The sequence below is a fragment of the Diospyros lotus genome, chromosome 1 (genome assembly GCF_014633365.1).
Source record: "Diospyros lotus cultivar Yz01 chromosome 1, ASM1463336v1, whole genome shotgun sequence".
NCBI classification, from domain to species: Eukaryota; Viridiplantae; Streptophyta; class Magnoliopsida; order Ericales; family Ebenaceae; genus Diospyros; species Diospyros lotus.
Window position 1 is genome coordinate 6,184,457 of NC_068338.1, and position 72,089 is coordinate 6,256,545.

General features: G+C 39.3%; 3 protein-coding genes across 5 annotated transcripts in view; 1 reads left to right on the forward strand and 2 right to left on the reverse strand.

The window, feature by feature from the left end:
• Positions 1-13,026: 13,026 nt before the first annotated feature.
• Positions 13,027-26,293, reverse strand: LOC127798707 (uncharacterized). Of its 2 annotated transcripts, none has more exons than XM_052332264.1 (4): positions 25,831-26,293; positions 25,603-25,692; positions 13,592-13,767; positions 13,027-13,379 (listed from the first exon to the last, which is right to left on the reverse strand). In XM_052332264.1, exons 1-4 carry the CDS (start codon positions 26,120-26,122, stop codon positions 13,185-13,187), a joined length of 753 nt encoding a protein of 250 aa, XP_052188224.1. In that variant the 5' UTR covers positions 26,123-26,293; the 3' UTR covers positions 13,027-13,184. The 2 variants fall into 2 exon arrangements, with proteins under 2 accessions (XP_052188224.1, XP_052188230.1); XM_052332270.1 differs by having other exon boundaries at positions 25,624-25,692; positions 25,831-26,245.
• On the forward strand, positions 22,197-24,551 carry LOC127798722 (uncharacterized). Of its 2 annotated transcripts, XM_052332292.1 has the most exons (3): positions 22,197-23,635; positions 23,719-23,837; positions 23,934-24,551. In XM_052332292.1, the coding sequence occupies exons 2-3, from the start codon at positions 23,766-23,768 to the stop codon at positions 24,336-24,338; spliced, it is 477 nt and encodes a 158-aa protein (XP_052188252.1). In that variant the 5' UTR covers positions 22,197-23,635; positions 23,719-23,765; the 3' UTR covers positions 24,339-24,551. The 2 variants fall into 2 exon arrangements, with proteins under 2 accessions (XP_052188252.1, XP_052188242.1); XM_052332282.1 differs by having other exon boundaries at positions 22,197-23,837.
• Positions 26,294-49,323: 23,030 nt separating the features above from the next.
• Positions 49,324-72,089, reverse strand: part of LOC127790400 (uncharacterized) — a 29,357-nt gene continuing 6,591 nt past the window's right edge. The window contains 2 exon segments of the mRNA XM_052319909.1: positions 49,324-49,433; positions 49,475-49,594. Of these exon segments, the coding sequence (XP_052175869.1) occupies positions 49,324-49,433; positions 49,475-49,594 (230 nt within the window).

Genomic DNA, 72,089 nt, shown 5'->3' on the forward strand with positions numbered 1-72,089 from the left:
TTTCAGGTAGGGCAACAGGTACTCTTGTACGATTCTCGATTGCATCTATTTCCAGGAAAATTGAAGTCTCGATGGGTCGGTCCCTTTGTAATCAAGTCCATCTCAGAATATGGGGCTTTTGAGATAGAAAATCTGGAGTTAGGATAGCTTCTTACAGTCAATGGTCATAAGTTGAAACCATACCAAGGTAATGTTGAGGAGAATGAAGGTGTTGTGGATTTGGATGATCCACCATCATCTGATGAGTAAGGGACATTTCATGTCGTCTGAGAATCTGACGTTAAAAGACCACCTTTCCATTTAGGTTAAATAGATGTTTCTAGATTTGAAAAAAAAAAGTATATAAAAATATATATATATATAAATTGTTTCTTTTCTGCATTACTTAAATAGTATTTCTTGGTATGCAGTCTAAATAAAATTTTTGCATACGAGTTCATGCACTGAAAACTGCCAGGTATGCCTATCTTCTATCCTTTTATTGCCGATTGAGGACAATGCGCAATTCAAGTTGGGGGGTAAGGTGTACTTAAGAATTGATTTATTGGTGTTTGAAATTGTTCCATTGTGCAAATAATTTTGTTTGACTCGATAATATTGTCTTGTGTGGTATATATATAATTTTATTAGGCCTCTAAAAAAAAACCTAAAAAAAGAAAAATAATAAAAAAAATTAAAAAAATAAATAATAAAAAAAATTGAATTGGGAGAGACAGAATTAGCACTGGTGGTAGCCATTTTTCTCAGGCAGTGCAATCACACTGTCCTATAATGGAAGAGGCACACTACCAAATGTTGAAAAATGAGGCACCGAGCGTTGAAAAAAGAGACGTGTCTGACCCTATAATTATGGCGTGCCTCGAGCCGAATGTAGAATAGTGATACCTATTGCTCTATAAGAGACTCCATATCTGTATGAGATAAGCCACACTTCTGCAAGCAAGCTCAGTTTCCTTTCCTTCGTGTTGTTCTTCGATCAGGTACTCTCGTTCATTTTGCAAGATTCATAGTTTTTAGTTTTATTTTATTATAGTTGTGTTTTAATAAAAAAAAAATGGATCTTCAACTCTCAAAAATTCGCAAGTATTATCCATCTCTCTCAATGAATGATTTGAAAAAAATTTATGCCACTAGGTGTGAAAGACATAGAATGTTGATATATAATAACATTCCTGAATATATTCACTGGTTGATCGAAGTAAAAGTTCGATTACTAAGCGAAACTTCACCTAGTTTTAAGCACTTTCCAGGTTTGGGAAAGAGTAGTTTTGCGAAGAAACGAAGAGCAAAAAGAGTGAATGGTTGTCACAAATGTGCTCGTTGGACCTGTAACACACGATGCAAATCTGTGGGGTTTACGTCCGTAAATCGAGAAGATAAAATTAGTTTCATAAAGGATGGGCTGAGTAAGGAGTCTTTGGATGATATCCGATTGACTCTTGAGACGCATCCGTGTGGAATAGTGCAAAGAGAACTTCTTGCTTTATGGACCCAGTTCATAAGTGACCACCAACGCTATAGTCTTGGGAATCTGACTAAAAACGACCCTATTTGCCAATCTTTAAGAAAATTGGATGAGAAGTTTATCCCCACTTCATAGAAGGTGTTTAAGCCGTTTCTGGACGTAAAACCAGAGGAAGATGTGAGCCACAATCACAACTATTTGTACATATGCATAATTTTTGTTTGTGTTTATTTCTTGTTGAATTTTTGTATACCTATTTTTGATCACCAAATCTCTTTTCATGGCATACATAAAGAACAAATATAAATAGAAGGTCAGTTAGTTTGTCGAATCAACACCATATGTGTACTATGTGGCTCTCAACTCGGGAACGACAGTAGTTACGCACTTGCAGCAAGCAAACTAAGCCTAAAATTGGGAGAAAGAAAAATTAATTTGATATACGGAGAGGGAAGTTGTGGATTGAATGGTTGTGTTTCACAAGTTGCACATCTTGGAAAAACATATGTGGTAGGTGTAATGCCAATCCCTTTGGCTGAACCACGTATTTCTGGGATTACACGCGGTCAACTTATAGAAACGACTTCTATGTCCGAGCGCATGGCTTGTAAGATTTATCAGTCAGACGCCTTCATCGCTTTACCAGAAGGTTTTGGTACATTTGAAGAAATCTTCTGTATAATCTCCTGGGCTAAGAGCAATCTCTATACCAAACCCATTGGATTTTTAAATGTTAACCATTTTTTTGATGGGTTGCTCTCTTTTCTTGATCAAGCTGTGGAACAAAAGTTCATTTCTCTTTCAGCAAGAAAGATTCTCATTTTTGCATCTACCATTGAGGAGCTGCTAGAAAAATTACACGCTTATATTCCACAACACGATCCTTATGAACCTCGGATAGATTGGTCTAAGGTAATCAGAAACAAGCGTCAAAAAGGTTCGATTAATTTAGATTTATCTCTGTAAGGCAAGTCTATGATAAAATGGTTGAGTAAGGAGTACTTTTTGTACTCTTGAGATGCATCTCCTATGACTTGTACGAAATTTCTTTTCTTGTGTTCTTAAAAAAAAAAAAAAACTGTGGAATGTTGTTAGACGAGTCTATGATAAAATGGCTGAGTAAGGAGTACTTTTTGTACTCTTGAGACGCATTTTGTTTATCTTATGACTTGCATGAAATTTTTATTTTGGTGTGAAAACATAAAAACTATATGGTATGCTCATTTGTTTGTTTGAGTTTTAGCAGTTCACAGTAAATCTATGGACTTGTAAAGTTACAGGTATTCCTAACAACCCTAATTTATTATTGCAATTCAAGTTGGGGGGTGTAAGGTCTAGTTATGAATTATCTGGTTCATATTTAACTGTGAGTTTGCTATTGCTAGCTTGTAGTCTTGTGTGAATTGATTATCCTTATCTGCTCTTATAAAAAATAATAATAATAATAATAAAATATGTTTTAAATAACGCTATTCCTAAAGCTTTGGAGTTATGCACTAATAGATGGTTAAGTTTGCAATATGAAACATGAATGCATTGATTTCTTATTTGAAAACGTATATGCATTGGAACAAGTAATTTGCATTCATCGGGTATTCAAAATTTAAAAATAAAATAAAATAAAATTGGTTATCGGTCATAAAGTCAAAGGTGATAGTAATTAACTGATTAGTACACTGTATGATCCCTCAACAGAAGTGGAGACTATTTCCCAAGTGAGTGTTTGAGCCTAATAACCGTTAATTCTGAGTGAAATAACACTTACTCTAAATATGCTTTATTGTTTATCTCATCTTTTCAATGGCTTCAAAACATCAATTCGCCTTGAATGTCTAATATGATAGTGGATGAATTTGACTGGTTTCAAATTTCGAATTAGATGACTGAGTAACATTATTTTGTACAAGCATGATAGGGGGATCAATTTCTTTTATTTTGAGTCTATTAACCTTTTTTTTTCTTTACATTAACCTCCATTGCTAGCCCATGTGAGCTATTTGTAGTACAATTTCTTTCGTTACTATCGTTTAACCCATAACTATATGAATTTTGTCCAACCTGGTGTGATTTTGGGAATTAGTCTGTCTAGCTATTTTCATGTTTAAAAAAAAAAGAAAAAAAAAGAGAAAAAAAAAAGAAAAAAAAAGTGAAAAAAAAAAAGAAAAAAGAAAAATTCTCTTAACTATTCAGCACAATTGTTTCAAAACAAATGTTAAAAAAAAAAAAATTCCAGCACACCATTTGCTTACTCTATCTTTTCTTTGACAACCTGTATTAACCTCATAACCCCATTATAACCCGGTCTAATCCCTTTTGATGCTATAAATTATGTGATCTCAAAATTCGAGTTCGGAGTAGGGAATTATGTTTAAATTCAGAAGTTATTCATATAGGGCATTATTTCAGTCAAGAAGCTATGTCAATTTCCTCGTTATTTCATAAAAATACATTCCTTGTATTTGGGATGACACCGAATTTTAAACTTGTTTTACATTTACTCTTATAACGGTGCACCCCCTTGTGTGTACACTTGAGGAATCGTTTTATTGGAGGGAAAATCCACAATAAGGTTTAAAGTCAAAACTTCGAGGGAGTAAATCTTTGTATTGGTCATCTTGATTGCCATTCCTGAGATTGTATGACCTTTAACCAGAAATCTGATTTTGAATATTCAACTGTATGCCAGACTACTCTACGCATTTTGGTTTCGAATTTGAAATTTTTATATTCATGCAAGTATTGCGATTAGATCATGACTGGTGTATAATCTAATTGCTAAAGGACTAGTAATATTCAAGTTGGGGGGTGTGATAAGGGTCAATATTTCCTATATTCTAATGAATTATATCCCTATTTTGACTTTATATTTATGCTTAAAGTAAATAATTACTCGTATTACATATTATCTCAGGATGAAGCAAGGAAGTTGGCTTCTACAATTAATTAGGGGCATAATCGAAGACATTGGATTACCCATTTTTTATTGCTCAAATTCAAAGGCCAATTATGGAGTCTAGAGGATGTTTCAAGTGCACTTGGCCCAACTATCAAATGGAATCCAATCAAAGGCCCAAGACCAATCAAAGGCCCAACAAAGCCTAATTTGTAGAAGACTTTTCTTTGTTTTGTATTTTTCTTATAAGTGATTTACCACATAAAGTCTTTGGTATTTTTTGTCTTTTACCTAATTTTCTTCCATTAGTTAGGTGAATATTTTGTGAGTGTACATTAGATATAATTATGTTTAGTTGAATAATTGTGTGGTTTGTATTGTATCTTGTGGGCTATAAATAGCTCACTTGGGTGCATTTGTGAAGGAGGTTGTTATTACTTGAATCAAAGTTTAGTTTTGTTTTTAGAGTTTCTCTTAGAGAATTGCTCTTATTCTCTCTCTTATTTTCTCTTGTAATCTTACTTCATTTATTTCTTCTTTTAAATTCTTATGTTATTTATTATTACTTTATTATTCACCGCCTAAATGGCCAATTAATTTATGCCTTTAAATTTCTGCAATTTTAATTCTTGTCTTTTAATTATCCACCACCTAAATGGCCGGTTAGTTTTTGCTATTTTAATTCTTGTCATTTAAACTCTGTTATTTAAATTACGCCATTTAAATTCTTGTCAATTAACTTTTAAATGGAAATTAGTAGCTAAATCTAATCTTAGGTTAAGGCAAGAACAGTGTCCAACACCAATGATTCCCAAAGAAAGCTACGCTTTAAATGAGTAATATTAATTTAAATTTCAGTATGAGTGTGTTTTAATTATTGAAAAATCACTAGGTTTGGATTGGAGCGTAAGTCTAACTTAGAGCTTTCATGTCACGCATGGGGGTTACTAGAACTAGAAACGCTATCATACTCAAATCCAAATGATTAATTTAGTTGTTTTGTATATTAATTGCAATTGAATTTATGGTAGTTGCTTAAATTAGAATCCTGCATATCATGTATGGGGATTGCTTAAACTAGAACTATCATCATCTCTAATTGCATTTAGTAACAAACTCTCATATCTGAAATTAAATTAATGTTACTAACCTTATCTACTAAAATTTGGGAATCAACGGGTTGATACTGAAATTGTCTTAACTCAAGTGCTATCCAATTTTATATTCTCACGTCCAGTATTTATTTCTACCTCTGTCTTGCTTTATTTCCTAGTATTTGTTGTTTAAAAAAAACATAAAAAAATCTTGTAACCAATTCATCTAAATGCTTGTGCGTGTGTGTGACATTTTTTTTTCTTTTGCCATAAATAAATCTCTCAGTGGACGACCTGGACTCATCTAGAAAATATAAATTTAAATTTGGACTATAACTGCACTCGTACACTGATGAGTATAAACCTCTCACCAAAATAAAGAAAAAAAAATATAAAAAATATAATATATTTTTATTGTATTTTAATTGCAGGGTGAGAGTGCAGCCACCAAGGATGCTAAGGGTGTTAAGGATACTAAGAAAACCAAGTAGTAATAGCTTAAAATCAGATCGTGGAATGATGAAAAATTGCTCAACCAATGGAAAAACAGGAACCAAGTAGCAGTAGCTTGATACCCAACCAAGTCACAGTGGTGAAGTGCTTAACTAATGGTCAAGGGGGAACCAAATAGCAATAGCTTAGAATCAAACCAAACCACAATGGCGAATTGCTCAAAGATGGATCCAAGAAACAGTGGCTTGGTAGTGGACTTTATCGAGCACGGACAAGAACTAGGTATTGAAGGAGCCTAAAAAAAAAATTCTATTTGGCAAGGCTTGACAATTTGTTGAGCCAAGGAGAAAGAAGAAAAAAAAAAGGTGAGTAGCCAATAAAAAAAAACAAGTAGTAAAGGTTGGCTCTGCAATTTGTTGAGCCATATGGGCCCGAGTTACATGAGAACTAGAGTTGTGCGCACTTATGTTGTGCACGATTAGTAGTACGCAACCCAGCAACACACGGTTGAGTCGAGACAGGCTGAACTAGTGAAACCAAGCTAGAAAAAGCAAGCTAAAAAAGACAAACTAGCAAAACCATGCTAGAGAAGACTGAACTAGAAAAATTGAGCTAGAGAATACTGATATGGCTAAATTGAACTAGAGGAAGATCGATCCATTGAAAAGACAACAACGAGACAAGAAAACCATAATATTGAGTGATAATCTCGAAATAATCTTCACTAATCCCTGAATTGAAGAAATCGCTTATCTCAAGAAGTAGGGTCAAGTGATGTAGGAATATTTAGAAGATGGAAATTACCAAACTACCCTTAAAGAATAACAAACCTCACATTGCCATGTGACCATCAGTAAGTAATAAAAAAACAACATATGACCCTATCAGCAAGTAATAGAAAGACAACACGTCCATTCACCTGAACCAGTTTTGAAAAATAACTACCAATAGATAACTCCCAATTCATCATCTTTCTGAATAATTTGGAGGCCACATCTCTATCTAGCTCATCTCTTCTCCAAATGATTAAAAATCAACACTATCTCTTCATGGCTCGTTTTATATACCCGAAAAATCTGAATAACCATCTTATGTTTATCTTTACCTAGTATAAGGAATTTTCTTACAACTTAAAAGTCATTAAGTTCGAGAATCTCGAAGATGATAATTTCAAGTATCTCAGTCCCCTCGCTTATATAAAGACATCAAACCCCCAAAAGTAAACCATACAATTCATAATGTTCAAATGTATTTACTACTCATTTATTATACTACACTAAGCATCAGAGGTTATACCAGAGAAACTAGTCTTGCCTATTCTTGTAGGTGCTCACATCAAGACAAAATTGTGGTGATTGGTACCTCATTCCATTATCATAACTCTTTTTTTTTTTTTTCTTCTTGTTCTTGTTCTTGGAATCTTACCCTCTACATTTGGGTTTAAATGGCATGTGATTTGCAAAAATGTTCTTTGCAAATCAAATGGTTTAATTCACTACAAGAAAAATTGGTATTGCCGACGAATTTTTCCCAACGGTTTGAGAAATCGTCGGGAAAACACTACAATCCCCGGCGGCGGTTTACAAAACCGCTGGGGATTTAACACAATAACCGACAGTTTTGAAAACCGCTGGCTATGGTATAGATATCTCCAGCGGTTTTTATAAATCACCGGGGATATAGACCCATTCCCGGCGGTTTGAAAAATCGCTGGTGATTTAGACCCATCCTCGACGGTTTTGAAACCGCCGGGGATATGACTTATATAAATCCCCTAAAATCCCCCCGCCCGCGCCCAAATCTTCCCCTCCCTTTCTCTTCCAAAATTTCCCTCTGCAAACCCTAACCGCCAAAATTCCTCTCGCTCGAGCCTCGCTGTGTCTCTCTCGCTCACTCTCGCCGTTGAATGTCGCTCGCCCTCGCTCGCTCACTCATGCTCAGTCGCTCTCGCCCTCGCTTGCTCACTCTTAGTCGCGCTCGCCCTCGCTACCTGACTACTTCTCGATCGCTCTTGCTCACTCACCGCCCTCTCTCTCGTCTCGCTCGATCGCTGTTACTTGCTGCTTCATTTGGTATGGTAACAACTACTACTGTTTTTTTTTTTTTTTTTTTGGTGTCATTACTGGTGGGTAAACTAGATTAATTAGTCTATTGATTGATTAATAATGGTAGCAAATTCGTGGTCTTTGATGACTGGTTCGTTTCTTCCCCAACGAGAGCGCCTCTCTCGGAATTCTTGAGAACTGGGCGATCTCGTTCTGCTCCTTGCAATTCGAAGCGCTGTGTCGTGATTCGGAACCGGAAGGAGAAGAATCCGCAGTTGCTCCCTTTCTCTTCTTCCGCAAACATGGATCCAACCACTTCTTGGGATTCCCTTTAGAAACAGGTAGATTCTCCTCCAAATCCCTGAAATTCTATGTGTATTCACGCGTATACGTGCCTTTATGTTATGAATCTGAGTTATTTGGGTGAATATTACGTGTTGATTTTTGTTCAGGCATTGGCGTTATCCGAATTGGGGTTAGGGTTTTTTTTTTATTAATCGATTGTAAAAATTGAAAATGTTGTCATAATGCTATGCCTTCTGACGCCTGTTGCCAAAGATAGCGTTACTATTGTTAACATTTTTAAGAGCAGAAGGGCAGGGTTTTTGGCTGAGATACTTCTCGACAGAGCTAGAATTGCTTCTGACGTTAAGTCTTTCACCATAATGTGTCTTTCACCAATGTTTGTATAGCGCCTCGTAGGCTTTGTGAATGCCTATATGGATTATTCTTCATTTTATGCAATCAGATGGCTTTGACTTGTCAATAATTTTGTCAATAGATATGTTTGTTCTGTAATTTTGTTTACTCATGTTCAAATTTATAATATCTTACCCGTGGTTTATCTGCGTCGAGGGGTGGTAGGTACCCAGCCTTTATCACACACCCATCCCATGGCTCCCCTTTATGTGTTAGGGTATTCAGACCAATTAGATGTGAGTCTTAACCATAATAATAACTAAAAAAGAAAAAGGAAGAGATAGAATTACTCGATGCTTCTTAGTCCCAATGATGTCCATTGCTGACTCACTCTCCTAAGGTGTTCCCTGGAGCCAGCAAACTGTTTTATTTTGATCTTGTTTAAAGAAAATTGTAAGCTTATGGTTGATTTGAGATGTTTCTCTCTCTTCAAACATGTGCTAATTTTTTATGCACATGTTCTATTGATTATGTGGACATTCATTGCCATTGATTTTCTATGAACTAGGTAAACTATTAGACTTTATTAAAATGTTGAAGTGGTTGAAATTGTGTTGTCTTGGTTAGGCCTAAAGTAGTATTACTTCTATTAATACTTATTTGTTAAGAACTTATGATTGTTGTTATGGTTATTATTGGCATTATCACCTGTTTACCATTCAGTATGAGGAGTGCCCTGAAACACTAGTATGTATTAATGAATCATTAGATTGAAGGGAATGTAACTAGTTCAATGCCATGCTCAGCCTACTCAAAAGGACATTAAAGAGTAGTCATTTATTTTTGGACTTGTCATTAATAAGTATGAAATCAAATAGGTCTAGATTCCAAAATTTTGGTGCTGAGTTCTATAAAGTTTTTTTTTTCCTGCAATATTCTATAAAGTTAAGACTGTCTTATGAGATCATTTGAACATTGTTAAACTTATTAGAAGTCTATGATTGTGACTTCGTGCAGCCTATTCAAATTAGGGATTACTATTATCTTCATCAAGCATTGTGGATATTGTGTCTATGTAGCAGATTGGCTGTTTTGCTTTCTGTTTAGATGAAGTTTTTGGGTTGCTTCAGCTCCACTACTAGTTTTTGGGTATTGTGTTTTGGGAACATTGTTTTTTTAGCATTGTTTATGATTGTCTTCCCCCTTGCTCTTTCACAGTTGGGTTTTCAGAGCTCTGGATTATGTTGAATGCTGATTGTATGGAATTGGTGTCTGGTTTTTGCTACAAAATGCAGCTTGTTTTCCATTTAAGATATGGCTGGTTCTAGTGGCTCTTTGTGTCCCCCCCCTCCCCCGGGTCTTTCTTTTTTACTTATAAAATGCTAAAAGTGGTTGAATGACATGGCATGAAAAATGCTGCTCTCTCTTTCTCTCTCTCTCTCTCTCTCATGTTCTCTAACTAAATGTTCTTGCAGGCAGCTACCGTTGTAGCAGAGGCTGATTTGCCTCCAACACATCCCATCCGATTGGGCTTGGCCCTGAATTTCTTAGTCTTTTATTATGAGATTATGAATTCACCAGGTTAGCAGTGCATTCTATTTAATTGAAATCTGTACAAATTGGTCAATGTCTTATTTGATGTAGGAGCTGCTTCTATCAGGGCTTGTCATCTTGCAAAGCAAGCTTTTGATGAGGCCATTTCAGAGTTGGATACTCTGAATGAGGTAATTATTATCATCACTATTGAACTTCACTATTGAACTTCACTGTGATTCCTAATTCTTTTGGCTTTGATTTTATTGCATCGGCAGCCTGTTTCTAGTTTTAATACTATCTGCTTGCTATGTATTTCATTTTACTGAGTTCAAATTGCTATGTGTTCTGCCATGGTTTTTTGTTACAATACAGGTTTATATTTTTTTTTATACTGAATATATACAGGTTTTTAAATTTTTTTTTTTTGGCGATTTACTTTTACTGGCGGTTTAAAAATGGCTGGTAAAACCTCAAAACCGCCGGTAAAAATATTCAGCACTTTACTAAGCCGCTTTTAACCCGCCAGAAAAAGTTTTTTAACCGCCGGTAAAATATTTCATTTGCCGGCGATTCTACAACCGCCGAAAATTTCTGGCAGTTTGGAAAAACCGCCAGTATTATTATTTTTACCAGCGGTTTATTAAAACCGCCGGTAAAAGATATTTTCTAGCGTTTTTTAACCACCGGTAAGAATTTCCGACGGAGGTATTTCCGGCGGTTATTAAAACCGTCGGTAAAACTTTTACCGGTAGTTTTTCAACTTTGCCGAAAAAAGTCAAAACTCTTGTAGTGATTTATAGAAGATGAATTTCATGGTGCCATGATGTAAGGTACATCTCTCTCTTTCACACACACACATATGAACCCAAATCTAGGTTTGAGATGCATTTGGACTATAAACCTAGATGAACCCATCTAGGTTTCTAGTTTTTGATTCATTTGGGGAGGTTATTACTATTTCTCAAAATGAGGGGGTGTTTCTTGCTATTTTTAAAACATGAAGGATGATTCTTACAATTACGTCAAATCTCAAGAGGTGGTGGTTATTGCAGTTTTTCATTTTTACAAAATAGTAGTTGGTTTCTCTTTGAAGGTTGAAGAGATAGAAGTCATCTCATCTTAAAAGCTTGAGGGTGAGAATAAGTAGAGTTTCTCAGCTACTTTATAAGACTTTCAGCATTTTGAAGACAAAAGTTTTCTGCAAAGAGTTTTAGATGTGAACTAGTCAGGGTTTCAAATACTACTTAAAAAAGGCGTGGGGTTTGAGGATTTGACCCATGGTGACTACCAAGCCCTCCACCGTTGCCATAGGCGTGAGAGGTTAGCAGGAAGTTGCTGCTGCTGCTGCTTTTGGTTTTTTCAGATTTAAAATGGTGTTTGTTTCAATGTTATTTGATGTCCTTCGTTTCAACCCTGAATCCTTCTTGTATTTTTTATTAACATATTGTTAATATTATACTTTTAATGACACTAATTTATAATCTCTAGTATTTTAAGACTTAACAATTACCAATTATAAAATTGATAAAATAACTAATATCATAATTAATGGTTTTGATTACAAATTGAGATTACTTTTTACAATATAGATTGTGCTGAGAACAAGGGTAAATATATACTTTTTACAATTTTCATTAGTGCTGATTTTGATTGGTTTAGAATCTCATGCTTTTAGGTGTGTTTGATTGCACATTTTTTCTATGGAAAATAGTCAATTTTCATCTAAATTCTAGCTTTTGTAGTGTTTGATTAGTCAATTTTTCTATAAAAAATATTTTCTCACTTTGGCTCAAGTGACCCTTTTCTCACTTTTGATGGAATTCATTTTCTTAGGGTTGGGGTTAGATTTGATTTTCCATGGAAATGGAAACCCACGCTGGACGCAATTCATTATGCTATGAGCGGTGTATTCCTTCACACCATTGGAGTTCGACTTCTTCAGAGGCCTGCTGGAGAACCTTTTCCTCCTCTACGCGGCCAGCCAGATTGCCTTCCTTATAGACATTGTGGTTCAATTCTTCGTCGCCTACAGAGACTCTCATTCCTACGCCGCCTACAGAGAATCCCAAGCTTATTGCTCTCTGGTATGTATATATATTTATATATATTTACTTCTCCTTTGCCCCCTAAAAATTGCTTCGTCTCGCACATTTGCTGGATTCGACTTTGATTTTCGATTTCTAGTCTTTGAACAACAACTTCAGCCAAGGCAAACAACCAAGAAGATCAACTAGAAATTGAGACTTCAAACAATGCGAGACGAAGCAACTGATTGAAGCAGTTGATTTTCTTCAAATAGTGCAAGACGAAGAAACTGATTTTCTTAGTTGCTTGCCTTGGCTGAAGTTGTGGGTAAGTAGATTATTTTGATTATTGTGTCTGTATATTTGATTATTTTATGTAGTTGATCATTAATTTATGTATTTGATTATTGATTATTTATGTATGTGTATGTGATTATTTCTATGAAAAATAATGATAATTAAACATCAAAAGTTAGAAAAATACAATAATTTCTAAACAAAATATTAAGGCAATCAAACACCTTCAATTAATATTTTCTCTAGAATTTAATTCTAAACAATTCAATTATCTAGAAATATTTTTTTTCCCATACAAATTCCATACTTGCAATCAAACACACCCTTAGTGTTAAAAGAAAACAAAACACTTTCAAACTTTTGTTTTATAGGAAGACACTTGGGGTAATATTATACTCTCTATTATTGATATGTCTTGTATTGTACTGCATGTCATATCATCATATCAATACATATGGATAAAACATCAATGCAAATTGTTTTATAGGAAGACCAATAAACTTAGAAACATTATTCCTAAGATTGATTGAAGCACAACAAAACAATAGGCAAGAAAATTCATCATCATCTGAGACATTAATAAATAATAATAATAATAATAATAATAATAATAATTTCTCATCATGTATCCATGCTGTTATTGTACACATACAATACAGGGTCCGTCCCCCTGTTCCTCATGTTATGCTGCTGCCATATATATATATACATTACAGACAGATGGATGGATAGCAAAATTCAAACAGATGGAGCAGTTCTGAGCACCCTCTCTAGTTTCTGGGCCTTGGCATAATCCTTTTCTGTGAGAGGACCAGCAGGGAAAGGCGTGATTTCCACAACCAAGTGTGGAGTCGGGAGCTCGTCAAACAAAGCTCTCACGTTGTTACAACACACGCTCTCTCCGTGAGCGCTCTCCCTCCTAATCCGGCAACCCTATTTATTCATTCATATTTATACACCGCGTCAAAACACGATCCCATCCCCATCCATATATATATATATATATATATATACTCACACACACACACATCATCTCAAGTAACAGAGCCATACGTATAAAACAACAGAATTGCATGTGTTAAAATTAGTTGCTTAATGAATTAAAAGAGGGAAGACCAAAATTCTAAAATTTTCACTCGTCTTACCTTGTGGGATGTTGCATCTCTGAATTGATCGTCGTCTGATAACAAAGATGCAATGGATTTAAGGAGGCGTTTCCCTTCAGATTTCGAAGGTACTCTATAGTTTCGCCTCAATGTACCCTTTGTTGTGGGATGCCATTTGCTTACTAATTTCCGTTTGTCAGCTGCTTCCTTCTCGCCTTGAACAACAAAACATTTCACTTGTTCAAATCTCAACCAAAAAAACCAGAAACAAAGTCAAAAAAATGTTTATCAACATCAGCACAAAGCCTTAATTAATGACCTGCAACATGGTGGAATGGAATGTAGAAGAACTGAAGAAAATATACATTTCGGAAGTCAATTCAACCCTGTTAATTAATTTTATGAACGACAAGTCTTAACATAATATCCAAGTTTATACAAAATATACAAGGATAAGAATAAATTAAGATATAGCATGTGAACATATAACATTTCAATGTTTGGGAGATACTTGCTCTAACATTGTTGATTTTATTCCTTCCACGACGACATTAAGAACAAAATTCAATGGAGGATAATGAATGCTAAAAACTTCAAGTCAAAAGTTAATACTTCATTAGCTGAGAAATAGAGTTCACAAAAAACCTAATTGAAAGTAGTAGTAGGACGAAAATGAATAAATAAAAGAGAAAAAGAAATTTTGATAACATTTATATGGAAAAAGGTACTATTTGTAAAAACAAAGAATAAAAATATATAATGCTCAATTTATCTTCTATTTTGTCTCTCTCTCTCTACAACAACAACATATCCAGCCTTTATCCCACTATGTGGGGTCGGCTACATAAATTCTAGACTTACATGTATTTCTATCTTTTGTCATATCTTCATTGAGATCCATATACTTCATATCAAATTTTAATGTCTTCCTCAAAGTCTTCTTAGGTCTGCTTCTACCTCTTTTTTTGATTAATTGTTCCATTTCATCAACTCTCCTCACAGGAGCGTCTCTTTGTCTCCTTCTCACATGACCAAACCATCTTAGTCTAGTCTCTCTCATCTTCTCCTCTATTGGCACTACTCCTATCTTATTACGAATAACTTCATTTCTAATTTTATCTTTTCTTGTATGGCCGCACATCCATCTTAACATCCTCATCTCCGCTACACTCGTCTTTTGCTCATGTTGGTATTTGACTGCCCAACATTTTGAGCCGTACAACAAAACTGGTCTTATAGCTGTCCTATAGAATTTTCCTTTCAATTTTAATGGGATTTTATCATCACATAACACCCCCGATACATTTCTCCATTTTAGCCAACTTGCCTTAATTCTATGTGTGACATCCTCATGAATTTCTCCATCTTTTTGAATCACTGATCCCAAATATCGAAAATAGTCTTTTCTTTGTAAGATTTGGTCTTCCAATTTTATTATAACATTCTCCACTCTTGCATTCTTACTAAATTTACATTCCATATATTCCGTTTTCTTTCTGCATAATTTAAATCCCTTAGATTCTAAATTGTTTCTCCATAACTCAAGCTTAATGTTCACTCATTCTTTTGTTTCATCCACCAACACTATGTCGTCTGCAAATAGCATACACCATGGCACATCTATCTGAATATCTTTAGTGAGTTCATCCATTACTAAAGCAAATAAGTATGGACTTAGTGCAGAACCTTGATGCAATCCTATTGTAATTTTAAACGGTTCAGTATCCCCTCCGCATGTTCTGACCCTTGTTTCTCTCTCTCTATATATATATTTTCTAACTTTCTAATATTATATCTTAAGATATAAGGAAACTCTTAAGACATGATGAGAGGATATAATAGTTTTACAGAAGATATGACCACAGAGATTATTAGAATTAGAATTCATGTAGTTAGCCATGAATTCTAGTGATATTAAGACTTGTGATGATGATGAACTCTAGTGGTATTAAAACTTGAGTGTCCAAATAGTATTTTTATATTAAGTAAACTTGAGTGCCCAAAGTGTATAAAAAAGTTCTATAAGATGGCAAACCTCGTGCAAGTGCGAGGTTCAAAACCATAGAAAGCTATCAATCTATACTAAACCTTAACAAAAGAAATAAAAGAGGATAAAAAATGAAAAAAAAATGTTATATTAAAAATTCAAAGAATTTTTAACCCTTCAACTGCTCTACTATTCCTTTCACGCCATGTACACCACATTACACAAATAGGGGCAATGTTCCACACCAATCTTAAACTCCTCCAGCAGCTCCTTGCCTGAGGATGCAAAAAAACCTGTAATGGTGGCAAGCATCATCCAGTGAGCATAAAAAAGAGAACAGGCTCAATAGGCGCTGCACCATGAGACAGTGAAGGAGAGGCAGTCAATTGATTCGCCACCTTTCTTACACAAGTTGCACCACTTGGGTGCAATGTCTTTTCTTCCTCAAGTCATCAATGGAAAGAGGAGAAGAACTTCGAGCAGTCATCCAAATGAGGAAAGCCACCCACCATGAGCCACTCTCACTTTCCAAATTTCTTTTCTAGCTAGGGAAGTTCAACCCCTCATCATCACTTAGTGCCCCATAGGACCAATAGTAAAGGTTCCTCTGCCCAACTATTCTCCTCCTGCCTGGGTAAAGAATGCTCATAAAAAACCAAAGCACAGGAATCTTTCATAAAAAACCTATAAAGCACATGACATTTCTCTAGGGCTGCTGTACCAGTCTCGCTGACATGCCAGACATTCTGACACACCTTTGATACATGCTGAACATGCCCATGTGGCGTGCTGGACACTTTCTAAAATTTTTGTTAAAAGGATTTGGGAAGGGACACATAGGACAAGCATGTCCCCTATGGGAGCATTTCAAAGATTAAAAAGTAAAGTGTGTTCTTTTTGACTCTACAGTTTTCCAACTTGGCAATTGCAAGGTTCTTTTTTTTTTTTTTTTTTCCATGTTTTGATTGCATGATTATTCAGTTTTCATACCTTTCACACTTTTATTTTCTAGCTCTTTAAACAGATTGTGAGGGACAAAATGACTGGATTGTGAGTTGCTTGCTAATTAGATTAGAGTTTATCATTTGGAATCTTGGCTATGAATTTTTAATGCATATTTATGAGTTTGGAATATAGTTTTGATATTTTATTATGCTGTTAAAAATATATAAAATTATTTTATTAATTAGGGCTAATAGTAGTAAAAAGCCGAACCTTATTGCACTTTTGCAATTTAATCCAAAAGTTTCAATTTTGGTAATTAATTCCCAATTTGGTTGATTGGTTGCAATTTTTTCCACAACCCGAATCCGATTCGAGAGGCGTGTGCGCTCGTTGACGTGGCAAGCCACTTGGCATTTTAAAACATTTTGAGTGGGCCCCACATTGACACACGTGAAAAAAATAAAATGATATGTTAAATATATATATATATATATATATATATACAGAGAGAGAAGGCGTGGGTAGGGGATGGAGCAACGGCGATGAAGGAGGAACCTAGCTTCCAGAATTAGACTCCAAATTGACAAAGGAGGAACCTAGTTTCCAGCTTCCAGGTTCCGGTCATGCCTCAAATTGACGGGATATCTCACCTCAAGTTTGTAGGAAAGATGGAAAGAAGATGCAGAATCGGACAGGGGAAGAGGCAGTGAACCCAACTTCCAGCTTCCACATTGGCTGCCGCCTCTAGCCCAATGCTGTTGCCGTCGCCTCCTTCGTCACCGTCGTCATCACTCCATCCCCCGCCCGCGCTTTCTCTCTCTCTGTGTGTGTGTGTATATATATAACATATACATATATATATTTAATATATCATTTTTTTCCCACGTGTCAACGTGGAGCCCACTCAAAATGTTTTAAGATGCCAAGTGACGTGCCACGTCATCAAACGCACATGCCTCTCAAATCGAATTCGGGTCGTGGATAAAATTGCAACCAATCGATCAAATCGGGAGTTAATTGTCAAAATTGAAACGTTTGAATTAAATTGCATAAACGCAATAAGGTTCAGCTTTTTACTGCTATTAACCTTATTAATTAATGTATCCCAACTTTGTCATGTCGTACTTTTTTGGAAAATGTCATGTCCAGTGTCTCTGTCTACACTTGTGCGCCATAGTAGAAAACATCTCTATCCCTAGCAAATACCAATGCATATCGAGAAGGGTTTATGATGTGGGGATTGAACACACAAAATGAAAACTAAACTCACTCCTATGTTGCCCCCAACCAAGGAAAGAAAAAAGAAATCAACCACTTCTCTAGCTTACTAATAATTGAAAGGGGAGCTATAAACAAGGAGAGAGTGAAGAAATAATTTTGGAAGAAATTACTTGATTTCTTACCTCCAACAATTAGTTGTATAGTACATATATACAAGAGATCTTTCTATCTTAGGTTATACAAGAATAGGAAACTTAGGCTATACAAGAATAGTAAACTACCAAAAAACTAAAACATAAAGTTGACCTAAGATAATTCCTTTGATTACTCTCTTAATTTTTGGATTTAATCTTTTCAATCATTCCCACTAAATCAAGGATTGATTTCTGATTTCCAACATTCCCCCTCAAACTAGTGAATAAATATCAATGATTCTCAAGTTGCTTACAAATGCTTCAAACCTGGTTTCGATAGTGCCTTAGTCAGAACATCAGCTTCTTGTGTCTTAGTTCGGATGTAGGATGGGCTAATAGCTTCACTCTCAATCTCTGTTTTGATGAAGTTTCACATGTTTCATTCTGTCATGCATGCTGGATTGGATTATGACCTATACTGATAGCTAAGTTGTTGTCACTGTACAACTTCATAGATCCTATCCATGCAACTTTGAGGACAAGACCTTTGAGGTGTTCAAGAAGGGTCTCTCCTTGATGTTTCGAAAGAAGCTTTTAGAGGGTCACTCAGCCATGTCTTGCTTGATTGCTTGGTGTTGTTCTTTAATAATGTAATCTCAAGATCTCTCGACAATCACCCCACCCGACAATCACCTTACTCGGCCATGAGGCTCACTCGGTCATGCAACTCTCACAGCCATGCGACTCTTGCGGCCTCACTCGACCATGCGGCTCCCAATTGTGTCTCTTGCGGCCTCATCCAAGCCACCTGGCCACACAATCTTCCGCATGTTCTCTTGACCCTTCTTCTTAACCATTCAGCCCTTCCCCAGTCACTTGATTATTGCTTCATGATGGGCTTACCTAATGTGCTATGGGCCCATTTTGTGATACTTGGGCTTATTATTAGGTATAATAGTAATTTTAGTTTAGAGAGCAACAAAGGAGAGAGAAAGCAATGATAAAACAGTCATGTTATCTCCTTTTCTAATGGTAGGGGAAGTTATCGCCATTTTCAAAATGAGAGGGATAGTCTCTACAATTAAGACAAATCTCAGGGATAGTTATTGTTATTTACTCTATGAAAAATGATTTTTCATATTCCAAAGTAAGATATTTTTGCCACCAGAGCAGCCTAGGTGGCACGTGCATCCACATAAAAAGGTCCAGCATGATTCAACCATATAGTTACATCCTCACCTTCAAAGAAACTAACTTTCCAGAGGTCTATAACCATTTTATGAACAGTACCAACACAATCCAAAGAGAAAATGAATTCAATCCATACTTCTATAATATTTTTGGAAGATATAAGTAATGAATTAGTTTTCTTGTGTTTGCTTTGAGGATATTGTTTAGCATAGTGACCCTTTCCCTTCTAGATGTACATGGACTCTACATTTTCTTACCACGGGTTCTTACTTATTAGATATTTGCACTTTTTATTTTTTGAAACAATGGCAGTAAACTTTGACATGGATCACATTGATCACCAATTCTATTCTGCTTTTTTTCTTTTCTTTTTTTTTTTATTGGCTTCACAATTGACATATTCGATATCCATGACATCTACCTTTTGGGCATAGATGGACGCACACTTATTCCAATAAAGCAAAGAGCATTTTGATAAACTTCACCAAAACTTGTACTTTGGAGAGTCATTCTCTATTTCTTTCCCAAAGATATTTTAATAAAGCCATCCTTCTTTCACATGTGATATGGGATTAATATCATACAATCTTTTAGTTTTTCCAATTTATTTAAAAGTTACTTTGATTTTCTTATCTTGTCAAATAAGATTACAGATTTGATTATCTTTACCCAATAAGTCCTATAAAATAGGTCCCAACAAATTAGGTAACTAAGGCTGTGTTTGTTAGCTAGAAAACATTTTCCCAGAAACTGTTTTCTGAATTTTCCTATGTTTGGCGCCAAGAAAACATCAAAGTCAAAGGAAATCAATTTCTGATCAATGGAAAGTAATTTCCTAAAACTATAACAAAAATGGGAAAGTGACTTCACGAGTTGAAATCAGGAATTCACTTTCCAAACTACAGAATCGAGCTTCTTCTATAGAACTCACAGTGTCTTCTCTGCCTCCGTCAAGCTTCTCCTATGTCACCACTGCCATCCCTCAACTCCTGCTGCATTGACGCCGTCCATCAACTCCTGCTGCTTTGCGCCTTTGTTTGTCAACTCCTGCTGCTTCGCGCCTTTGTTTGTCAACTCCTGCTGCGTCGCTGCCTGTGTCTATTGACTCCTCTTACGTTGCCGCTGTCTGTCGACTCCTCCTACATCACTGTCACTGTCCAGATCCACCCCTCTGCATATCTGTCTCCATCCTTCTTTGCCAGATCCACCTCTCTACCACGCCATCTCCGCCTCTGCCTGTCTCCACCTGGGTTGTAGTTGCCATGTCAACCTATATTGTCGTCGCCGTCTGGACCTCTATTAGACGCATCACCATCGCTGTCTGGCCCTATGATGTATATAATATCATACATTATTCTAGTTTGGATAATATATGATATTATTATATGTTTTGATCTTTATTACTATTATGTGTTTATCATGATTTTTTATCTTTATGTCATAGATTTGATGATAAGGGGAAAAAAAAAATTATTGTAATTTTTTAAAGTGCCAGCAAAAAACTAAAAAAGGTTTTCCAACAACATGTTCAGTTTTCAGCTAAGCAACAGAAAACACATTTCAAGAAAACACTTCCCTACAAACAAATGGAGCCTAAGTTAAAATAGAGTTCCAGTTTGGTTTGTTCTTAAAGTCCATGCTAGAGATGTTTTCCAACAAATCAGGTGAGTTGTTCACTACAAATTAGGTTTCCCTTTTTTGTTCTAAATAAATACCCTATGTATGTATGACTAAAAAATGGATATCCTCAATGAATGAAGGTCCCCACTTTGCAAGGGTCATTCTTGTATGCACCCTCACCCTTGTGCTTTTGCAAAGAGGCTATTTACAGTAGCTCAAGCCTCGTGACCTTGTAGTCACAATGGAGCAACCATATTATTGCCACTAAGTCTCACCCTCAAAAAATGCCCTATGTATGAAAAAGTTATCAGAATACAATTCCTATTTTTTTAATGAATTTTTCTACTCTTATAATCCTCGAAAATTTTCTTCTCGTATTCATGAGGTTGAGAATTTAGTCACGTATTTCACCTTGTGCATACTTCTTAAAGCAACATCATGACTCATGAGACCAGTGTTCGAAAATTCGGCCTAGGCGGCTGCCTAAGCGCCGCCTAGGCGCTGAGCGGCAACCGGCCGCGTCGATTTAGGGCTACTCAGTAGCCCTATGCGCCATGGCCGACTAATCGGTCCGCGGCGCCGCCTAGGCGGACCAGGCGGCGCCTAACCGCCTGGGCGGCCGCCTGGGTCGCGCACGACCTGGGCCACCTAGGTCGTGCGCGTCTTGGGCCAACCTTTTTTCCCCCTCCCTTTCTCTATTTCCCGATCCCCTTTCCCTTTCTCTCTCTGGTTGTGTTCATCGCGGCTCCTCTCTCTCTCTCTCTCGCCTTCGATCTCTTCTTGGTTGTTCGCCACCGCCATTGATCTCTTCTCTTGGTCTTGCTCTCTCGTTGCTGCCGACCTCACCTGTTGCCTATTGGTCGTTCTCTCTCGTCGCCGTTCGCGTCTTGCTGCGGTATGTATCCAACCATCCATCTTCCTCCGCCAACGCAAGCTTGCCTTTCTGCAGCAACTCAGCAGCAAGCAGCAACGCAAAGCTACTCATGGCTCGCTTGCATATTGCTTGCTTGCTGCTTCAACGAGCAGCAAGCAAGCAATATGCAAGCTTGCTACTTCAAGCAGCAAGCTTGCTGCGTCAGCTTCCTGCTTCAAGCAGCAGCTGATTTCATTTCATTTGATGAGTTTTAGTTAAATTTTAATGTATATTATTGAAATTATTCAATACTCAGGGAAAAACAGGAGTCAGGAAGTGAAATGAATGATTCGGATAGGACTGGAAGTACGGGAGCATCGTCCGAGGCCTCCTCAATTCTTAAAAGGAAGTCAAATGATGTCGGATGGGAGTATGGAATGTTAATTGATCCGAAAAATATGGATAAAATTAAATGTAAGTTGTGTGGTAAAATTATGTCTGGAGGTGTTTATAGAGTAAAAGAACACATTGGCCACATTTCTGGAAATGTTTCTGCATGTCCAAAATCTTCTCCAACTGATCAAGCCAAATGTAAGAATGCTATTGCCGAGGCAAAGAATAAGAGGAAAAATAAGAAGAAGGAGGAAGATTTGATGAGATCAACTGTTAATATCTCCGAAAGAGTGAAAGGGGATGATGAAGATGAATTGCAAGAGTTAGGTAGCAGAAAAACGTCCCGTACTCTTGGCCCTATCGATAAGTTTGCAAGCTCCATCAGCCCTGAAACTTGTTTGAGTGCGAGAATGAGCCAAAGGCAACAAACTATTAGTGAAGCACTATTTAAAGAGAGAACACAGTCTGTTCGTGAATATTGTGCTAGATGGGTGTATGAAGCTGGTATACCTTTCAATGCGATTGACAATGATAGCTTCAAATTGTTTGTTGAGGCGGTTGGTCAATTTGGGCCGGGCTTCAAACCTCCCAGTCAATACCAATTGAAGGAACCACTATTAAAGGGGGAAGTTGACAGAATAAAAGAGTTATTGAAGAAGCATGAAGAAGAGTGGGCACGAACTGGGTGCTCCATTATGACAGATGCTTGGACAGATAGAAAAAGGAGGAGCATCATGAACCTATGTGTTAATTCTAATGCAGGTACTGCTTTCCTTTCTTCTAAAGAGTCTTCAGATGAAGCACATACAAGTGAACTTATCTTTGAGTATGTGGATAAATGCATTGAGCAAGTTGGGCCACAAAACGTCATCCAAGTAGTAACCGACAATGCTGCCAATAATATGGGAGCGGCAAAATTATTGAAGGTGAAGAGGCCAAATATCTTTTGGACCTCATGTGTTACTCACACCATCAATTTGATGCTTGAAAGTATTGGAAAACTGCCGAAGTATAAGAAAGTCATTGATCAGGCCAAGAGTTTCACAATCTTCATTTATGCACACCATAAGACCTTGTCCTTAATGAGGTCATTTACGAAGAAGAGGGATATAGTGAGACCAGGAGTTACTAGATTCGCTTCTGCTTTCTTGACTTTACAGAGTTTGATGGAGAAAAAGGCCCAATTGAGGGCAATGTTTACCAGCTCCGAATGGGAGGAGTGCAAATGGTCAAAGATTGTTAAAGGGAAAGCAGCCTATGCTACTGTGATGAGCATTGCTTTTTGGAATGGTGTGACTATATGCCTAAAGTTTTTGCACCTTTGGTGAAGGTGCTTCGAATTGTTGATGCGGATAGAAAGCCTTCTATGGGCTTTTTATGTGGAGAGATTAAGCAAGCAAAGGAAGATATTAAGGAGGCCTTAAATAATCTTGAAAAGAACTATAAGCCTATTATGGAGATTATTGAAGCAAGGGTAAAAGATAGGCTAGATAGTCCACTACATTTTGCAGCTTACCTTTTGAATCCCTACTACTTTTTCAAGGATATGGATATACAACTTGATAATGAAGTGATGGATGGGCTTTTTAACTGTGTGGAGATGTTTTATCATTATGATGGTGAATTGCAAGGCCATGTTATAAATGTTGAGTTGCCAAAGTATACTCGTAAAGATGGAGCTTTTGGAAAATCGTGGGCAACTCAAGGGTGTGCGAAAAATGATGACAATTATAATCCAGGTATAAAATTCTTTTAATCATTTCTATTGTGTATTAGTGTATAAATTAAATTTGTTTACTTTATACTTGTTTGACCTATGTAGTTACATGGTGGATGACTTATGGAAATCAAACTCCAAACTTGCAATGAATGGCGAGAAAGATTCTCTCGTTAACCACTAGTTCATCCGGTTGTGAAAGAAATTGGAGCACTTTTGAAGGGGTTAGTGTATATATGAATTATATTTATTTACTATCAATTAGTTATCCTTATTCAGTTATCATTTATATTGATATTGCTTTCATTTTATTTATGTAGATACATACGAAGAAAAGAAATAGACTAGACGTGAATCGATTGAACAATCTAGTCTATGTTCAATTTAATGCGAAATTGATGAACAAGCACAAAAGGGAGAAGGAAAGGAATGTTGATGTGCTACTTGCTAGTGATGCTAGTAATGCACAAGGATGGATCGTTGATGGAGAAGATGATGAAGAAGTTGAGCCTGGTACGGGGCTCACTTGGGAAGTGGTTGGTGAAGCATCGGGAGCAAACGAGATGCTTCAAGCTCGAAGAAGTTCTAGGATGAGAGAGCTTCATGAAGATGATTTTCAATCAGAAGAAGAAGAAGAGCAAGAAATCAATGAATTTGATTTTGAGTCCGATGAAGATCGTGTATTGGAAGAATATGGAGAGGAAGAAGACCAATTAGATAGTTAGACTTAGATTCTTCGGATATGGTTTATGTTGTATTATTGCTACTTCTATCTTCTTGAACTTATAACTAATATAATAGTTTATTTTTTGAGTCTTAATTCCATTATTTCACTTGTCTTTTCAACTTTGATTTACCTGAAAATAATATCAAATTACATCAAAAGGTTTTTAGAAAAAAAAAAAAATCATTTTTTCTAGTCGCCGCCTAGGCCCCGCCTAGGCCCCCTAGGCGCTAGGCCCCAGCCTGGCACCCGACTAGCGCCTAGCGCGTTTTTGAACACTGCATGAGACATCATACAGGCTTGCTTGTGAGGAACTTTTTCAAATGTGGTACCCCGGGATCTAGGAAGGACATCAAAAGGTTTAGACAATTGTCAAGGAAAATGGAAAGTAGGATGGTGTGGGGAGCCAATACTTTTTGACCTAAAGTTCCAAGTGTAAATCAAGACTAGTGTTGATAGGAACATCAAAACCAAAGCCGTTCGAGTGCAGCGCACTTGACTATTAGGAGGTGAATAGTCAATTATTCAATCCCATCGCCATCATATTAGCACAAAAAATGATGCTACATTATCAGGCATCATATGTGCATGTTCTTAGGTACGACCCAGTTGCAGTTCTATTATCCTTTCATCATCATTTGTTTGACATTGTCACCTACACTCAAGCACATATTTATGTTCATGCTTGATGATTGATGCCATTGATGTTTTAAGTGCACCTCAAGCTTTATTTTCCTTCAAAACTATAGCTATCCTACAAAGTAGTCCTTAAAATAAAGAACAAATTAAATTACAACTCAAAATCATATGTTGAGGTATGCTGTGCGCATTACCAGGTCAAACTAGGTTGTGCAAGAAAAGGGTACCGTTTTAGTAAATGTATTGTATTTGTAGTTCTTCCTCACTGAAATTTTGTAACGAAGGCCTGCTTGTGCTTCAAATTGCCACTGGTGCTGCAAATTGCAACCAACAAAGAAGAAAATTTGCACGCAGAAGTAGCCAAAGAACAAAACAAAAACAAAAAAAAGAAAGAAAAGAAATTAATGAACAATATTTTACTTAGCAACTTAAAAATATAAAAGGAAATAAAAATGCGAAACAAAATCATGGAGTTGTAGCAAACATCCCAATAGACCTTTGAATTTCTCAATATAAACATAAGAAAGGAGGAGACAGCCTCCAGCAGCAAACTAGTTATTAGTTCTCATTCATCAAAATATGAATATACTGATCGATGAAAATTACGAAGGGCAAGAAACACGCACAAAATCCAGAAACCCACGAACCTGGTTTGCTCTGGAACCCTTCGATCCATTTGGAGAAGCCTAAATCATGAGCCCTGGTTGTTTCTAAGTCTACAAAAACAATGGGAAAAAAAAAGACAGTAATCAATCAACAGGGTACAGAAAGATAATTAAAACACGCACCTGAATAGACGCTATCGAGTCCCAACCCCATTTAATTAAATCAAATTAGTGATGATTGAGGAGGACCTGAGACAAGTGGGTTTGCCGGAGATCCAGCCAAACCAGCCTTGAGGAGGGCATAGAAGATGCAAAGCCTGCCAGCCCAGAGGACAGGGGTCTCGATCAAAGAAGCATGCGTTGTAGTGGAGATGATCTTGGTTTTGGTCTTGGCCTTGGACAAGGAGAATCCCTTTCTCCCAAGATCTGGAAAGAGGGATTTGGAATTGTTGGGATTCAGATTCCTCAGCTGCTTGTTGTACTTGCTAATGACAGTGGTGGCTTGGCAGGGTGAAGTGAAGGCGGTGCTCTGCAGAAGCATCTGTGCGTGTGTGTGTTGGATCGATGGGCACACTGGTTGGGCTTGGTTGCCTCACTCACTCGGATGAGATAGATGGACTTGCTAACTTGTATATTCAATCACTTTTAGGACAACACAGACAGATAAAAAGGATAGAATTAAGGATAATGCTATTTTTACATTTTTATCTACACTTTGAACTACACAAAAGTATATCAATGACAAAAAAGTCTCTCATGAGGCGCATAAAAGCATGTGAGGCGCAGAGTATTTTAGTCTTTATACCCCTTGATGTAGCCTAAGATGTACAAATTTATTGTACATCTAGCATGATCTTAGAATTAAAAGCAGAAGGAGCAACAGATTATTGCATAGCTAGTAGAGACGATCATAGCATGGGCCCGCTACCATAAAATATCTTCAAGATAATGCCAAAAAGGGGCAGCACAATTCTTATCCCATTCCAAACAATAACCTGTTTGTTTGCCGGGGGGGTAATTTACACTAAAAACACCATGACATTTGGCCCAGTACCTTTTACCTTTTTAAAATAGTAAAAACTACCTTTGTCACATAAAAAACAGTGAAAATTGCTGAAGCTCAAAAAAATAATTATTTTAAAAAATATATATTTTTACCCACTCAAACAAATTAATTACACTCTATAATCATTTTATCAGTATAAATTCGTAATTTTGTCCTTAAATACTATCTTTTCTTTTTTTTTTCTCTCTATTTACAAAAATATATGGGATAAATTTTACACACCATTCTTAAAATTTAGTAAAATTATATTGGGCATTCTTATAATTTTTAAATAGCACACACCTCCCTTATAATTAATTGGTGATGCAAATAGCCCATTTTGCCCCTGGCTTAAACTCAACCCATCTTAGTTTTCTCTCTGCTCCGCATTTTAATATTCCAATACCACCGAAAGATCTTCTGGAGAGGCATATTGCACACCAAAATACACCCAGTTGAGCCATCTTCCTAAGGAAGAAAAAGGAAGAAACTTCTCTTGGACAATTATACCCTACATTATCTCGAACAACATAACCTGTATAGAACAAGCTATCCTTTTTTCGAGGGGGTTTCTCACCAAGCCCTCTTCTAACACTATGTATCATTGGGACAACACTTTGTCCCCGTGTCTGTGTGTCACGTGTCCCTATCACCAATCAAAGGGTATAAATACCCCTCGACCCTTCGTTCTTTGGACTTCCAACACTCGCACAATTATACTTCTCCTAGAAAAACTTCTTTCTCCTAGACAACCTAAAACTGTATATTTTCATCTGCATCTCTATTAGTGATGTGCCATAATGTTAGATTTAGATAACGTCTAATTAACATATAAATACATTTAATGTATCTTTGTATATATTAAGAAATTCTATCACTAGAGAATCTGATCACATATTCTTAACATCTTAAAAATAAGAATCTCAAGCAGGAAATTTAGGGGGGCAACATCAATTTGATTTAGGGATTTTGGCGCAAGTATCAATTTGATTCCTTATTCGATTTACATGAAATTGGGTTTGGGGGAATACAATGTCTCTACAACTTACTAATCGTACAATTAGATATCATAAAGGCATTGTGCAGGTGATTTTAGTTCAAATTGATAAATTAATCATTCATGCTAATTTTGTGGTTTTAGATATGGAAAAGCAATCAAATCATGAGCATGAGTTGCTCATTCTGCTTAAACGTCCATTCATGGCTATAGCCAAGACAATAATTGATGTTCAAAATGGCAAGTTAACCATGACAATCTTAAATGAAACAACAGAATTTTTTATTTTTAATTCTTTAAATCTACCCACAGATTCCAATGACTATATCTCAGTTGATGTTTTGGACTCAATTATTTTCTCTGATTATTTGTAGGACAAGACGAAGGATAAATTGGAGCTAGCCTTGATTGCGAAAGTGTATGGAAGGGATGATGTAGAGGTGACTGATTCAAAAAAGTGTAATAGGGATGTTGTTGCTCCCATTAGAGAATTTTTTGCAGATGAACAACTCATCTCAATTCATGGAAATGAGCTCTTGAAGATATTTTTGTCCATGGTATAATACCCCATATTTTCGTGAAGTTACCACGAATTTTAAGTGAGTTTAAAATATCAAAAATATGTTTGAATTGGCAACGAGTGACTGAATCAGTCGTAGGGAGTACCCTAGAGCTTAGATACCTAAGGTTAAAGGTATATTTTTGACGAGCGTCTCGAGGCGAGATTTATGACGCTGAAAGAAATCAAATCAGAAATAGTTTTCGGTTAAGCTAAGTTGTAGACTAAAAAGACCAAATGATGGTAAGGGGCTTCCAAAAAATCGTATATATTGAATAATTTTGAGTTATTAATTTTGAAATTTTAAGTATCTCGATAAATTTGATGTTTGATGGTGTAATTGTAATTAGAGAATTATCCAAACGAAATAAGGATAAAATTAAGAGCTTATGTGGTAAAATATTGAAGTTGAGGACTTGAAATAAGCGCCAAAGTGTTATTTGAAAGAAGTTTGGGGTTTTAGCTTGGATTTCAAAAGATCAATTCATTCTAGTTTTAGATTTCAAAAGCCACTCAATTATGGCTTTGAGTCTTTGGAGTCCATGGCTAAGATTTTGACAAGTGGCATAATGTGATTGGTTGGAGAAATCTATAAAAAGGCACCATGGGTTCTTCTCAAATCATTCCAACCAAGTTTGAGGAGTGAAGCACTCTAAGAGGAGGAGCTTGCTCTAGAGAAAGAGAAGGGAGTTCAGCAAGAAGGCTGGAAGAAAGCAGCGAAGAAGCGGCGGAGAACGAGCCTCGTCGGAGTTGCGAGCCTTTGCCGGAATTCGCCAAAATTAGTCAGCAAAAAAGATGGTAAGTCTGATTTTTTTTTTTGATAATCTTGTAGAGGGGGAAGAGAGGGTCGCGTAGGTTCAAACGGGGGTCGAATCGGAGTTAAAATGAGGAAGTTATGGCCGAAATACCAACCCAAGGCGAAGCAATTCGAGACTGCTGTGCAGCGTGTGAGATACACGCGCCAGATAATAGCTGCGCGTGAGGGAGCGTGGCTAGCCTTCTTGGGGCTCGTGAGGGCGCGTGGCTAAACCAACAAGGTGAGACTCCTATACTCCAAATCCTATTTTTTATTCTCTTATGAGAGACTTCTATTGTATGAGATGTGTTTCGTGAAGTTCTTATACATAAACGCTTGTTATTCTCTTATGTGAAATCATGTTGCATATATGAAATGTATTTTTCTAAAAAATATATGCTATTGGCTTTTTAACTGTTGCATTTATAAAATTCGTGTGGCCATACTGTTGTAGCTATCTGTTGTTGGCCGAAGGCAAAAGTCGGATATCCCCCGAGAGGCGCTATGCGTGCGCCATCGAGAAAGCTCTCGTGGGGAAGACCGTGAGCCCAAAGAACAACGAATGCGGTGCTTGCATGAGTGCTATGAGGTCGGGCCGAAGTAACATGGTTAGGGACCTCCCGAGAGGTGCTATGCGTGCGCCATTGAGAAAGCTCTCGTTGGAGGAGGCTAACGTGTTCACGAGGCACTTCGAAGTAGTTCTCGTTCTCTTCTCATACATTTTATACTTGATCATGCATCGATATAAACTGTTTTTGGAGTTTCTCACTAGAAGATTCATCTTCTAATTAGACTATGTCCTTGGAATATTCAAACGTTCCAGGTTTGACGAGCAGCTTTAAGGGAAAAGAGGTAGCTGAAGGATAAGCTTACTTTACTACCTATAGCATGTTTAGCATATCTATGTTTATGTGCAAACCTATGTAATTTTGGATATGGTTAAGATGTTCGGTTATCACTTGATGATGTCCATGTAATATATTTTGTAGACGTCTTGAACAATTTTATGATAAATAAAGCGTTATGGTTGTGAACCATATCAGGTTCGATCTAGCTTCCGCATTTGAAATTTTAACACCTATCTTAGCTATTTAATATTGGGTTTGTTAAGCTGAGAAGGTGAAAATTAGGGTTTTTGGGAATTTGTGTGATGTATGGTAGCGATTGTGATATGAAAAATTTTTATATTCCCGAAATCGTAAGTTATAACACGCTCAAGAAAATTGGGGTGTTACAATAATGATATATAGATTGTTAGAATTAACAAATGTTTTGTGGGTGTTTCACGGATCTTGGAGGATAATAAACACTTGGGAAACTATTTTATTGTTCTGCAGAAATTTTGGAATTTAGAAGACTATTGTGTTTTATAGGAATGTTGGAAGATTTAGTAGGTAATTAGTTCACGAAATTCTCAAATCTAGGATATAGGTATTTAGGGATTTATTGAGCTAACAATTGGTTGGGCTCACAAAAAGTCGGGGAGGTTAAGAAATTTATAAGTTTTGATTGACTATGAATGCCCTGGATTACTTATTTCTAATATCTAATTATTAATCTCATGGATCAAGCCTGGATATTTCAGATAGTGAATACTAGGCGATCCCAAGGATTTGAACCAGTTACTCCAAACTATCGTGAGAGTGTTACCCAAGAAGAAGAGTCACAATACACTCACGAGGCAATATCAGAGACCCCTCAAGAAGACCCATCCCAAGGAAGAGGTCTGGGAGATGGAACCCGCATAGACCGAATAGAGCGAGTCATGGAAAACATGGTAACTTATTTGTAAGGGGTGCAGTTAACAGATCGAGTTACCCCTCGAGCTCCTGGTACCTTATATACTAGGTCTCCAACATTATAGCGTCAAATTCGGACCTTTCTGTTGTAGTATTGCGCCACCCTTTGTTGATAGATGGTGACCCTCATGCGAGCTGTATCTCTCGCTTCCTCAAGTAGGTCTAGGCTTGTTGATAGCAGCTCCTCGTTATCACTTGGATTGAAAGTGGCCCTCTAGTGGCTGGTCACCTTGTTTTCTGCTGGGATCATGGCCTCGGACCCATACACCATTGAGAATGGGGTCTCTCTTGTGTTGCTCCAAGCTATTGTTTGATAAGCCCAGAGCACTATTTGTAGTTCGTCTACCCAAGCCCCTTTCTAGCTTCAAGCTTTATCTTTAGGATCTACTTGATTATCTTGTTAACAGCCTCGACTTGTCCATTGGCTTGGGGGTGGTCCATGGCCGTGAAACTCTTTTGGATCCCCAACGATTCACAAAATTGGATGAATTGCTCACTGGTGAATTGGGTTCCATTATCCGTTAGTATTTACTGCGGAACTCCAAACCTGCAAACGATACTATCCCATGTAAATATTTGTACCTTCGAGATGGTGATCTGCGTGAGCTCTTTGGCTTCTGCCCATTTTGTGAAGTAGTTAATTGCCACTATGGCATACTTGCACCCTCTGCGGGCGGTTGGAAGCAGCCCGATCAAATCCATACCCCAAATAACAAAAGGCCATGGGCTGCTCATCTGCTATAGGTAAGCTGGCAGAGCTCACAAAACTTTAGCAAATGAAAGTGACCTGGCATAATTATTATAGTGGCCCACGTAAATCTCTTCCAACACAGTCTGACAGTCAGTGCCATCGATACACCTCAGAAGCGGGGCTGAGAACCCCCTTTTGTATAGTTTATCATTGTAGACACAATATCGAGCTGCTCGAGCTCGCAACAGATGTGCCTCCAATTTATCTTCCGACAGTTTCCCATTTTGCAGATAATCCAGTATGGGATTCATCCATGAGCCTTGGGGCACCTCGATCGTTATCGTTTCAGCTCACTTTTCTGTGCTCGGGCAGCTAAGAACTCCACTGGTATGGCCCCCAAGAAATCCGTATCTCGGGTAATTGCTAGGCGGGCTAATGCATCAGCATAAGAGTTTTGGGAACGGGGAATCTGGCGTATTTCATACTTTTTGAAAGTAGTTAAGAACTCGCGTACCTTCTGTAAGTATACCACCATTTTCGTGTCTCTGGCCTGATATTCTCCTTGTATCTGGTTGATAACGAGCTGAGAGTCACTGAAATTACTATGGCCTCAGTTCGTACCTCATTTGCCAGGCGAAGTCCTACCAACAAGGCCTCATACTCAGCTTCATTACTGGTGGATGGAAACCTAAATCTTAGGGCAGAGAGGATTTTGTGGCCCTCGGGGCTTATCAACTTAACCCCAGCTCCAACTCCCTACTCGCTTGATGATCCGTCCACATATAACTCCCAGGATGGCCCTTAAAAGTTCTTTGCTTCCTCATCAACTGGCCTAGTGAACTCAACAATGAAATCCGCCAATGCTTGCCCCTTGATCGCCATCCTTAGTTTGTATTCTATATCAAACTGAGCTCGCTCGATAGACCACTTTAGTAAGTGACCTGAGGTGTCTGGCTTTTGTAAGATCTGCCTCAGTGGGTACTTGGTCAGGACTTCAATCTAATGAGCTTGAAAATAAGGTCGCAGCTTCCTTGATGCCATTATCAAACAGTAGGCCAGTTTTTCCATCAATGTGTACCTTGTCTCTGCATCAACCAAGCTCTTGCAGACATAATACACGGGGTGTTGTACCCCTTCATCCCCTCGAACAAAGGCCGCACTGAGAGCATGTTGGGACACTCCCTAGTATAGGGTCATTTTTTCTCCATCTTTGGGCTTGGTGAGCAGCGGAGCTCGTCCCATATACTCCTTCAGCTGCTGGAATGCAGGCTCGCATTCTTTTGTCCACTAGATGTCTCACGCCCTTTTTAGCAGCTTGAAGAATAGGGCACATTTATTAGTTACCTTATAAATGAACTGGCTTAGGGCTGCGACCTGACCGTTAAGGCTTTGCACCTCTTTTTTCTGTACAGGCGACCTCATGTCGAGCAAAGCCCTTATTTTCTCAAGATTGGCCTCAATACCTCTATTATTTACCATGAATCCCAGAAATTTTTCAAAGGCTACCCCAAAGGTGCACTTAAGCTGATTAAGCTTCATCTGATAACTCCTAAGGACCTTAAACATCTCTCCCAAATCGGAAACATGATCGGCTACCCGTTCTGACTTCACCAGCATGTTGTCAAAGTAGACTTCCATAGTTTTACCGATCAATGCTTCAAACATCGTATTCACTAGCCTTTGATAGGTCACACTAGCATTCTTTAACCCAAAGGGCATGACCTTATAACAATAAAGCCCCCAGTCGGTAATAAACGAGGTGTGCTCCTCGTTGTTGGGGGTCATGGGAATCTGGTTGTAGCCCCAATAAGCATCCATGAAGCTGAGGAGCTGGTGACCAGCTGTTTCATCCACGAGCTGATCGATTCTTGGGAGATGAATGTTGTCCTTAGGGCAAGCCTTGTTAAAGTCAATGAAGCTGACACGGGTCCTCCACTTCCTATTTTTCTTCTTTACCAAGACTGGGTTAGCTACCCAGACCGGGTAGTGGGCCTCTCTAATGAACCCGTTCACCAAGAGCTTGTCCACTTCTTCTTTAAGAGCAGCATAGTGCTCAGGAGTCATTGGCCTCATCTTTTGATGCATTGGCTTATGGCTGGGATCTACATTAAGCCTGTGCGACATAACCTCTGGGGCTATTCCTACCATATTCTCGTGATTCCATGCAAATACATCAAAATTAGCTTTAAGGAAATTGGTAAGTTGGGATTTTACCACGGGGGTCAGATTCCTCCCCAGCTTGAGGCATCTTTCCTCATCCATCTCGCTTACTAGAATGTCTTCGAGCTCTTCCATCGGGCCAGTGATCCTGTCACAGTCCACCTCACGAGGGTCCAGATCATGGGTGACACCCTTTTGGCTGGCAGGTTGTGGGTTGCTTCTTGCAATGACATTCACCTTCTTCCTTTTGGTCCCCATTTTTAGAGCATCTTAATAGCAGCGCCTTGCGAGGTGTTGCTCACCTCGTATGCATCCTACTCCATTGGGGGTCAGGAATTTAATTGTCAACGACCTTGTCAAGGTGACCAAATCCAGGTCGTTCATTGCCAACCTCCCGTGCACGACGTTGTATTTCGAAGGGTAGTCTATAATTAAGAATTTTGCCAACATGGTGGCCTGGCGATCTTCATCTCCAACAGTAAAAATGAGACTAATCCACCCAACAGGGACCACCGCATCACTTGTGAACCCATAGAGTGGCTCCGGGGATGAGTTCAACTACTCCAGCCCCAGTCTCATTTGATCAAAGCAAGCTTTGTACATTACATTCACCGAGCTGCCTGTGTCTACCATTATCCTTCGCACTTCGGCATTGTCGATCTGGGCCCGTATAACGAGGGTGTCATTGTGCAGCCAATGAACGTCTTTGGCCTCTTCTTCCAAGAAAATGATCTTCTCGGTCACCCCTAGCTCGCTTTGCGGGTGCGACTTGTTCGTTCGACCCTGCCAGCAATACATGGTTGGCCTCACGCATGCACCTATCGTGAGACCTGTGGGATGTTCGAGCGAGGTGAGGTTCACCATGAATTGTGTAGATCGTTCGAACTGGTAATGAGAGCTCATCATCAAAAGGAGGCGGTTGCTGTGCCAGTTGTTGGGTCAGCTAATTGGTTGCTTGTACCACATAATCCCTTAATCGACCTTTTCTGATCAGGTCCTCAATGGCATCCCTCAAGGCCCAGCATTCAGAGGTGTTATGGCTTGCCTCGTTATGGTATGCACATAATTTTTCTCTATTTCTGAATTTGTTAGGAGTCCTCATCGGGTTGGGCTTCCCGAACTCCTCCCTATTTCTCTCCATGGAGAAGATCCTCTCTTAGGGGTCAGACAAGACATAGTAGCTATCGAAGGTCGCTCTTCCCTATCCACATTGCAAGCTCTCTTGGAGACCTGATTGTTTGAGCGTTTTCCCCGAGCTTCCCTTCCATTATCTCCGTTATGTCTTTTCTTATTCTGGTTGGAGCCCCCAGCCTCTTCTTTCGGTCCAATGGGCTTCTTCGAGCCAAAGGCCTCTTCCTATCCGATCTTCTTGGCAGCTTGTTCATAGAATTCCCCCAAGTCTCTAACCGGAGTCCTATAGATTCTCTCATAAAGCTTCCTATCTTTCCAAAGGCCAGTGGAGATCGTAGTCAGGATGTTCTCAGCGGAGGGATCTTCGATATTGCTCACCTTGAGCCTGAACATGTCGATATAGTCTTTCAAAGACTCATTTTCCCTCTAGAACACTGTGGCGAGGTGACATGGTGGGGCGAGCCGCATTCTCAACGCCCTATATTGATTGAGAAATCTCCGTTGGCACTCCTCCCAGCTGCCGATGCTGCGAGGTGGAAGGCCCCTGAACCAAGCTCGGGGAATATCACCCAAGGTTGCTGGGAAGGCGTAACATTTGACTAGCAAGGTGGTTGTCAGCAAATCCATTTAAACATTGAACGCGTCCAGGTAATCATAGGGATTGTTGTCCCTATTGTACTGCTGCATACTCGGGACTTTGAATCTACAGGGGAGAGGTTTTTAGCTCAACATCTCTTGTGAATGGTGATCTGTCCCCACGGCCATTATTCTGGTCATGGGCCCCTTGTTGTGCCTCCAATTGCCGGACTCTTTGATACAACTCCTCCATGGTTGAGTCCGGGTCAGCAGATCATTGGGCTTACAATTGCCTACTTCTTTCCCGTTCCGAAGAATGATGATTTGGAGATGGATAATTATCTCCGATATCCTCCTCCCCCAGTGGAGGTTTCTTTTCCCGTTGTTGGCGAACCCTTTGAGGTGAGGCTGGTGGATCATGGATAGCCCGCGCTTGAGCTTGGCCAGGACCTTGACCGCATCAGCGAGCTGCATAACTGTGTTCTCTAATGCTTCATGGTGTTGCCGCCAGTCTTGGATCACCTTTATCTCGGCGGTTGGAACGGTGGGTTAGACAGGAACCCGTGGGGGTATGCCGGTAGTATTTCTGGTCGACGGTGGCAAAGGGGCACCCGCTGCAGAAACAACGGGCCCTCCATTCGATGGAAAATCCTACGGTTGATCGCGGTGATTCTCTGGCAAGTCGGCCACCGTGTCAGAGCTTCGTGCGTTCCGTTCTCTTGCCATGGCTAGTGATCAAAGAGGCCCTCCTTTTAGTGCCAAAATGTCAACGTTCAAATTTAGCCAACCGTGATTCGTTAGGCCCATCGAAACGATGTCAAAGCATATCGGTCTTCTTATGAGATGACCGTGACAACCTCAGATCGAAGGATTAGTTACACCCATCTCGTATGAGAATTCCATCAACATATAACCAAAATGGATTCTCATGGCGAGTCATGTCTAGTGACACGTTCTCCAACATTGGTCACCTATGTACTTGTCTAGGCATCCCCATGCCTATGGGTGTGAGACCCCCATTGCTATCACATAGCAAAAACATAGCACATACAAGTCTTACCGCAATTGTCAATGTCCATTCTTGACATTGCTACGACTTGGGACGTTTAATGATGTTTAGAAACTGTGATGCATCATCTCACATCTTTATAGATTATTCACAGTTTACATCATATGGACTTTTATCTGGTTTCATTCGGTTATTACAATAATAAAAAGAAACTAATAGAATAACTTCTCGTAAATGTGAACAACTCCTTATTCAAATAATAAACATGATTATAATTATCAGTGTACAATATGCCCGATCTGATTGGGTCTAGAGCACCTACACTAATAGTTTTCCCTTAGGTGGGTTTTGGGAGCAAAGAAATTCTTGGAAGCAAGCTTGTCAAATATCTAAGGGTTTAAAAGATAAGGGATGGCCCCAAGGGGGTGGCAATGCATTGTTTGTAAGTATGGTTCATAAACTTATTATGTTGCATTTGGCATGCTTTTCTATGTACATGAAACTTATGGCCATAAGTGTAGTTGGGGACATGGTGGGAAATGTGGGTTGATGCCTCAAACCTTAGTGGGTTGTGAGGGAAAAGATATCTAACCAAATATGCATGCACTTAGCATTACATATTCTTGTTTATGTTCATATTTACATGCATTGCACCCTTACTGAACTTTATAGCCTATAAGGTTTTCATTCTTACCTTATAAGTTTTTCATGTGCCAAGAGAAAAGGGGAGTTACAAGCTTGAAGTTTGGAAGCTTTATGATGGATTTTTGTTAGTTTATGGCTTGTTGAAGCCTAAAGCATGTATTGTAATTTTTTTTTAAGTATACTGTATAAGTATGGTGTTATTGCCATGTGTATTTAGGTTAGACTCCCATGGTCCATTTTGGGGCTTAAATGAAAAAAAAAAATTTGAATAAAATTTTGTAAGGCTTTGAAGGCTAAAAAGTCAAAGTCGAGTGCAAAATGGCAAAATTTTGAGGTATATTTTGGGTATTGAAAATCTGAAAAAATTGGGCTAAGAAGCCCAAAGGAAAAAAAATAAAGAGAAAAAAAAAAGGGTGGCAGCAACCAGAGCCACCAAGAGGCCGCAGCGAGTGGTAGGTGGGGCCCAGCGCGCAGGCGGGCACGTGAGCGCGAGCAAGGGCGCCTGCTACCAACATGCGCTGCCAATGCCCCGTTGGGCTGCACCAGCAGGATCTACTGTGACGCCCCATTCCCACTTACGGGTGCCACTCGTGAACAATTACCAGCATTGTCCACCTGCCTGGCCTTTGGTGAAGGGTGGACCATGTTTCAAGATGAAACGTCCTAGGTGGGAACTAGGCTTGTCCTTCCCTTCCCTCAATCCCAGGATTCACTAGCAGAATTGGGCTTAACCACACCGCACTTGCCTGAAAAGAAATCTCATTATGATGCCCAATCGCCATTCTCATATTTATATTTAATTATTTTTCCATCCAAGAATTTCACCAGGCTCCAAAAATTCACCATTTCAATCCATACATTGATTGATTACCGACTTTGGAGGAAAAACTCAAATTTTCATTTTTCAAAATTCGACATTTATCTCCAAAAAATGCCCGAAAATTTCCTTTATTTTGAAAATTCCTCCGGGGCCCAAAATCAATTAATAAATACCCCTAAAATCCCAATTTTCCAGAATTTTTAAAAAAATTTGGCCGGCAGGGCTTGTGGTGTGCCCCGGGGCCAGCTGCGCGCTGGCAGCGCACACTAGCCACAGGCCGCTCGTGCCAAGCCGCTGGTCACGCGCCTGGGCCCGCGCGGCCTAGTACGCCCCTAGCGTCTGCTACTGCTGCCACATGCTGCCATCTTCACTTTTTTTTTTTTTTTTCTCTTGGGTCTTCCTAACCCAAATTTTTCAGAAATTAAATTAAGTAAAAATACTTCACATTCATCCAATTTTTGCCTATATTTTTCCATAATTAAGGCTTAAACAATACTCTTGATACTTCCACAACATACATCAAACACCCACTATTTTTCCAAGAAAAATCATTTTATTTAACCCCTTTGATGCTTCCAACAACTCATGCCAAATGAGAAATTTACATCCATACTTAGGCCTCTTCAAGCCCTAAGCCAATATCTCATTTTCTAAATACAACATACAACATACATTTCAAAACTAACAAAATAAATTACATTACACAAATCAAACACAACACATAGGCATCCATAAGCCATAATAAGCTCTTGGATCTTCATTCCCAAGCTTTCCCATGCCGTTCCACCATTGCCTTGACTTTCTCATGCCTTGACAATCTATAAGTGAGGGTAAAAATCTCATGAGCTATTAAGCTCAATAAGGGTGCAATGCAAAATAAATATGAACATAACAAGATTATATGATGTCAAATGCATGCAAGTGTGGCTAGGTCTCTTTGCCCTCACAACCCACCAAGGTTAGAGGCATTAACCGACCATTTCAACCATGTTCCCAAACTACCCTATGGCCATAGGTCTCATGAACACAAAAGAACATGCCAAATGCAACATATACATTTATGAACCATACTTACTACACATTGCAAGGCCACCCTCCCATGGGGCCATCCCTTACCTCAGTATCTTTCCTTGAAGCTTCAAGACTTAGCCTTCAAGACTCCTCTTGAAAGAAACTTGCATCCTTCATTTCCTTCTTCTTTTCATCTCCATTCTTTCCTTCCTTCTTCATTTCTTTCTCCAAATGGCCAAAGGAAGACAAGTCTTCCTCATTTGCCCTTAAATACTACCCTTTCCCATTTTCAAGAATGGATCTCCACCATTCATTAAAAGCATAATCCATGTGCTTAGGGAGAATTAAATCTCCACCTTCCATTTCTTTAGATAAATTTCATCTCTCTTGGAAGAAACACAATCCATGCCATTTCCTCTCTTTAAATCTCAACCATTGGATTACTTTGCCTTTACAAGACTTAATCTCTACCATTAAAAGGAAGCACAATCCATGTGCCTATCCAAGAATTAATCTTAGCCATCCAAAAATTAGTCTTTAAATTAAATCATTAATATGTTGGCAATCCTTGCCAACCTTCAAGACTAAATGATGGCCCTTAGATCAATTTTCAATTCCAAGAATCAGTCTCATCCCTCCAATTTTTCATTTCTTTCCCATTTAAATTAATGGGACTATTTTCACCCCATCACATGAGAAACCACTTTGAAAGACATAATCCTTCATTTTCTGTTTATATATATCACCATTTTTATCAAGCATTAATGGGTGACTAATTTCTCATTTTCTTTTGGATTTTCCTTAATCCATATAATCATGTCTCTCATTAAATGCAAGAATGACCAATATCATTTATTTTTGCAATTATTTAATTCTCTCTTTTAACTTGGACCACATTAAGTCATGCGTCACTCCAAGACACCAACCTTGGCTCCCAAGTTCTCATCTCATCCATCCATTTGGCATTACCATATTTATTCACCAATTTAGGGAAAAATAATTATTTTCTCAAATAATTCAATATCCACCATTTTTCCCTATTTTCCATAATTAAATTCCTTCTCGGAATTTATTCCAAAATTACCAAAATACCCTTTGGAAATTATTAATCCCATATATCTCCACATAAATACAAATTTGGGATTTAATTCACTTACACACCTAACTCCACGTAGGAATCATTTCCAATTTACCAAAATACACTTTTATTGGACTTCGCTATCTAAATTACCAAAATGCCCCTCTCATAGGGCACTAATATTCTCAAGGATCTAACACCTCCTCAAGGGCATTTTTGGAAGTTTTCTTACTTCATTTCGCACTCTCATAACATTAGGATTACTGGGTGTTACATTCCACCCCCCTTAAAAGAATTTCGTCCTCGAAATTCACTTTACCATAATCTCCTGCCCAAGATGATCACATTCTCGGGCTACATGGCAAATTCTCGTGCTCGAGAATCCCATAACCTATCCATTCCTCACATTTACCTCGGGTTACACCTACCTAAAGGCTTCACTTTAGGCTTTAGATCCTCTGACTCTCGAGGACATTCAACAACTGAACACCGCTTTGGCTTCCCACCAAATCGCACCACTGGTCGTTGATCCCGCTTACGGCAACGCTGTCCATCTCCGGATGGATTTTCTCTGCCTCGAAGCATCACTTTGCAGTCCACTTCCCATTTTCCCATCAATCGAAACAAACTCTCACTAACATTGCATCACTGATCAGTCTACCACGATTTTACGCCTATCACACACGGCAACGTTTCCCCTTGCCAAACACACATGGCTACGATTTTACGCTGGTCCAACCAGCAATGTTTTAGCATTGACCATTGATCGGGGCTGTCGAACACCGATAGATTAGATGAATGATGATTCGGATTTGCAATAGGGGTGCAACCCAAAGTCGTCTCCCAACGAACCTCTAACGGATCTGTCAAAACAAGGCTAAACGTGGGGGGGGAGTTTTTGATGAAAAACAGAAAACAAGATATGCAAGAACACAATGAATCAAGATGCAATCAGTTGCAAACCAACCTTCTATCTCAGTTTTCATCGCCTTCTCAATAAACAATTTGTTTAGTTTTAATCCTCAAATCGAAAATCAGAAAAATCCTTTAACAACCGCCAAAGATTAGAAAGAAAACCAATAAAAAGATTTCAGAAACCTCTTGGTTCAATCTATCAGTTTTGATTCCCTTTTTGCACAGATTCGAGACTGATTGAAATACCATCCAAACAGGTTGTTCTTGCTTCTAGTTAAAGCCTCAACCGAGCACAAAAACTTTGGATTCTCAAACAAAGACAATGCATGCATTCATCCAACCGGTATCAACACATACACAGATTTAAGAGAGAACAGAAACAAGAGAACAATAAAGTTAAAACTAAAAAATAGATTTCCATTAAAACCAAAGACTCAAACCGGGAACAAGGATGGTATTGCAATTGATTACAGAATCCTTAGCCTTCCATCTTGATAAGAACAATGGAGAGAAGGAAAGGTGGCTACTGTTCACGCCCTTCAAAAGAATACTCTCTTTTAATGGCCTCTTAAGGTGCTTAAGTAGAGCTTAAGGAGGAAACCCTAGGTTACTGCAACTTCACAGCCGATTTCGGATAGGTTAGCGTGTGTTATGGGCTTCGGCCTCTTCATAATAATTGTAGATCAGGAATATTATATGAATTTGGGCTTTTGAATCACTTGATTTGGATATCGGACGCCCAAGATATGGCCTTTTAAAGAATCAGCATCTGTGTAGCTTTCCTAATTTGACCCAACTTCCTAGCCCCGACTTTGAAGTGCTGTTTGAAGGCCCAAACGAACTCGGATTTGGACAAACCATACCATTCCAGAAAGACCAAGAAGTCCTCTACAGTATCTTTGAAGACATAATCTTCATTCTGGAATTTTATCTTGGCAAAAATACTAAAGGAAGTGCAGGAGGTTAAATCTGCTAAAATTGCCCTTACTTCTCTATCTCCAATTTCCAAGATATCTCATTGCCATCAAGACGTCTCATGCCCCATCTCATGCTCCCATAGCCCTAAACCTGGAAAAATAAAGTAAAATAGTGTGAAGCCCAATTCCTATAAAATAAAATGACACAACTAATGTGCAAAAAGACTAAATATGAGGGCTAAATAATATGAAAATATGTGCTCTATCAAATTCCCCCACACTTGGACTTTTGCACTCCTGGGCAAAACACTAAACACTAACATTCACTCTTTCAAACAAAAATGATGCAAAGAATGCAAAATGAGAGGCATGGCAAGTTTTATAGGAATTCAACACTTCAAAGATCATCTTTCTTACACTTCCCAAACAAACAAGTAGCATGGCAATTTTACTTGGCAAGGCGAGTCAAAATAAGCAGACCCTCATGGAATAAGAACATGCTTTCAAGTTCCTCAAATGCTATGCCCAACTCCACCCAATCATAATTCCACTACCAGATATGCTCATCTTCTAAATCTCCACTCTCAGTGCTTTATGTATGCAAATCAAAAGGACTTTTATTCATGGATCAAACATGGTAAGGTGAAAGGGATAGGAAGATAACAATGAAAAGTAAACTTTAGGAAGAAAGAAAACATTCAAGACAATCCCAAGATCAATGAAGAACTATTAAGCAAGCAGAAAATAGACACAATTTTTTTTTTTTGAAAGGTGGGTGCGTTTTACGCTCCATCCCAACCTTTGTGAGTGCGTTTTACGCTCCATCTCACCTTGGCGAGTGCGTTTTACGCTCCATCTCACCTTGGCCTTTGGCCTTTCTATCTATTTTTCTTTTTGATTCCAAAGGACTTGCTTAAAAAATTTTTTTTTTTTTAATCAAGGGATGCAATGAATGTTCTTCAACCTAAAGAAGGGAAAAGATCACTTTTTTTTTTTTTTATTATTATGACGAGTAAAATGAAAGAATGCCTTAATCATCTTTTCACATGCATGAGCATTGATAGCTTCAATAAAGATTCAAAACAAACTCTGGAGTGATACCCATAATTAGTGGATGCAGTCATAGCATAAGAAAGGACAAGAACATGCACAAATATCCCCACAAAGGCTACCTCAATCAACTCACCAAGCCAAACTCATTTCCAATTTACTTGAAAGCCCAAAAAGATAAGATCAACTTTCTAATCATGCTAAATTCTTTCAAACTCAATTTGCCTCATTTTGTAATTTTTTATTATTATTATTTTATTATTATTATTATTATTTTTTATAAATTCAATTTTCTAAAACTCCTCCCCCCACACTTAAACATTACATTGTCCTCAATGTAAGCATGCAGCAAGAATCAGGTATAGGACAAGTAAAGAATATAAAAAAAAAATAAGGAAAAAGGAACAGCCTGAGTTTGTCAATTGTAGGCGGTGTTGAGGAGATGCAGCTCCTCCATAGTATGCTCCTGAAAGCTCTCGTAGAATGGCTTAAGCCGCTGCCCGTTGACTGTGAATCGCCTTGCGGTTGACTCATCCATAAGCTCAACTGCACCATAAGGAAAAACATGAGTAACCACAAAAGGACCAATCCAATGAGAACGCAACTTACCTGGCATTAGTTTTAGATGGGAGTTGTATAGGAGGACTTTTTGGCCAACTTCGAACTCTTTCTTGTTGATGAATTTGTCATGAGCAGCCTTAGTTTTTTCCTTGTAAATTCTGGAGTTCTCGTATGTTTCCAATCTCAATTCCTCAAGCTGTTGCAATTGAAGCTTTCGTTGGGAACCAGCCTCTGTCATATCCATGTTGCATTGCTTTACCGCCCAATAGGCCTTATGCTCGATCTCTACCGGCAGATGACATGCTTTTCCAAAGACCAGTCGATATGGGGACATGCCAATAGGAGTCTTGTAGGTCGTGCGGTAGGCCCAAAGTGCATCTTCCAACCTTTTGCTCCAGTCTTTCCTGTTGGGCTGGACTGTCTTCTCTAGAATATGCTTAATCTCTCTGTTTGAAACCTCAACCTGCCCATTAGTCTGTGGATGGTAGGGCGTCGCCACTTTATGTAAAACTCCATACTTTCGGAGCATGGATTGCATCGTTCTGTTACAGAAGTGGGATCCTTGATCACTGATGATAGCCTTGGGAATGCCAAACCTGCAGAAAATGTGAGATCTAACAAAATCTGCAACCACAGAAGAATCATCAGTCCTGGTGGCTTTAGCTTCCACCCATTTCGAAACATAATCCACCGCCAAAAGAATGTACACAAAACCAAAGGAGACAGGAAAAGGACCCATGAAATCAATGCCCCAAACATCAAAGATCTCACAAAATAGTAAGGGTTGCTGAGGCATTTCATTCCTACGTGATATTGATCCTGTGTGCTGGCAACGTGTGCAATTCTTACAAAATGTATGAGCATCTCGAAAAAGGGATAGCCAATATAAACCTGAGTCTAGGACCTTTCTAGCTGTGCGTTGAGGACCAAAGTGACCACCACATGCAAGTGAATGACAGAAATGCAAGACTGAAGCAAACTCAATATCAGGCACACATCTCCTAAGGACTTGGTCACTACACATGCGCCATAGATATGGATCATCCCATACATAGTACTTGGCCTGACTTTTAAATTTACTTAGCTGATCTCTCTTAAGATGGGCAGGGATATCAGATGCAGCTAGAAAATTAACAATGTCAGCATACCAGGGCTCAGTACCATGCAAGTGATAGAGTAACTCATCTGGGAAGTCATCTTTGATAGGTTGACAGTCCATGGTAGTGGCATCTGAAGAGGAAGGAAGCCTGCTCAAATGATCAGCCACAAGATTCTCAGCTCCACTCTTATCTTTGATCTCAACATTGAACTCTTGAAGCAGGAGCATCCACCGTATCAACCTGGGTTTGGCATCGTGCTTCTTCAAGAGATATTTCAAAGCTGCATGATTAGAAAACACGACAACATTAGAACCCAGGAGATAAGAGCGAAATTTATCTAAAGCAAACACAATGGCAAGAAGCTCCTTTTCAGTAGTGGTGTAGTTTGCTTGGGCGTTGTCCAGAGTGCGCGAGGCATAAGCAATGACGTGTGACTTCTTCTCCACTCGTTGTGAAAGGACGGCACCAACTGCATAATTGGAAGCATCACACATGAGCTCGAATGGCAAGTCCCAGTTGGGTGGCTGGATGATGGGTGGAGAAGTCAAGCGCCTCTTGAGCTCCTCAAAGGCCATCTTGCAAGACTCATCAAATTTGAATTCCACATCCTTCTGAAGCAGGTTGGACATTGGAAGGGCAATCTTGCTGAAGTCTTGGATGAATCTTCTGTAAAATCCTGCATGTCCAAGGAAAGAACGTACCTCCCGCACAGACGCGAGGTAAGGCAAAGAAGAAATGATATCGACCTTGGACTTATCAACCTCTATACCCCTCTTGGACACAACATGACCCAAAACAATCCCCTGCTCAACCATGAAATGACATTTTTCAAAATTTAGGACAAGATTCTTCTCAACACATCTCTCTAGGACTCTACCCAAACTGATTAGACACTCATCAAAGGAGGTCCCATAAACAGCAAAATAATCCATGAAAACTTCCATGCAATGCTCAAGTAAATCTGAAAATATACTCACCATGCATCGCTGGAACATACCTGGGGCATTACATAAACCAAATGGCATCCTCCGGTATGCAAAAGTGCCAAAGGGGCAGGTGAAGGTGGTCTTCTCCTGATCCTCCGGTGCTATGCAAATCTGAAAATAACCAGAAAAACCATCAAGAAAGCAGTAATGGGACTTTCCAGCTAACCTCTCTAGCATCTGATCAATGAATGGGAGTGGGAAATGATCCTTCCTGGTAGCTTGGTTGAGCCTCCTATAGTCAATGCAGACTCTCCAGCTGTTCTGCACTCGCATGGGCACTTGCTCATTCCTCTCATTGGCTACCACTGTGAATCCTGTCTTCTTCGAAACTACCTGCACTGGACTCACCCACTTGCTATCAGAGATAGGATAAATAATGCCAGCCGAAAGTAGTTTACTTACCTCTTTCTTGACCACATCTAGAATGGTGGGATTGAGTCTCCTTTGGGGCTGTCTTACTGGTCGAGCTCCTTCCTCTAAATGAATCCTGTGCATGCATAAGGAAGGGGATATACTGGGAATGTCTGCAAGTGACCAACCTATGGCTCTCTTATGTTGCTTCAACAGATTCAGCAACTTCTCCTCTTGGTCAGGCTGAAGGTTGTTGGCGATGATCACGAGTAGCTTGTCTCCATCCGCCAAGTAGGCGTACTTCAGATTCTCGGGCAGAGGCTTACACTCCAAGGTGGGTGGCTGTTGAATTGAGGGCACCAGTCTGTTTATGTTGCCACCTACCTGCACTACATTCTCAACAACAGAAACTTCCTCTATGGGAGGCACATGAGAATCGGATATAGTATGAGAAGGTGCACTCTCAACAATACTCAAAAACTCATCTATTTCAGAACAAACACTACACTTACTGAGTCCGTCATGACTCTGAGGGCAATGCATATCATCAGGAAAATTATGGATGGTGGGGAATTCAGACTCAAGATTATACAACTCAACACATGCTTTCTCCACCATTAAGTCAATAAAGTTAACATGCAAGGCAGAATGATCTTCTACGAGATACTTCATGGCATCAATGATATTGAATTGAATGGTGTTACCAGCGAACTCCATAGATAAAGTACCCTCGTGCACATTAATTATTGTCCTTGCAGTTTTCAAGAAGGGTCTACCTAGAATAAGTGGTGCGTGTCCGGGTGTGGGATCATCCTCCATATTCAAAACATAGAAGTCAGCAGGGAATATGAAATCCTTTACCTTTACTAATACATCCTCTAATACTCCCTCAGGGTATGCTGTGCTCCTATTTGCCAACTGGACCACCACTCCTGTAGATGTCAATGTGCCTGCACCTGCCTGCAAAGAAGAATACACAGATTTAGGCATCACATTAATAGAGGCTCCTAAATCCAACATAGCATTATGAAATTGCAAATTTCCAATAGTGCAAGGAATGGTGAAAGTCCCTGGATCTTTGCATTTCTGAGGCATGGCAGGTTGAATCAATGCTGACACATTTCTTCCCAAGTTGATTTTTTCATTTCCTTTCAGTTTCCTTTTGTGGGTGCACAAGTCTTTGAGAAACTTGGCATACTTGGGAATCTGTCTGATGGCCTCTAAGAGTGGTATGTTCACCTCAACTTTTCTGAAAGTTTCCATGATCTCCTTGTCCAACTCAGCTTCTACCCTCTTTTTATTTTGAATGGCTCGGTGAGGAAATGGCAGTGGATGGTTGTGAGAAGTCTCTCCTCTATCTTGATCAATGGTGGTGGGCTGCTTGTCCTTTTGAATGGGAGGAGGCTGATCTTCCTTTTGGCTTTCTTGTTGCTGCCCAAATTCTGGTTGTGGAGAGGGTGGGCTGCTTAGCTCCTTGCCACTGTGGAGAACGATAGCACTTACATTGCCCCTTGGATTTGAAACTGGCTGTGAAGGCAACTGACCCGAACCTTGACTCCGTAGCTCACTAATGTTGGTTGCCAGCTGTCCAATCTGTGTCTCCAAATTTTGTATGGCAATGTCAGTCCTTTGCTGAAACTGGAGATTGTTGGCAACGAGCTGCTTCATGATATTTTCCAAGCTTGATTCGGATTTAGGTACTGGTTGCGGTTGCTGCATTGATTGACTTGGTCTTTGTGCATTGAATCTGTGCTGCTGAGGTTGCTGCTGCTGTGGCTGGAATGGCTGGTTGGAAGGACCTCCATACCTCAAGTTCGGATGATCTCTCCACCCTGGATTATAGGTGGTAGCATATGGATCATATCTTTGTTGCTGTGGCTGGAAGGGTCTTCCTGGAAAAATGCCAGCACAGGCTTCTGTATTCTCCTGCAGTTGAGGACATTGGTCAGTACCATGGGAGGATAATGAACAAATACCACATACCTGCTGAGATTTGGACTGTCCTTTATCAAGGGCTAGCTGTCTGACCATGGAGGCCAATTCCTCCAATTTGTTCTCTATCCTTTGTTGGTCATTGATGGCAGCAACACCAATCTCATTAGCCTGTCTCATGGGAGTGGCTGACCTGGTACCAAACTGTTGGGCATTCTGTGCCATCTTGGAGATTAGCTCTTGAGTAGCTGCTGGTGTCTTTTCAGAGAGGGCTCCTCCACTAGCTGCATCCACTAAATACCTATCCATTGGAATAAGACCTTCATAGAAGTATTGGACCAGCAGCTGGTCACTGATTTGATGGTGTGGACAACTAGAACAGAGTTTCTTGAATCGCTCCCAATACTCATGTAATGTCTCCCCATGATTCTGCCTTATGCCACAAATTTCTTTCCGAATGGCGGCTGTTCAGGATGCTGGAAAGAACTTCTCCAAAAAGATTCTTTTTAGCCCATCCCAACTTGTGATGGCAGCAGGTGGTAGGTAGTATAACCAATCCTTTGCAGCTCCATCCAATGAAAATGGGAAGGCCCTAAGTTTTATCTGCTCCTCATTAACTCCTTGTGGCCTCATTGTGGAGCAGACAACATGGAATTCCTTGAGGTGCTTGTGCGGATCTTCACCTGCAAGGCCATGAAATTTGGGAAGCAAATGGATTGGCCCAGATTTCAATTCAAAGGTTGCATCCAATTGGGGATATTGAATGCATAAAGACTGGTAGTGCACATCAGGGGCAGCCAATTCTCTAATGGTTCTACCATCCAAATGACCATGATTTACATTATTTCCATTATTTCCATTCCGATTGTGTTCATTCCCATTACCCGCCATTGTGTTTAAGTCAGGGGTAGGTATAGAAACAGAAGGAATATCAGATGCAGTGGCAGAAGAGGTAGGAGGATTATCAGCTATCCGAAGCTCTAACTCTCTAGCCTTCCTTTGCTTCCTAAGGGTCCTTTCTATTTCAAGGTCTAGGTCAATTGGTATGTCCTTAGAGGACCTGGTCATGCACTAAAGATTAGCACAAAAACACACTCAAAATGACTCACAAAAAACAGCACACAAACTGGCCTATGCACATCAAAAACGCAAAAACGTAAGGCACATAAAATCTATCAATCAAGAAGCCCTAAGATGATTTTTTAAGCATTTTTTTCACAAAATTTCAACACAAACACCGAGGGACCTAAAAACACTAAAAACCACACAAAATCAGCCACTGAGAAACACAAAATGGACCAAAAAGTGGTCTAAACGTTGGAATTTGGAAAAAAAACGATCTCCTCATCGCAAAGCAGTGACTCATAATCCTCACAACCCCATTTCTTTGGACACCAAGTTTCAGCTCAATCGGAGAAAGTGGGAAGCAGTGAACAGTAACTGTCAAAATCGTTTTTTTTTTTTTTTTATCAAATCAGCTCCTGTTTTGCCTCAAAGACCACTCTAAATGCAAGAAAACATCAAGGGAGGCATAAAGACATGAAAGAACATCAAGTAAGGATGAGAAAGGAGGAGGATAGAACCGGTATCTTGTTCTCAATCCTTAAATTTTGCTATCTGTCATGGAGGCTGTCAAAACTGCTGAATAAGAGTTTGCTGAGTTTGCTGTCAAAACTGCTGAATTTGGCTATCTCTTGCACTTGGATGCAGCTTGCTGGTCTCACTACAAAATAGAGAATAAGAGTTTTCTGTCAGCAGCTATACCTGAAGGCATGTTCACTTCTTGATTTATGGCATAAACTTGGTACGTGGCGTTGTATCTAGCAGTGCCGAGTATGGTTAACTCGCTTTGGACCGGTAGCCCGCAAGCAGCTAGTTTCCAACCTATATACCAAGTAGCAACCACAACTTCTGCTATTAGATTATCAAAGAATATATATATATTTTTTTGAATCAGTCTTCTTTTGACAGAAACGAGATTGGTTCCGCAGTGGCAACGGCGCCAAAATCTGATCGGGGCTGTCGAACACCGATAGATTAGATGAATGATGATTCAGATTTGCAATAGGGGTGCAACCCAAAGTCGTCTCCCAACAAACCTCTAACGGATCTGTCAAAACAAGGCTAAACGGGGGGGGGGGGGGGAGTTTTTGATAAAAACAGAAAACAAGATATGCAAGAACACAATGAATCAAGATGCAATCAGTTGCAAACCAACCTTCTATCCCAGTTTTCATCGCCTTCTCAATAAACAATTTGTTTAGTTTTAATCCTCAAATCGAAAATCAGAAAAATCCTTTAACAACCGCCAAAGATTGGAAAGAAAACCAATAAAAAGATTTCAGAAACCTCTTGGTTCAATCTATCAGTTTTGATTCCCTTTTTGCACAGATTCGAGACTGATTGAAATACCATCCAAACAGGTTGTTCTTGCTTCTAGTTAAAGCCTCAACCGAGCACAAAAACTTTGGATTCTCAAACAAAGACAATGTATGCATTCATCCAACCGGTATCAACACATACACAAATTTAAGAGAGAATAGAAACAAGAGAACAATAAAGTTAAAACTAAAAAATAGATTTCCATTAAAACCAAAGACTCAAATCGGGAACAAGGATGGTATTGCAACTGATTACAGAATCCTTAGCCTTCCATCTTGACAAGAACAATGGAGAGAAGGAAAGGTGGCTACTGTTCACACCCTTCAAAAGCATACTCTCTTTTAATGGCCTCTTAAGGTGCTTAAGTAGAGCTTAAGGAGGAAACCCTAGGTTACTGCAACTTCACAGCCGATTTCGAATAGGTTAGCGTGCGTTATGGGCTTCGGCCTCTTCATAATAATTGTAGATCAGGAAGATTATATGAATTTGGGCTTTTTAATAACTTGATTTGGATATCAGACGCCCAAGATATGGCCTTTTAAAGAATCAGCATCTGTGCAGCTTTCCTAATTTGACCCAACTTCCTAGCCCCGACTTTGAAGTGTTGTTTGAAGGCCCAAACGAACTCAGATTTGGACAAACCATACCATTCTAGAAATCCCAAGAAGTTCTCTACAGTATCTCTGAAGACATCATCTTCATTCTGGAATTTTATCTTGGCAAAAATACTAAAGGAAGTGCAGGAGGTTAAATCTGCTAAAATTGCCCTTACTTCTCTATCTCCAGTTTCCAAGATATCTCATTGCCATCAAGACGTCTCATGCCCCATCTCATGCTCCCATAGCCCTAAACCTGGAAAAATAAAGTAAAATAGTGTGAAGCCCAATTCCTATAAAATAAAATGAAATAAAGTCAAGATGAATAAAATGACACAACTAATGTGCAAAAAGACTAAATATGAGGGCTAAATAATATGAAAATATGTGCTCTATCAACTACTCAAATTCCAATGGCAAAATTTACCACCAGGCCTTTAAAATGGACAACTCAGTTTTGAAAGTAACTTGCTTAGGTTGAAGAGGGTAATGCGGGGAATAGAGGACCAAGATGGTAATGTTGAGGAGGAGAAAGAAAAGGGGAAGTCTGATGAATCAAAAAGGGTGTTGTTTCAGAGGTTGTTGAGTGAAGATGAAGAATAATCATCAAAAGAAACTGGAGAACAGGAAGAATCTGAACTATCAGTGAAATAAGAAAAAAGTGCAACCGAAGAAGAATGAGGAGGAGGAGGCACAGGCTTGCAATCATAATTAAAGACTAGTCAAATTCCAATGGCAAAATCTGCCACCAGGTCTTTAAAATGGACAACTCAGTTTTGAAAATAACATGCTTAGGTTGAAAAGGGTGATGCGGGGAATAGAGGACGAAGATGGTAATGATGAGGAGGAGAAAGAAAAGGGGAAGTCTGATGAATCAAAAAGGGTGTTGTTTCAGAGGTTGTTAAGTGAAGATGAAGAATAATCATCAAAAGAAACTGGAGAACAGGAAGTATCTGAACCATCAGTGAAATAAGAAAAAAGTACAACCGAAGAAGAAGGAGGAGGAGGAGGCATAGGCTTGCAATCAGAATTGAAGACTAGTCAAATTCCAATGGCAAAATCTGCCACCAAGCCTTTAAAATGGACAACTTAGTTTTGAAAATAACATGCTTAGGTTGAAGAAGGTGATGCGGGGAATAGAGGACGAAGATGGTAATATTGAGGAGGAGAAAGAACATGGGAAGTCTGATGAATAAAAAAGGGTGTTGTTTCAGAGGTTGTTGAGTGAAGATGAAGAATAATCATCAAAAGAAACTAGAGAACAGGAAGCATCTGAACCATCAGTGAAGCAAGAAAAAAGTGCAACCGAAGAAGAAAGAGGAGGAGGAGGCACAGGCTTGCAATCATAATTAAAGACTAGTCAAATTTCAATGGCAAAATGTGCCACCAGGCCTTTAAAATGGATAACTCAGTTTTGAAAATAACATGCTTAGGTTGAAAAGGGTGATACGGGGAATAGAGGACGAAGATGGTAATGTTGAGGAGGAGAAAGAAAAGGGGAAATCTGATGAATCAAAAAGGGTGTTGTTTCAGAGGTTGTTGAGTGAAGACGAAGAATAATCATGAAAAGAAACTAGAGAACAGGAAGCTTATGAACCATCAGTGAAGCAAGAAAAAAGTGCAACCGAAGAAGAAGGAGGAGGAGGAGGCATAGGCTTGCAATCATAATTAAAGACTAGTCAATTTCCAATGTCAAAATCTGCCACCAGGCCTTTAAAATGGACAACTCAGTTTTGAAAATAACATGCTTAGGTTGAAGAGGGTGATGCGGGGAATAGAGGACGAAAATGGTAATGTTGAGGAGGAGAAAGAAAAGGGGAAGTCTGATGAATCAAAAAGGGTGTTGTTTCAGAGGTTGTTGAGTGAAGATGAAGAATAATCATCAAAAGAAACTAGAGAACAGGAAGAATCTGAACTATCAGTGAAACAAGAAAAAAGTGCAACCGAAGAAGAAGGAGGAGGAGGAGACACAGGCTTGCAATCATAATTAAAGACTAGTCAAATTCTAATGGCAAAATCTGCCACCAGGCCTTTAAAATGGACAACTCAGTTTTGAAAATAGCATGCTTAGGTTGAAGAGGGTGATGCGGGGAATAGAGGACGAAGATGGTAATGTTGAGGAGGAGAAAGAAAAGGGGAAGTCTGATGAATAAAAAAGGGTGTTGTTTTAGAGGTTGTTGAGTGAAGACGAAGAATAATCATCAAAAGAAACTGGAGAACAGGAAGTATTTGAAGCATCAGTGAAATAAGAAAAAAGTGCAATCGAAGAAGAAGGAGGAGGAGGAGGCATAGGCTTGCAATCAGAATTAAAGACTAGTCAAATTTTGATGGAGAAATCTGCCACCAAGCGTTTAAAACCACAACTGAGCGATGAAAATAGCATGCTTGGGTTGGAGAGGGTGATGCGGGGAAGAGAGGACGAAGATGGTAATGTTGAGGTGGAGAAAAAAAAGGGGAAGTCTGATGAATTAAAGAGCGTGTTATTTCAAAGGTTGTTGAGTGAAGATGAAAAATAATCATCAAAAGAAATTGGAGAACACGAAGCATCTGAACCATCAGTGAAGCAAGAAAAATGTGTAATCGAAGAAGAAGGAGGAGGCGGAGGCACAGGCTTGCAATCATAATTAAAGACCTGTAAAATTTCAATGTCGAAATCTTCCACCAGGCCTTTAAAACGATAACTGAGTGGTGAAAATAGCATGCTTGGGTTGAAAAGGGTGATGCAGGGAACAACGAACGAAGATGGTAATGTTGAGGAGGAGAAAGAAAAGGGGAAGTCTGATGAAATCAAAAAGGGTGTTATTTTAGAGGTTGTTGAGTGAAGACGAAGAATCATCATCAAAAGAAATTGGAGAACAGGAAGCATCTGAACCATCAGTGAAGCACGTAAAATGTGCAATCGAAGCATAAGGAGGAGGAGGAGGCACAGGCTTGCAATCATAATTAAAGACTAGTCAAATTTCAATGGCAAAATCTGCCACCAGGCCTTTAAAATGGACAACTCAGTTTTGAAAATAACATGCATAGGTTGAAGAGGGTGATGCGGGGAATAGAGGACGAAGATGGTAATGTTGAGGAGGAGAAAGAAAAGGGGAAGTCTGATGAATCAAAAAGGGTGCTGTTTCAGAAGTTGTTGAGTGAAGACGAAGAATTATCATCAAAAGAAACTGGAGAACAGGAAGCATCTGAACCATCAGTGAAGCAAGAAAAATGTGCAACCGAAGCATAAGGAGGAGGAGGAGGCACAAGCTTGCAATCATAATTAAAGTCTAGTCAAATTCCAATGCCGAAATCTTCCACCATGCTTTTAAAATGGACAACTCAGTTCTGAAAATAACATGCTTAGGTTGGAGAGGGTGATGCGGGGAATAGAGGACGAAGATGGTAATGTTGAGGAGGAGAAAGAAAAGGGAAAGTCTGATGAATCAAAAAGGGTGTTGTTTCAGAGGTTGTTGAGTGAAGACGAAGAATAATTGATCGGGGCTATCGAACACCGATAGATTAGATGAATGATGATTCGGATTTGCAATAGGTGTGCAACCCAAAGTCGTCTCCCAACGAACCTCAAACGGATCTGTCAAAACAAGGCTAAACGGGGGGGGGGGGGGGGAAGTTTTTGATGAAAAATAGAAAACAAAATAAGCAAGAATACAGTAAATCGAGATGCAATCAGTTGCAAACCAACCTTCTATCCCAGTTTTCATCGCCTTCTGAATAAACAATTTGTTTAGTTTTAATCCTCAAATCGAAAATTAGAAAAATCCTTTAACAACCGCCAAAGATTGGAAAGAAAACCAATAAACAGATTTCAGAAACCTCTTAGATCAATCTATCAGTTTTGATTCCCCTTATTGCACAAATTCGAGACTGATTGAAATACCATCCAAACAGGTTGTTCTTGCTTCCAGTTAAAGCCTCATCCGAGCACAAAAACCTTGGATTCTCAAACAAAGACAATGCATGCATTCATCCAACCGGTATCAACACATACATAGATTTAAGAGAGAATAGAAACAAGAGAACAATAAAGTTAAAACTAAAAAATAGATTTCCATTAAAACCAAAGACTCAAACCGGGAACAAGGATGGTATTTCAACTGATTACAGAATCCTTAGCCTTCCATCTTGACAAGAACAATGGAGAGAAGGAAAGTTGGCTACTGTTCACGCCCTTCAGAAGAATACCCTTTTTTAATGGCCTCTTAAGGTGCTTAAGTAGAGCTTAAGGAGGAAACCCTAGGTTATTGCAACTTCACAGCCAATTTAGGATAGGTTAACGTGCGTTCTGGGCTTCGGCCTCTTCATAATAATTGTAGATCAGGAAGATTAGATGAATTTGGGTTTTTGAATCACTTGATTTGGATATTGGACGCCCAAGATATGGCCTTTTAAAGAATCAGCATCTGTGCAGCTTTCCTAATTTGACCCAACTTTCTAGTCCCGATTTTGAAGTGCTGTTTGAAGGCCCAAACGAACTCGGATTTGAACAAACCATACCATTCCAGAAATCCCAAGAAGTCCTCTACAGTATCTCTAAAGACATCATCTTCATTCTGGAATTTTATCTTGGCCAAAATACTGATGGAAGTGTAGGAGGTTAAATCTGCTAAAATTGCCCTTACTTCTCTATCTCCAATTTCCAAGATATCTCATTGCCATCAAGACGTCTCATGCCCCATCTCATGCTCCCATAGCCCTAAACCTGGAAAAATAAAGTAAAATAGTGTGAAGCCCAATTCCTATAAAATAAAATGAAATAAAATCAAGATGAATAAAATGACACAACTAATGTGCAAAAAGACTAAATATGAGGGCTAAATAATATGAAAATATGTGCTCTATCAATAATCATCAAAAGAAACTGGAGAACAGGAATCATCTGAACTATCAGCGAAACAAGAAAAAAGTGCAACCGAAGAAGAAGGAGGAGGAGGAGGAACGAGCTTGCAATAAGAATTAAATACTAGTCAAATTCCAAAGGCGAAATCTGCCACCAAGCATTTAAAACAACAACGCAGTGGTGAAAATAGCATGTTTGGGTTGAAGAGGGTGACGCGGGGAATAGAGGACGGAGATGGTAATGTTGAGGAGGAGAAAGAAAAGGGAAAGTCTGATGAATCAAAAAGGGTGTTGCTTAAAACGTTGTTTTGTGAAGACAAAGAATCATCATCAAAAGAAACTGGAAAAGATGAAGCATCAGAATAATCAGAGAAGCAAGAAAAATGTGCTACCAAAGAAGGAGAAGGATGAGGCACAGGCTTGCATTTGGAATTAAGGATTAGTCAAATTCCAATAGCGAAACCTGCCACCAGGCCTTTAAAATGACAACTGAGTGGTTAAAATAGCATATTTGGGTTGAAGAGGGTAATTCGGGGAATAGAGGATGAAGATGGTAATGTTGAGGAGGAGAAAGAAAAGGGAAGTCTGATGAATAAAAAATGGTGTTGTCTCAGAGGTTGTTGAGTGACGACGAAGAATCATCATAAAAAAAAACTAGAGAACAAGAAGCATCTGAACCATCAGTGAAACAAGAAAAATGTGCAACCGAAGAATAAGGAGGAGGAGGAGGTAGAGGCTTGCAATCATAATTAAAGACTAGTCAAATTCCAACGGCAAAATCTGCCACCAGGCCTTTAAAAGGGACAACTAAGTTTTGAAAATAACATGCTTAGGTTGAAGAGGGTGATGCGGGGAATAGAGGACGAAGATGGTAATGTTGAGGAGGAGAAAGAAAAGGGGAAGTCTGATGAATCGAAAAGGGTGTTGTTTCAGAGGTTGTTGAGTGAAGACGAAGAATCATCATCAAAAGAAACTGGAGAATAGGAAGCATCTGAACTATCAGTGAAACAAGAAAAAAGTGCAACCGAAGAAGAAGGAGGAGGAGGAGGCACAGGCTTGCAATCATAATTAAAGACTAGTCAAATTCCAATGGCAAAATCTTCCACCAGGCCTTTAAAATGGACAACTCAGTTTTGAAAATAACATGCTTAGGTTGAAAAGGGTGATGCGGGGAATAGAGGACGAAGAAGGGAAGGTTGAGGAGGAGAAAGAAAAGGTGAAGTCTGATTAATCAAAAAGGGTGTTATTTCAGAGGTAGTTTAGTGAAGACGAAGAATCATCATCAAAAGAAACTGGAGAACAGAAAGCATCTGAACCATCAGTGAAGCAGGAAAAATGTGCCACCGAAGCATAAGGAGGAGGAGGAGGTACAGGCTTGCAATCATAATTAAAGACTAGTCAAATTCCAATGGCAAAATCTGCCACCAGACCTTTAAAATGGACAACTCAGTTTTGAAAATAACATGCTTAGGTTGAAGAGGGTGATGCGGGGAATAGAGGACGAAGATGGTAATGTTGAGGAGGAGAAAGAAAAGGGGAAGTCTGATGAATCAAAAAGGGTGTTGTTTCAGAAGTTGTTGAGTGAAGACGAATAATCAACATCAAAAGAAACTGGAGAACAGGAAGCATCTGAACTATCAGTGAAACAAAAAAAAAGTGCAACCGAAGAAGAAGGAGGAGGCACAGGCTTGCAATCATAATTAAAGACTAGTCAAATTCCAATGGCAAAATCTTCCACCAGGTCTTTAAAATGGACAACTCAGTTTTGAAAATAACATGCATAGGTTGAAGAGGGTGATGTGGGGAATAGAGGACGAAGATGGTAATGTTGAGGAGGAGAAAGAAAAGAGGAAGTCTGATGAAATCAAAAAGGGTGTTGTTTTAGAGGTTGTTGAGTGAAGACGAAGAATCATCATCAAAAGAAACTGGAGAAAAGGAAGCATCTGAACCATTAGTGAAGCAGGAAAAATGTGCCACCGAAGCATAAGGAGGAGGAGGAGGCACAGGCTTGCAATCATAATTAAAGACTAGTCAAATTCCAATGGCGAAATCTGCCACCAGGTCTTTAAAATGGACAACTCAGTTTTGAAAATAACATGCATAGGTTGAAGAGGGTGATGTGGGGAATAGAGGACGAAGATGGTAATGTTGAGGAGGAGAAAGAAAAGGGGAAGTCTGATGAAATCAAAAAGGGTGTTGTTTTAGAGGTTGTTGAGTGAAGACCAACAATCATCATCAAAAGAAACTGGACAACAGAAAGCATCTGAACCATCAGTGAAACAAGAAAAAAGTGAAACCGAAGAAGAAGGAGGAGGAGGAGGCACAGGCTTTCAATCATAATTAAATACTAGTCAAATTCCAATGGTAAAATCTGCCACCAGGCCTTTAAAATGGACAACTCTGTTTTGAAAATAACATGCTTAGGTTGAAGAGGGTGATGCGGGGAATAGAGAACGAAGATGGTAATGTTGAGGAGGAGAAAGAAAAGGGGATGTCTGATGAATCAAAAAGGGTGCTGTTTCAGAGGTTGTTGAGTGAAGACGAAGAATCATCATCAAAAGAAACTGGAGAATAGGAAGCATGTGAACCATCCGTGAAGCAAGAAAAATGTGCAACCAAAGCATAAGGAGGAGGAGGAGGCACAGGCTTGCAATCATAATAAAAGACTAGTCAAATTCCAATTGCGAAATCTGCCACCAGGCCTTTAAAAATGACAACTCAGTTTTGAAAATAACATGCTTAGGTTGAAGAGGGTGATGCGGGGAATAGAGAACGAAGATGGTAATGTTGAGGAGGAGAACGAAAAGGGATGGCTGATGAATCAAAAAAGGTGCTGTTTCAGAGGTTGTTGAGTGAAGACGAAGAATCATCATCAAAAGAAATTGGAGAATAGGAAGCATCTGAACCATCAGTGAAGCAAGAAAAATGTGCAACCGAAGAAGAATGAGGAGGTGGAGGCACAGGCTTAAAATCATAATTAAAGACTAGTCAAATTCCAATGGCAAAATCTGCCACCAGGCCTTTAAAATAGACAACTCATTTTTGAAAATAACATGCATAGGTTGTAGAGGGTGATGTGGGGAATAGAGGACGAAGATGGTAATGTTGAGGAGGAGAAAGAAAAGGGGAAGTCTGATGAAATCAAAAAGGGTGTTGTTTTAGAGGTTGTTGAGTGAAGACGAAGAATCATCATCAAAAAAACTGGAGAACAGGAAGCATCTGAACCATCAGTGAAACAAAAAAAAAGTGCAACCGAAGAAGAAGGAGGAGGAGGAGGCACAGGCTTGCAATCATAATTAAAGACTAGTCAAATTCCAATGACAAAATCTGCCACTAGACCTTTAAAATGGACAACTAAGTTTTGAAAATAACATGCTTAGGTTGAAAAGGGTGATGCGGGGAATAGAGGACGAAGAAAGGAACGTTGAGGAGGTGAATGAAAAGGGGAAGTCTGATTAATCAAAAAGGGTATTATTTCAGAGGTAGTTTAGTGAAGACGAAGAATCATCATCAAAAGAAACTGGAGAACAGGAAGCATCTGAACCATCAGTGAAGCAGGAAAAATGTGCCACCGAAGCATAAGGAGGAGGAGGAGGCACAGGCTTGGAATCATAATTAAAGACTAGTCAAATTCTAATGGCGAAATCTGCCACCAGGCCTTTAAAATGGACAACTCAGTTTTGAAAATAACATGCATAGGTTGAAGAGGGTGATGCGGGGAATAGAGAACGAAGATGGTAATGTTTAGGAGGAGAAAGAAAAGGGAAGTCTGATGAAATCAAAAAGGGTGTTGTTTTAGAGGTTGTTGAGTGAAGACAAAGAATCATCATCAAAAGAAACTGGAGAACAGGAAGCATCTGAACCATCAGTGAAACAAGAAAAAAAGTGAAACCGAAGAAGAAGGAGGAGGAGGAGGCACAGGCTTGCAATCATAATTAAAGACTAGTCAAATTCCAATGGCGAAATCTGCCACCAGGCCTTTAAAATGGACAACTCAGTTTTGAAAATAACATGCATAAGTTGAAGAGGGTGATGCGGGGAATAGAGAACGAAGATGGTAATGTTGAGGAGGAGAAAGAAAAGGGGAAGTCTGATGAAATCAAAAAGGGTGTTGTTTTAGAGGTTGTTGAGTGAAGACAAAGAATCATCATCAAAAGAAACTGGAGAACAGGAAGCATCTGAACCATCAGTGAAACAAGAAAAAAGTGAAACCGAAGCATAAGGAGGAGGAGGAGACACATGCTTGCAATCATAATTAAAGACTAGTCAAATTCCAATGGCAAAATCTGCCACCAGGCCTTTCAAATGGACAACTCAGTTTTGAAAATAACATGCTTAGGTTGAAGAGGGTGATGCGGGGAATAGAGGACGAAGATGGTAATGTTAAGGAGGAGAAAAAAAAGGGGAAGTCTGATGAATCAAAAAAGGTGCTGTTTCAGAGGTTGTTGAGTGAAAACGAAGAATCATCATCAAAAGAAACTGGAGAATAGGAAGCATCTGAACCATCAGTGAAGCAAGAAAAATGTGCAACCGAAGAAGAAGGAGGAGGAGGAGGCACAGGCTTGCAATCATAATTAAAGACTAGTCAAATTCCAATGGCAAAATCTGCCACCAAGCCTTTAAAATGGACAACTAAGTTTTGAAAATAACATGCTTAGGTTGAACAGGTTGATGCGGAGAATAGAGGACGAAAATGGTAATGTTGAGGAGGAGAAAGAAAAGGGGAAGTCTGATGAATCAAAAAGGGTGTTGTTTCAGAGGTTGTTGAGTGAAGACGAAGAATCATCATCAAAAGAAACTGGAGAACAGGAAGCATGTGAACCATCAGTGAAGCAAGAAAAATGTGCCACCGAAGCATAAAGAGGAGGAGGAGGCACAGGCTTGCAATCATAATTAAAGACTAGTCAAATTCCAATGGCAAAATCTGCCACCAGGCCTTTAAAATGGACAACTCTGTTTTGAAAATAACATGCTTAGGTTGAAGAGGGTGATGCGGGGAATAGAGGACGAAGAAGGGAAGGTTGAGGAGGAGAAAGAAAAGGGGAAGTCTGATTAATCAAAAAGGGTGTTATTTCAGAGTTAGTTTAGTGAAGACGAAGAATCATCATCAAAAGAAACTGGAGAACAGGAAGCATCTGAACCATCAGTGAAGCAGGAAAAATGTGCCACCGAAGCATAAGGAGGAGGAGGAGGCACAGGCTTGCAATCATAATTAAAGACTAGTCAAATTCCAATGGAAAAATCTGCCACCAGGCCTTTAAAATGGACAACTCATTTTTGAAAATAACATGCATAGGTTGAAGAGGGTGATGTGGGGAATAGAGGACGAAGATGGTAATGTTGAGGAGGAGAAAGAAAAGGGGAAGTCTGATGAAATCAAAAATGGTGTTGTTTTAGAGGTTGTTGAGTGAAGACGAAGAATCATCATCAAAAGAAACTGGAGAACATGAAGCATCTGAACCATCAGTGAAGCAGGAAAAATGTGCCACCGAATCATAAGGAGGAGGAGGAGGCACAGGCTTGCAATCATAATTAAAGACTAGTCAAATTCCAATGGCGAAATCTGCCACCAGGCCTTTAAAATGGACAACTCAGTTTTGAAAATAACATGCATAGGTTGAAGAGGGTGATGCGGGGAATACAGAACGAAGATGGTAATGTTTAGGAGGAGAAAGAAAAGGGGAAGTCTGATGAAATCAAAAAGGGTGTTGTTTTAGAGGTTGTTGAGTGAAGACAAAGAATCATCATCAAAAGAAATTGGAGAACTGGAAGCATCTGAACCATCAGTGAAACAAGAAAAAAGTGAAACCGAAGAAGAAGGAGGAGGAGGAGGCACAGGCTTGCAATCATAATTAAAGACTAGTCAAATTCCAATGGCGAAATCTGCCACCAGGCCTTTAAAATGGACAACTCAGTTTTGAAAATAACATGCATAGGTTGAAGAGGGTGATGCGGGGAATAGAGAACGAAGATGGTAATGTTGAGGAGGAGAAAGAAAAGGGGAAGTCTGATGAAATCAAAAAGGGTGTTGTTTTAGAGGTTGTTGAGTGAAGACGAAGAATCATCATCAAAAGAAACTGGAGAACAGGAAGCATCTGAACCATCAGTGAAACAAGAAAAAAGTGAAACCGAAGCATAAGGAGGAGGAGGAGGCACAGGCTTGCAATCATAATTAAAGACTAGTCAAATTCTAATGGCAAAATCTGCCACCAGGCCTTTAAAATGGACAACTCAGTTTTGAAAATAACATGCATAGGTTGAAGAGGGTGATGTGGGGAATAGAGGACGAATATGGTAATGTTGAGGCGGAGAAAGAAAATGGGAAGTCTGATGAAATCAAAAAGGGTGTTGTTTTAGAGGTTGTTGAGTGAAGACGAAGAATCATCATCAAAAGAAACTGGAGAACAGGAAGCATCTGAACCATCAGTGAAACAAGAAAAAAGTGAAATCGAAGAAGAAGGAGGAGGCACAGGTTTGCAATCAAAATTAAAGACTAGTCAAATTCCAATGGCAAAATCTGCCACCAGGCCTTTAAAATGGACAACTCAGTTTTGAAAATAACATGCTTAGGTTGAAGAGGGTGATGCGGGGAATAGAGGACGAAGATGGTAATGTTGAGGAGGAGAAAGAAAAGGGGAAGTCTGATGAATCAAAAAAGGTGTTGTTTCAGATGTTGTTGAGTGAAAACGAAGAATCATCATCAAAAGAAACTGGAGAACAGGAAGCATCTGAACCGTCAGTGAAACAAAAAAAAAGTGCAACCGAAGAAGAAGGAGGAGGAGGAGGAGGCACAGGCTTGCAATCATAATTAAAGACTAGTCAAATTCCAATGGCAAAATCTTCCACCAGGCCTTTAAAATGGACAACTAAGTTTTGAAAATAACATGCTTAGGTTTAAAAGGGTGATGCATAGAATAAAGGACGAAAATGGTAATGTTGAGGAGGAGAAAGAAAAGGGGAAGTCTGATAAATCAAAAAGGGTGTTGTTTCAGAGGTTGTTGAGTGAAGATGAAGAATCATCATCAAAAGAAACTGGAGAACAGGAAGCATATGAACCATCAGTGAAACAAGAAAAAAGTGAAACCGAAGAAAAAGAAGGAGGAGGAGGCACAGGCTTGCAATCATAATTAAATACTAGTCAAATTCAAATGGCAAAATCTGCCACCAGGCCATTAAAATGGACAACTAAGTTTTGAAAATAACATGCTTAGGTTGAAAAGGGTGATGCAGAGAATAGAGGACGAAGAAGGGAAGGTTGAGGAGGAGAAAGAAAAGGGGATGTCTGATGAATGAAAAAGGCTGTTGTTTCAGAGGATGTTGAGTGAAGACGAAGAATCATCATCAAAAGAAACTGGAGAATAGGAAGTATCTGAACCACCAGTGAAGCAAGTAAAATGTGCAACCGAAGAAGAAGGAGGAGGAGGAGGCACAGGCTTGCAATCATAATTAAAGACTAGTCAAATTCCAATGGCAAAATCTGCCACCAGGGCTTTAAAATGGACAACTCAGTTTTGAAAATAACATGCTTAGGTTGAAGAGGGTGATGCGGGAAATAGAGGATGAATATGGTAACGTTGAGGAGGAGAAAGAAAATGGGAAGTCTGATGAATCAAAAAAGGTGTTGTTTCAGAAGTTGTTGAGTGAAGACGAAGAATCATCATCAAAAAAACTGAAGAACAGGAAGCATGTGAACCATCAGTGAAGCAAGAAAAATGTGCAACCAAAGCATAAGGAGGAGGAGGAGGCACAGGCTTGCAATCATAATTAAAGCTAGTCAAATTCCAATGGCAAAATCTGCCACCAGGCCATTAAAATGGACAACTCAGTTTTGAAAATAACATGCTTAGGTTGAAGAGGGTGATGCGGGGAATAGAGGAGGAATATGGTAACGTTGAGTAGGAGAAAGAAAAGGGGAAGTCTGATGAATCAAAAAAGGTGGTTTCAGAAGTTGTTGAGTGAAGACGAAGAATCATCATCAAAAGAAACTGGAGAACAGGAAGCATGTGAACCATCGGTGAAGCAAGAAAAAAGTGAAACCGAAGAAGAAGGAGGAGGAGGAGGCACAGGCTTGCAATCATAATTAAAGACTAGTCAAATTCCAATTGCGAAATCTGCCACCAGGCCTTTAAAATGGACAACTCAGTTTTGAAAATAACATGCTTAGGTTGAAGAGGGTGATGCGAGGAATAGAGAACGAAGATGGTAATGTTGAGGAGGAGAAAGAAAAGGGGATGTCTGATGAATCAAAAAGGGTGTTGTTTCAGAGGTTGTTGAGTGAAGACGAAGAATCGTCATCAAAAGAAACTGGAGAATAGGAAGCATCTGAACCATCAGTGAAGCAAGAAAAATGTGCAACCGAAGAAGAAGGAGGAGGAGGAGGCACAGGCTTGCAATCATAATTAAAGACTAGTCAAATTCCAATGGCAAAATCTGCCACCACACCTTTAAAATGGACAACTAAGTTTTGAAAATAACATGCTTAGGTTGAAAAGGTTGATGCGGAGAATAGATGACGAAAATGGTAATGTTGAGGAGGAGAAAGAAAAGGGGAAGTCTGATGAATCAAAAAGGGTGTTGTTTCAGAGGTTGTTGAGTGAAGACGAAGAATCATCATCAAAAGAAACTGGAGAACAGGAAGCATCTGAACCATTAGTGAAGCAAGAAAAATGTGCCACCGAAGCATAAAGAGGAGGAGGAGGCATAGGCTTGCAATCATAATTAAAGACGAGTCAAATTCCAATGGCAAAATCTGCCACCAGGCCTTTAAAATGGACAACTCTGTTTTGAAAATAACATGCTTAGGTTGAAGAGGGTGATGCGGGGAATAGAGGACGAAGATGGTAATGTTGAGGAGGAGAAAGAAAAGGGGAAGTCTGATGAAATAAAAAAGAGTGTTATTTTAGAGGTTGTTGAGTGAAGACGAAGAATCATCATCAAAAAAACTGGAGAAGAGGAAGCATCTGAACCATCAGTGAAACAAAAAAAAAGTGCAACCGAAGAAGAAGGAGGAGGAGGAGGCACAGGCTTGCAATCATAATTAAGGACTAGTCAAATTCCAATGGCAAAATCTGCCACCAGGCCTTTAAAATGGACAACTCTGTTTTGAAAATAACATGCTTAGGTTGAAGAGGGTGATGCGGGGAATAGAGAACGAAGATGGTAATGTTGAGGAGGATAAAGAAAAGGGGATGTCTGACAAATCAAAAAGGGTGCTGTTTCAGAGGTTGTTGAGTGAAGACGAAGAATCATCATCAAAAAAACTGGAGAATAGGAAGCATGTGAACCATCAGTGAAGCAAGAAAAATGTGCAACCAAAGCATAAGGAGGAGGAGGAGGCACAGGCTTGCAATCATAATTAAAGACTAGTCAAATTCCAATTGCGAAATCTGCCACCAGGCCTTTAAAAATGACAACTCAGTTTTGAAAATAACATGTTTAGGTTGAAGAGGGTGATGCGGGGAATAGAGAACGAAGATGGTAATGTTGAGGAGGAGAAAGAAAAGGGGATGCCTGATGAATCAAAAAGGGTGCTGTTTCAGAGGTTGTTGAGTGAAGACGAAGAATCATCATCAAAAGAAACTGGAGAATAGGAAGCATCTGAACCATTAGTGAAGCAAGAAAAATGTGCAACCGAAGAAGAAGGAGGAGGAGGAGGCACAGGCTTGCAATCATAATTAAAGACTAGTCAAATTCCAATGGCAAAATCTGCCACCAGGCCTTTAAAATGGACAACTAAGTTTTGACAATAACATGCTTAGGTTGAAAAGGGTGATGCGAAGAATAGAGGACGAAAATGGTAATGTTGAGGAGGAGAAAGAAAAGGGGAAGTCTGATGAATCAAAAAGGGTGTTGTTTCAGAGGTTGTTGAGTGAAGACGAAGAATCATCATCAAAAGAAACTGGAGAACAGGAATCATCTGAACCATCAGTGAAGCAAGAAAAATGTGCCACCGAAGCATAAAGAGGAGGAGGAGGCACAGGCTTGCAATCATAATTAAAGACTAGTCAAATTCCAATGGCAAAATATGCCACCAGGCCTTTAAAATGGACAACTCTGTTTTGAAAATAACATGCTTAGGTTGAAGAGGGTGATGCGGGGAATAGAGGACGAAGAAGGGAGGGTTGAGGAGGAGAAAGAAAAGGGGAAGTCTGATTAATCAAAAAGGGTGTTATTTCAGAGGTAGTTTAGTGAAGACGAAGAATCATCATCAAAAGAAACTGGAGAACAGGAAGCATTTGAACCATCAGTGAAGCAGGAAAAATGTCCCACCGAAGCATAAGAAGGAGGAGGAGGCACAAGCTTGCAATCATAATTAAAGACTAGTCAAATTCCAATGGCAAAATCTGCCACCAGGCCTTTAAAATGGACAACTCAGTTTTGAAAATAACATGCATAGGTTGAAGAGGGTGATGTGGGGAATAGAGGACGAAGATGGTAATGTTGAGGAGGAGAAAGAAAAGGGGAAGTCTGATGAAATCAAAAAGGTGTTGTTTTAGAGGTTGTTGAGTGAAGACGAAGAATCATCATCAAAAGAAACTGGAGAAGAGGAAGCATCTGAACCATCAGTGAAACAAGAAAAAAGTGAATCCGAAGAAGAAGGAGGAGGAGGAGGCACAGGCTTGCAATAAAAATTAAAGACTAGTCAAATTCCAATGGCAAAATCTGCCACCAGGCCTTTAAAATGGACAACTCAGTTTTTAAAATAACATGCTTAGGTTGAAGAGGGTGATGCGGGGAATAGAAGACGAAGATGGTAATGTTGAGGAGGAGAAAGAAAAGGGGAAGTCTGATGATTCAAAAAGGGTGTTGTTTCAGAAGTTGTTTAGTGAAGACGAATAATCATCCTCAAAAGAAACTGGAGAACAGGAAGCATCTGAACCATCAGTGAAACAAAAAAAAAGTGCAACCGAAGAATAAGGAGGAGGAGGAGGCACAGGCTTGCAATCATAATTAAAGACTAGTAGAATTCCAATGGCAAAATCTTCCACCAGGCCTTTAAAATGGACAACTATGTTTTGAAAATAACATGCATAGGTTGAAAAGGGTGATGCGGAGAATAGAGGACGAAAATGGTAATGTTGAGGAGGAGAAAGAAAAGGGGAAGTCTGATGAATCAAAAAGGGTGTTGTTTCAGAGGTTGTTGAGTGAAGATGAAGAATCATCATCAAAAGAAACTGGAGAACAGGAAGCATATGAACCATCAGTGAAACAAGAAAAAAGTGAAACCGAAGAAAAAGAAGGTGGAGGAGGCACAGGCTTGCAATCATAATTAAAGACTAGTCAAATTCCAATGGCAAAATCTGCCACCAGGCCTTTAAAATGGACAACTTAGTTTTGAAAATAACATGCTTAGGTTGAAAAGGGTGATGCGGAGAATAGAGGACGAAAATGGTAATGTTGAGGAGGAGAAAGAAAAGGGGATGTCTGATGAATCAAAAAGGTTGTTGTTTCAGAGGTTGTCGAGTGAAGACGAAGAATCATCATCAAAAGAAATTGGAGAATAGGAAGCATCTGAACCACCAGTGAAGCAAGTAAAATGTGCAACCGAAGAAGAAGGAGGAGGAGGAGGCACAGGCTTGCAATCATAATTAAAGACTAGTCAAATTCCAATGGCAAAATCTGCCACCAGGGCTTAAAAATGGACAACTCAGTTTTGAAAATAACATGCTTAGGTTGAAGAGGGTGATGCGGGGAATAGAGGATGAATATGGTAACGTTGAGGATGATAAAGAAAATGGGAAGTCTGATTAATCAAAAAGGGTGTTATTTCAGAGGTAGTTTAGTGAAGACAAAGAATCATCATCAAAAGAAACTGGAGAACAGGAAGCATCTGAAGCATCAGTGAAGCAGGAAAAATGTGCCACCGAAGCATAAGGAGGAGGAGGAGGCACAGGTTTGCAATCATAATTAAAGACTAGTCAAATTCCAATTGCAAAATCTGCCACCAGGCCTTTAAAATGGACAACTCAGTTTTGAGAATAACATGCATAGGTTGAAGAGGGTGATGTGGGGAATAGAGGACGAAGATGGTAATGTTGAGGAGGAGAAAGAAAAGGGGAAGTCTGATGAAATAAAAAAGAGTGTTATTTTAGAGGTTGTTGAGTGAAGTCGAAGCATCATCATCAAAATAAACTGGAGAACAAGAAGCATCTGAACCATCAGTGAAACAAGAAAAAAGTGAAACCGAAGAAGAAGGAGGAGGAGGAGGCACAGGCTTGCAATCATAATTAAAGACTAGTCAATTCCAATGGCAAAATCTGCCACCAGGCCTTTAAAATGGACAACTCAGTTTTGAAAATAACATGCTTAGGTTGAAGAGGGTGATGCGGGGAATAGAGGACGAAGATGGTAATGTTGAGGAGGAGAAAGAAAAGGGGAAGTCTGATGAATCAAAAAAGGTGTTATTTCAGAGGTAGTTTAGTGAAGACGAAAAATCATCATCAAAAGAAAATGGAGAACAGGAAGCATCTGAACCATCAGTGAAGCAGGAAAAATGTGCCACCGAAGCATAAGGAGGAGGAGGAGGCACAGGCTTGCAATCATAATTAAAGTCTAGTCAAATTCCAATGGCGAAATCTGCCATCAGGCCTTTAAAATGGACAACTCAGTTTTGAAAATAACATGCATAGGTTGAAGAGGGTGATGTGGGGAATAGAGGACGAAGATGGTAATGTTGAGGAGGAGAAAGAAAAGGGGAAGTCTGATGAAATCAAAAAGGGTGTTGTTTTAGAGGTTGTTGAGTGAAGACGAAGAATCATCATCAAAAGAAACTGGAGAACAGGAAGCATCTGAACCATCAGTGAAACAAGAAAAAGTGAAACCGAAGAAGAAGGAGGCGGAGGAGGCACAGGCTTGCAATCATAATTAAGGACTAGTCAAATTCCAATGGCAAAATCTGCCACCAGGCCTTTAAAATGGACAACTCAGTTTTGAAAATAACATGCTTAGGTTGAAGAGGTTGATGCGGGGAATAGAGGCCGAAGAAGGGAAGGTTGAGGAGGAGAAAGAAAAGGGGAAGTCTGATGAAATCAAAAAGGGTGTTGTTTTAGAGGTTGTTGAGTGAAGACGAAGAATCATCATCAAAAGAAACTGGAGAACAGGAAGCATCTGAACCATCAGTGAAACAAGAAAAAAGTGAAACCGAAGAAGAAGGAGGCGGAGGAGGCACAGGCTTGCAATCATAATTAAGGACTAGTCAAATTCCAATGGCAAAATCTGCCACCAGGCCTTTAAAATGGACAACTCAGTTTTGAAAATAACATGCTTAGGTTGAAGAGGGTGATGCGGGGAATAGAGGAGGAATATGGTAACGTTGAGTAGGAGAAAGAAAAGGGGAAGTCTGATGAATCAAAAAAGGTGGTTTCAGAAGTTGTTGAGTGAAGACGAAGAATCATCATCAAAAGAAACTGGAGAACATGAAGCATGTGAACCATCAGTAAAGCAAGAAAAATGTGCAACCAAAGCATAAGAAGGAGGAGGAGGCACAGGCTTGCAATCATAATTAAAGACTAGTCAAATTCCAATTGCGAAATCTTCCACCAGGCCTTTAAAATGGACAACTCAGTTTTGAAAATAACATGCTTAGGTTGAAGAGGGTGATGCGGGGAATAGAGAACGAAGATGGTAATGTTGAGGAGGAGAAAGAAAAGGGGATGTCTGATGAATCAAAAAGGGTGCTGTTTCAGAGGTTGTTGAGTGAAGACGAAGAATCATCATCAAAAGAAACTGGAGAATAGGAAGCATCTGAACCATCAGTGATGCAAGAAAAATGTGCAACGGAAGAAGAAGGAGGAGGAGGAGGCACAGGCTTACATTCATAATTAAAGACTAGTCAAATTCCAATGGCAAAATCTGCCACCAGGCCTTTAAAATGGACAACTCTGTTTTGAAAAAAACATGCTTAGGTTTAAGAGGGTGATGCGGGGAATAGAGGACGAAGAAGGGAAGGTTGAGGAGGATAAAGAAATTGGGAAGTCTGATTAATCAAAAAGGGTGTTATTTCAGAGGTAGTTTAGTGGAGACGAAGAATCATCATCAAAAGAAACTGGAGAACAGGAAGCATGTGAACCATCAGTGAAGCAAGAAAAATGTGCAACCAAAGCATAAGGAGGAGGAGGAGGCACAGGCTTGCAATCATAATTAAAGACTAGTCAAATTCCAACGGTAAAATCTGCCACCAGGCCTTTAAAATGGACAACTCAGTTTTGAAAATAACATGCTTAAGTTGAAGAGGGTGATGTGGGGAATAGAGGACGAAGATGGTAATGTTGAGGAGGAGAAAGAAAAGGGGAAGTCTGATGAAATCAAAAAGGGTGTTGTTTCAGAGGTTGTTGAGTGAAGACGAAGAATCATCATCAAAAGAAACTGGAGAACAGGAAGCATCTGAACCATCAGTGAAGCAAGAAAAATGTGCAACCGAAGAAGAAGGAGGAGGAGGAGGCAGAGGCTTGCAATCATAATTAAAGACTAGTCAAATTCCAATGGCAAAATCTGCCAGCAGGCCTTTAAAATGGACAACTCAGTTTTCAAAATATAATGCTTAGGTTGAAGAGGGTGATGCGGGGAATAGAGGACGAAGATGGTAATGTTGAGGAGGAGAAAGAAAAGGGGAAGTCTGATGAATCAAAAAGAGTGTTGTTTCAGAAGTTGTTGAGTGAAGATGAAGAATCATCATCAAAAGGAACTGGAGAACAGGAAGCATCTGAACCATCAGTGAAACAAAAAAAAAGTGCAACCGAAGAAGATGGAGGAGGAGGAGGCACAGGCTTGCAATCATAATTAAAGACTAGTCAAATTCCAATGGCAAAATCTTCCACCACGCCTTTAAAATGGATAACTCAGTTTTGAAAATAACATGCTTAGGTTGAAGACGGTGATGCGGGGAATAGAGGCCGAAGAAGGGAAGGTTGAGGAGGAGAAAGAAAAGGGGAAGTCTGATTAATCAAAAAGGGTGTTATTTCAGAGGTAGTTTAGTGAAGACGAAGAATCAGCATCAAAAGAAATTGGAGAATGATCGGGGCTGTCGAACACCGATAGATTAGATAAATGATGATTTGGATTTGCAGCAAGAGTGCAACCCTAAGTCGTCTCCCAACGAACCTTCAACGGATCTGTCAAAACAAGGTTAAACGGGGGGGGGGGGGGGGGAAAGTTTTGATGAAAAACAGAAAACCAAACAAGCAAGAACACAAGAAATCGAGATGCAATCAATTGCAAACCAACCTTCTATCCCAGTTTTCATCGCCTTCTCAATAAACCATTTGTTTAGTTTCAATTCTCAAATCAAAAACCAGAATAATCCTTTAACAACCGCCAAAGATTGGAAAGAAAACCAATAAACAGATTTCAGAAACCTCTTAGTTTGATTTATCAGTTTTGATTCCCCTTATTGTACAGATTTGAGATTGATTGAAATACCATTCAAACAGGTTGTTCTTGTTTCTAGTTAAAGCCTCAACCGAGCACAAAAACCTTGGATTCTCAAACAAAGACAATGCATGCATTCATCCAACCGGCATCAACACATACACAGATTTAAGAGAGAACAGAAACAAGAGAACAATGAAGTTAAAACTAAAAAAATAGATTTCCATTAAAACCAAAGACTCAAACCGGGAACAAGGATGGTATTGCAACCGATTATAGAACCTTAGCCTTCCATCTTGACAAGAACAATGGGGAGAATGAAAGCTGGCTACTGTTCACGCCCTTCGAAAGAATCCTCTCAAAATCGGCCACTTAAGGTGCTTAAATAGGGCTTAAGGAGGAAACCCTAGGTTACTGCCACTTCACAGCCGATTTCGGATAAGTTAGAGAGCGTTATGGGGTTCGGCCTCTTCATAAGAATTGTAGATCAGGAAGATTAGATTAATTTGGGATTTTGAATCACTTGATTTGGACATCGGCCGCCCAAGATATGGCCCTTTTAAGGAATCAGCATCTGTGCAGCTTTCCTAATTTGACCCAACTTCCTAGTCCCGACTTTGGAGTGCTGTTTGAAGGCCCAAACGAACTCGGATTTGGAAAAACCATACCTTTACATAAATCCCTAGAAGTCCTCTACAATATCTCTGAAGACATCATCTTCATTCTGGAACTTTATCTAGGCCAAAATACTGAAGGAAGTGCAGGAGGTTAAATCTGCTAAAAATGGCCCTCACTTCTCTATCTCCAATTTCCAAGATATCTCATTGCCATCAAGACGTTTCATGCCCCATATCATGCTCCCATAGCCCTAAACCTGGAAAAATAAAGTAAAATAGTGTGAAGCCCAATTTCTATAAAATAAAACCAAGATGAATAAAAAGGACACAACTAATGTGCAAAAAAGACTAAATTTGAGGGCTAAATAATATGAGAATATGTGCTCTATCAATTTCCCCCACACTTGGACTTTTGCACTCCTGGGCAAAACACTAAACACTAACATTCACTCTTTCGAACAAAAAGGATGCAAAGAATGCAAAATGAGAGGCATGGCAAGTTTTATAGGAATTCAACACTTCAAAGATCATCTTTCTTACACTTCCCAAACAAACAAGTAGCATGGCAATTTTACTTGG

Excerpts from the sequence above, each read along its gene's own strand:
- LOC127798722 (XM_052332282.1), top strand. The coding sequence starts at position 23,766 with ATGGCGAGAAAGATTCTCTCGTTAACCACTAGTTCATCCGGTTGTGAA. Across the intron at positions 23,838-23,933 it reads ATTGGAGCACTTTTGAAGGG|ATACATACGAAGAAAAGAAA; the intron begins GTTAGTGTATAT and ends TTATTTATGTAG.
- LOC127798707 (XM_052332264.1), bottom strand. The coding sequence starts at position 26,122 with ATGCTTCTGCAGAGCACCGCCTTCACTTCACCCTGCCAAGCCACCACT. Across the intron at positions 25,693-25,830 it reads GGCAAACCCACTTGTCTCAG|ACTTAGAAACAACCAGGGCT; the intron begins GTCCTCCTCAAT and ends TTGTTTTTGTAG. Across the intron at positions 13,768-25,602 it reads TTCGTGGGTTTCTGGATTTT|GCGAGAAGGAAGCAGCTGAC; the intron begins GTGCGTGTTTCT and ends TTGTTGTTCAAG.